General features: G+C 46.6%; 4 protein-coding genes across 6 annotated transcripts in view; 2 read left to right on the top strand and 2 right to left on the bottom strand.

Annotated features, from left to right (window-relative positions):
• Positions 1-3,093: 3,093 nt before the first annotated feature.
• cssa01h8orf74 (chromosome ssa01 C8orf74 homolog) lies at positions 3,094-9,389 on the bottom strand. The gene is made up of 6 exons (XM_014202988.2): positions 9,328-9,389; positions 5,968-6,157; positions 5,709-5,829; positions 5,440-5,542; positions 4,219-4,380; positions 3,094-3,944 (listed from the first exon to the last, which is right to left on the bottom strand). The coding sequence occupies exons 1-6, from the start codon at positions 9,373-9,375 to the stop codon at positions 3,696-3,698; spliced, it is 873 nt and encodes a 290-aa protein (XP_014058463.1). The 5' UTR covers positions 9,376-9,389; the 3' UTR covers positions 3,094-3,695.
• A 7,437-nt stretch (positions 9,390-16,826) lies between these two features.
• LOC123732752 (retinitis pigmentosa 1-like 1 protein) lies at positions 16,827-39,698 on the top strand (the record flags this gene model as incomplete). The annotated part of the gene is made up of 9 exons (XM_045712036.1): positions 16,827-17,265; positions 27,928-28,189; positions 28,304-28,476; positions 29,120-29,348; positions 31,121-31,251; positions 31,355-31,464; positions 31,831-32,168; positions 32,292-37,514; positions 39,303-39,698. Coding segments are annotated over exons 2-9 (6,843 nt in total), but the record flags the coding sequence as incomplete, so codon positions are not given.
• A 125-nt stretch (positions 39,699-39,823) lies between these two features.
• LOC106606550 (retinitis pigmentosa 1-like 1 protein) lies at positions 39,824-45,591 on the top strand. The gene is made up of 3 exons (XM_014202873.2): positions 39,824-40,265; positions 40,346-40,546; positions 40,745-45,591. The coding sequence occupies exons 1-3, from the start codon at positions 40,008-40,010 to the stop codon at positions 42,083-42,085; spliced, it is 1,800 nt and encodes a 599-aa protein (XP_014058348.2). The 5' UTR covers positions 39,824-40,007; the 3' UTR covers positions 42,086-45,591.
• A 3,815-nt stretch (positions 45,592-49,406) lies between these two features.
• Positions 49,407-60,948, bottom strand: part of gckr (glucokinase (hexokinase 4) regulator) — a 23,030-nt gene continuing 11,488 nt past the window's right edge. For all 3 annotated transcript variants that reach the window (XM_045711894.1, XM_045711813.1, XM_045711854.1), the window contains 6 exons: positions 60,439-60,535; positions 54,916-55,013; positions 54,632-54,700; positions 52,987-53,130; positions 52,719-52,853; positions 49,407-49,893 (listed from right to left, as the gene is read on the bottom strand). In XM_045711894.1, the coding sequence (XP_045567850.1) occupies positions 49,729-49,893; positions 52,719-52,853; positions 52,987-53,130; positions 54,632-54,700; positions 54,916-55,013; positions 60,439-60,535 (708 nt within the window). In that variant the 3' untranslated portion in view covers positions 49,407-49,728. The remainder of the gene's footprint in view (positions 49,894-52,718; positions 52,854-52,986; positions 53,131-54,631; positions 54,701-54,915; positions 55,014-60,438; positions 60,536-60,948) is intronic.

The following is a 60,948-nucleotide window of genomic DNA, read 5'->3' as shown; positions in this document are numbered from 1 at the left end:
TGATACCTTCAGATGAGTTTCTGATGTGAGCTTTCAATTGATGAAGGTGGTGTAGCACCTTACTACGTTTAACTGGGTTATTGATGCCCCTTCAATTCCAAAGTAAGATTATTAAAGCCATTCCCTCCAGCTGGGTGGGCTACACAAGGCTGAGTCATGTCTTAAGAGAGAGAGGACGTGTAAAGGACAAGGTACAATGAAAACTAAAGATCTTAGTTGACCCTAATAGCGCAAATTTAAAAAACAAAGACAATCAACGAAGTGTAAAAAACAAACATTCTCATATAGAAATAAAGAGGAAAAAACCTCCCTTTCCGAAGCAGCTCTCCAACTGAGATGCAAGCAAAACCCTAAATACAAAAAAAACGTTTTTAGAGCAAAGCATGATAACTTTTACTCTGTGTTACCTGAGATTTGTGACCATTTAACCAGAGTAAACCAAACGTACAGATTGGTCCCCAACAGAGTCTAAGGAAAACTAACCTCGGTTAACAGAGGTTTAAGAGCAATACAAATGGTAAAACTACGACTAAACCATGAAAACAGCCAGATATTGGCATTAGATGCGGCTTAGATCAAAATAAAAGAGTAATGATGCAAATAAAAAGCAACAACTTTACTTACATGCACAGGTTCCCAAATTGCTTACAAAAACATGTTATTGTTGCCAAGAAACACTATGATATTGTCATGTAGTCCCTCCAAACAGACCGCTTGATGTAATGGATACGGTGTCTGATTCCAAATCAGAAGATTGAAGGTTTGAGTCCCATCGTGGTCATTTAAATCTAGTCAAAATATGATTCTTATCGCAATAACCCACTCATTGATTGTCAGAGACAACTTTAACCAAGAATGCGTTATTCGACAAATGTCTGGTCTACTTTTAAACCTTCTGATTTCCACCTAAAACCTTTGGTGAATTTTTTTTTTTTTTTAAAAGACTTAAATCTAGTAAAAATATGTTATGTTGTTTTTGTCGCAATAACCTGGGCTGAGTTTCCCAAATTCAACAGTTCATTACGATACATTGTTGCAATAATAAAGTGCAATATTTGTAACCAGTGTTATCAAATAACACCGCTGTTTCATTTAGTTTATGAAAATATCTGGAAACGGTTCCAAAGAAAGAAAAAAAACCCATCAGGATTCACAAGTGTTGTTCATATATAGTGACAAGAAACAGTATGTGAACCCTTTGGAATCACCTGGAATTCTGCATAAATTGGTCATCGAATTTGATCTGGTCGTCATCATCACAACAATAGACAAACATAGTGTGCTTAAAACTAATAACACACATATCATTGTATTTTTTCTTGTCTATATTGAATACATAATTTAACCATTCACAGTGTAAGTTGGAATAACTATGTGAACCCCTAGGCTAATGACTTCCCCAAAAGCTAATTGGAGTCAGGAGTCGGCTAACCTGGAGTCCAGTCAATGAGACGAGATTGGAGATGTTGGTTAGAGCTGCCTTGCCCTATAAAAAACACTCACAACATTTGAGTTTGCTATTCACAAGAGGCATTGCCTGATGTGAACCATGCCTTGAACAAAAGAGATCTCAGAAGACCTAAGATTAAGAATTGTTGACTTGCATAAAGCTAGAAAGGGTTACAAAAGTATCTCTAAAAGCCTTGATGTTCATCAGTCCACGGTAAGAGAAATATTCTATAAATGGAGAAATTTCAGCACTGTTGCTATATTCCCTAGGAGTGGCCGTCCTGCAAAGATGACTGCAAGAGCACAGTGCAGAATGCTCAATGAGGTTAAGAATCCTAGAGTGTCAGTTAAAGACTTACAGAAATCTCTGGAACATGGTAACACCTCTGTTGATGAGTCTACGATACGTAAAACACAAAACAAGAATGGTGTTCATGGGAGAACGCCACGGAAGAAGCCACTGCTGTCCAAAAAAAACATTGGTGCACATTTGAAGTTTGCAAAAGTGCACCTGGATGTTCCACAGTGCTACTGGCAAAATATTCTGTGGACAGATTAAACTAAAGTTGAGTTGTTTGGAAGGAACACACAACGGTATGTGTGGAGAAAAAAAGGCACAGCACACCAACATCAAAACCTCATCCCAACTGTAAAGTATGGTGGCGGGAGCATCATGGTTTGCTGCCTCAGGGCCTGGACAGCTCCCTATCATCGATAGAAAAATGAATTCCCAAGTTTATCAAGACATTTTGCAGGAGAATGTAAGGCTATCTGTCCGCCGATTGAAGCTCAACAGAAGTTGGGTGACGCAACAGGACAACAACCCAAAATACAGAAGTAAATCAACAACAGAATGTCTTCAACAGAAGAAAATACACCTTCTGGAGTGGCCCAGTTAAGAGTCCTGACCTCAACCTGATTGAGATGCTGTGGCATGACCTCAAGAGAGCAGTTCACACCAGACATCCCAAGACTATTGTGGAACTGAAACAGTTTTGTAAAGAGGAATGGTCCAAAATTCCTCCTGACCGTTGCGCAGGTCTGATCCTCAACTATAGAAAACGTTTGTTTGAGGTTATTGCTGCCAAAGGAGGGTCAACCAGTTATTAAATACAAGGGTTCACATACTTTTCCACCCTGCACTGTGAATGTTTACACGGTGTGTTCAATAAAGACATGAACACGTATAATTGTTTGTGTGATTAGTTTAAGCAGACTGTTTGTCTATTGTTGTGACCTAGATGAAGATAATATCAAATGTTATGACCAATTTATGCAGAAATCCAGGTATTTCCAAAGGGTTCACATATTTTTTCTTGCCACTGTATACACTGATCATATACCCCAGAAATGTTCCATATGCACAAAAAGCTTATTTTTCTCTCATTTTGCGCACAAATGTATTTACATCCCTTTTAGTGAGCATTTCTCCTTTACCAAGATAATCCATCCACCTGACAGGTGTGGCATATCCAGAAGCTGATTAAACAGCATGATCATTACACAGGTGCACCTTGTGCTGGGGACAATAAAAGGCCACTTTAAAATGTGCAGTTTTGTCACACAACACAATGCCACAGATGTCTCACGTTTTGAGGGAGAGTGTGATTGGTATGCTGACTGCAGGAATGTCCACCAGAGCTGTTGCCAGAGAAATTCAAAGTTTATTGAGCTGCCTCCAATATTGTACGTGAGAATTTTGGCAGTACGTCCGGTCTCACTACCGCACACCAGGTGTAACCACACCAGCCCAGGACCTCCACATCCGGCTTCTACACCTGCGGGATCGTCTGAGACCAGCCACCTGGACAGCTGATGAAACTGAGGAGTATTTCTGTCTTTAATAAAGCCCTTTAGTGGGGAAAAACTCATTCTGATTGGCTCGGCCTGGCTCCCCAAGGCCCATACCCTCCTCGGCCCACCCATGGCTGCACCCCTGCCCAGTCATGTGAAATCCATAGATTAGGGCCTAATTTGATTTGATTAGTATCTCTTTTAGTCCTCATTTGGACTAATCTTCCATTAAAATAAATGTATAATACAATCACATTTTCACATATAACACACTGTTACAAACTGACATATTGACAAGATAAATACTCTAATTTATTTCAATTGACTGATTTTCTTATATGAAGTGTATCTTAGAACATTTTGCATGTTGTGTTTATATTCTTGTTCAGTATACTTTATTACAGATTTTTGTCTCAGCATGGCCTCTTGCCTCTCACCTCCTCTTGCCCCTCTCACCTCCTCTTGGGTTTATCTGTGTGTATAGCCCCGGTGTGATCATTGGAGTGTGTGAGGTCAGGGTGTGTGTGTGTGTGGTCAGGGTGTGTGTGGGCAGGATGTATAGAGTTCTCCCCGGTGGTAAGGGCTGTGTGTTGTAGGCTGAGCTCCAGTAGGTCATGCACCAGGCTGCTCTCCTTCAGCAGTCTCCCCATCAGTAGCTCTCCTCTGGCCATCACAGTAGACCGCACAAGGTCTGCCACCTCCTGGAGAAACAATACAACTTCATACAGTACTCAGTGGTGGTGGTGGTGTTGGTCAATTCCATTTCAACTCAGTCCATTCAGGAAGTAAACTGAAACTCCAATTTCTAATTCCAAATTGATCTTATAGGAGACATTGAGGGAAATTGGAATTGAAATGGAAATTCAGTTTACTTTCTAAATTGACTGCATACAAAATTAAATTGACCACAATCTGGGGTGGTGATGGTGTGTGTCGGTGCGTGCGTGGATGCGTGTGTTTGGTGTGTGTGTCTACCTCTCTGTCGAGTCTGCGGTCATTTAATGTGTCCAATCTGACCTCTGACCCCTGTGGCCCCTCCTCCTCTCTGAGCCTCCGGAGTTCCTCCCTCTTCTGTTGCTTGGCAACCTCTAGCAGGGCACACACACGCTGGCGCTCCCACGCACACTCATCATCACCCTGAGAGACAGAACACTCATCATCACCCTGAGAGACAGAACACCCTCATCATCACCCTGAGAGACAGAACACTCATCATCATCACCCTGAGACAGAACACCCTCATCATCACCCTGAGAGACAGAACACCCTCATCATCACCCTGAGACAGAACACCCTCATCATCACCCTGAGAGACAGAACACCCTCATCATCACCCTGAGAGACAGAACACCCTCCTCATCACCCTGAGAGACAGAACACCCTCCTCATCGCCCTGAGAGACAGAACACCCTCATCATCACCCTGAGAGACAGAACACCCTCCTCATCACCCTGAGACAGAACACCCTCATCATCACCCTGAGAGACAGAACACCCTCATCATCACCCTGAGAGACAGAACACCCTCATCATCACCCTGAGAGACAGAACACCCTCCTCATCGCCCTGAGAGACAGAACACCCTCATCATCACCCTGAGACAGAACACCCTCATCATCACCCTGAGAGACAGAACACCCTCATCATCACCCTGAGAGACAGAACACCCTCCTCATCGCCCTGAGAGACAGAACACCCTCATCATCGCCCTGAGAGACAGAACACCCTGATCATCACCCTGAGAGACAGAACACCCTCATCATCACCCTGAGAGACAGAACACCCTCATCATCACCCTCAGACAGAACACTCATCATCATCACCCTGAGAGACAGAACACTCATCATCACCCTGAGAGACAGAACACCCTCATCATCGCCCTGAGAGACAGAACACCCTCATCACCCTCAGACAGAACACTCATCATCATCACCCTGAGAGACAGAACACCCTCATCATCGCCCTGAGAGACAGAACACCCTCATCATCACCCTGAGAGACAGAACACCCTCCTCATCGCCCTGAGAGACAGAACACCCTCATCATCACCCTGAGAGACAGAACACTCATCATCACCCTGAGAGACAGAACACACTCATCATCACCCTGAGAGACAGAACACCCTCATCATCACCCTGAGAGAGAATGTAAATGCGTACATACACATGGACACACACACACCCACTTCCTGTATCACCTGTGCCAGTGGGAGGGGTGTTGGGGGCACATGAACCTCCAGGTGTTTCTGATTGATTGACCGGTGACTGGTCCCGCCCACCACAGCTTGTAGCAGTCGTTGACTAAATGTCAAACAGGAACACAACTCTGTGATACTTACCATTACATCATAGTCGAAGAAATAACATGAGCTGACGCACACCCAGAGAAAATGATTTTATGTAGAGGTGCTGAAAATAAAGAGAGTCGTACACTCTATATATAAACTCCCAGTAATTTATTGGTTACCTAGTGACACAAGTGTCAGACAGGAAGTGGAAGACTGCTTTGTGGTGGGCAGGAGGTAGGCGGGGCAAACACTCTGTCAGCCAATCTGAAATTAGGGCTAGCACTCTGGGCGGGTCCAAATCTGGGGGAGATGAATGAAATCGCAAACTCAATATAAATGATTACATTATTTTATATTATATAAATGGAGCTGCACAGTCAATTTGAACTATTAATATATAATATATATGTATAATAAAGACAATAGATAACTACTGACCAGCTAGCTGAGGGAACAGGTCTCTAGTCATCCCGACCACTGCTCTTACAGCACTCCAGGCCAGGCCACGGTCGGCGGCGAACATGGCACACTCGTAAACAAACTGTTGATAGGCGCTCTGCCATACAGCGTCCCCAGAGAACTCAGGCCACGAGAAGTGACCGCTTAGCTGCTGCACACCCTCCTCTCTCTGACACATACAAGTTGAATAGTGAACAGAGTTCTGGAAACACATTTTACCTATATGAAGTCTGCTTTTTACAGAAACTCACATACACTAAAGATATACTATGGACTAGTTGATAATTGTTTAATGTCACTTCTTGCCTTGTATGATTCATAAACATATAATATTAGCTCAGGAAACCGCACAAATCCTTTCTTTTAGGCAAACTATATGTTTTTTGTTCATGGGTGTGAGGAGTTGTGCCCTGACTGGCCAATGACAATGTCATTTCTGGGCAATATTTCTGTCCAATTACTGAAACTTATTTTGTCTCAAAGTGCACCTCTGTAGACAAACGTTATGTAGGTCTATAGCCTCTATAAAATTGAGTTTTCTCAAGAAAAGAAGCATACATTAGGAGCGGGAAAAAATAAAGCATAGTATTAGGGGTTATAACTTATTGTTTTTCTCTGAATGAACTCAAGTATAGATTGCTAACTTTTTTTCTTCTAATTTGACACTCAGAAACGAAAGGCCATGAGTAACTTGATGAAAAATAATGGCACCAATTGGCCTATAGGTGGCGGTGTTGTAAGTAATCTCACTTAAAACCCTCATATCCGTCACCCCTTGAAACTTCAAGTCTTTATTATGTCCTCCATTTTGGAAATGTTGAAAAACCTTCTTCTCATGAACCAAATGCGGTATGTAAGCCCATGGTACATCTCTTAACTTAGTTTGAGAAAAACTAAGGGATCGGTTAAGAGATGGCTGAGTTATTGATAAATCAGGAAATATGATTTTACATGACCATAAAAACCCTTTGAAAATCCTCTCTACAATGGCCTATCAACTTGAAAACTGTAAGGTAACCAAAGACACTACCATGATGAACCATGTTAAATTTGACATTGATATCTTAAAAAAATAAGGAAACGATTAACAATTAACTTCTTTGACTATGTAACGCTAATGCTTAAAGTCTTCTCTTTTTTTTTCTCCTCGTGGACTAAAAGTCTGATTCACACCAAATTCGATATTTCACAATAAGAGTTTGAGAAAATAACGTTGATGCATTCAAACACTATTACAAGTAGATGCATATTAGCACATAGACTAAAAAGACTTCCAAAATCTTATTCTCATTAACCATAGGACCAAATGACACCAAATGTATGCCCATGGTACATGTCTTAACATAGTTTGAGAAAAGCTAAAGGATTGGTCAAAAGATTGCTGAGCTTTTGACAAAATCAACAACAACAAAACATCATTTGTTATTGTCCATTTAAACTGCTGTAGATCTACTCTACAGTGTCCTGTCAACTTGAAAATGAACCTCAGAATTTGGTATTTATATATATATATATATATATATATATATATATATATATATAAGGAAAATATTAACAACTCATTATTTTGTAACGCTAATGCTCAAAATCATCTGCAATCATCTCCTCATGAACCATAACGTCCAATTCACTCCATATTTTGTGTTTACACTTCATTACATCAAAAAAAGTGTTGCTGCATTCAAATATGGACAAATATGCACATTAGCACATATGCTAACAATAAAAATACTTTACACATTTTCTCCTTGTGAATCATGAGTCAGATTGACTCCAGATTTGGTATATATACTCAATGAATTTGAGAATTTTTAAATGTTTTACATTTAACTATAACAGCCTAACAGGGAACAGTGGGTTAACTGCCTTGTTCAGGGACAGAATTACAGATTTTTACCTTGTCAGCTCAGGGATTCGAGCCATCAACCTTTTGGTTACTGGCCCAACGCTCTAACCACTAGGCTACCTGCCGCCCCCAAGCTGTGAGCATGTCGCTGCATTCAAAGTTGGCCATACCAGAGCTATAAGACCTAAATCAATGATCATGTGGACTTTATCTCATGCAAATGACTGTTAGATTTAAATTATGCAGACGAACAATGTGAAATATAGTATATCTGTATAATCACATATTGTTGCCTTATTATGTGATGTGAATGTAGTGAAAAGTGGATATTTTATTTAGGGAAAATCCTGTCGCTTACGTATTACAGCTGTGGGAGTATATTGAAGTATTTTGGAACGCCAATGTGGAGTGAACCAAGTGAGATTACAAATTATTTACACAAACAGATTTCGACAAAATAAAGTCCCATAATTCAAAGATGAAGGCAAATATACCATTATCCTACACTAACTCTGAAAATATTAAACCAATCATAACATAAATTGACCCCAAAATTGGTATATAAACTCAAAACATTAAGTAATTACTTTACTTGCGTCATCCTTGAGGGTATTGATCGATAAACATGATAATGCTTTCACTGATGATGCACATAAAGGAAGATAGTTCCTAGTCTACATGATACAGTGCTTGCTTTGTTATCCAACTGATCTTGAATAATTTCTGTCATCCTGTGAACCATGTTCATTGCTGCTATATCTATATGTATTGTTGTTGTTGTTATTTACAACAATAATAATAATATGATAGCATGGATAAAGGGACACACCGCGCACAGAAACACGAGCCCTTGCTGTGCGCACACTATCCATCATGCATTGTTGTGTGGACAGGGCGCTTGCATCTCTACTGAAGGTAAGATAAGTTAAAGAAATAGACAGCAGATGTTATCCTGATACTGTGCGGCAGAAATGCAAACGCACTGGATTAGCTACGATGTGTGTGTGTGTTGTTTTCAGAGCCATCCCACCAGTCTCATCAAATATGTGCGATTCGGCTGCTAGAGAACTTGTTGCTTTAAACAGGAAGGTAGGTTTAAACAGGAAGGTACCGAGTGTGTGTATACATCGCAAATATCTCTAAAATAAATGTCTCTGCCCATCCATCCTTTCTCGGCCTCCCTTCACACCTGTCAATCCTCTCCTCTCCTCTACCCTGTAGCCTAGATCAGTGAATATCGACAGGCTACCAATCGTCTCTTACCGCTTGCATGCCGACTAGCCTACCCTAAATGTCAAGTTGTAACGAAGTTAGCTAGTTAACGTTACATCATGAATAGCCTGCATGTTGGATAGCGTAGAGGCTACACTTGTTTTAGTGACGCTCAAAGTAATCCGCACAATCACGTATTGTTTTTTTTCCCCCGTCGTATTCTCTAAACCTGGAGTTGCATTTATGATTGCCGTTTTTTGTGTTTTTTAAATTTATTTTACCTGAAGTTTGGCAATCTCCGCCATCTCTGCGTCTGTCAGGGAGGCCATTGCAGCGTTGTCAGGGGGGGGGGGCGTTTTGGTTGCTATGGGGGGTAGGGTTTAACATTGGCTGATGACGTCGCCTGACTGGAATTTCCTCCCATTTCAGTATTCTGATGTCTATTCCTAGGAGTTTCTGCAGGTGTATTTCTAGCAGTTTGCTTGCAATTTCTAGCAGTTTGCTTGCTATACCAGAGTTAACCCGAAACCTCGTTTTATGTCTTGTCTGCTCCTTAGTTGAGTTGACAACCTGCAGTAGGTGCGTGCGTGCGTGCGTGCCTGCCTGCCTGAGTGTGGGGGGTTAATTCCCCGTGAACACAGATGGCTCAGGCATTCTAATCCTTTTTCTTACGAATCCCACCCCTTCTCCTCTCCTCTCCTCCACCGTCCTGTTGTCGGGATCATAAATAGATAAATGGTGTGAACAACAGAGCGAGAACCGGAAACAATAAACCTAATATTATTTCAGGGCCATTAACGACAGAGAGAACGGAATGCATGCTGTGCAGACCGGGTCATGGGCAGAACTGGGAGTTTACGGTTCAGTATCTGACCTGGAGTTTACCGTTCAGTATCTGACCTGGAGTTTACCGTTCCATATCTGAACTGGAGTTGACCTTTTCCGTATCTGTGGATTACATCAGAGACGCTGCTTCTAGCTGTGGGTTATAAAGCAGAGAGCTGTTGTGGGATCTAGACCTGTAGGAGACTGGACAGTGAGTCCTGCAGTGAGGAGTTGATTGGCTGAATCATCTGTTTCTGGTAACTGTGACCTGAGGAGTTGACTGGCTGAATCATCTGTTTCTGGTAACTGTGACCTGAGGAGTTGACTGGCTGAATCATCTGTTTGCTGGATGAGAAGAAGCTGATGGGTTCTTTCAGGTAAGCACAGGAGAATAACTACTGTGTGTGTGTGTGTGTGTGTGTGTGTGTGTGTGTGTGTGTGTGTGTGTGTGTGTGTGTGTGTGTGTGTGTGTGTGTGTGTTTTATGTAGCCTATAGCTCCCGGGGTGAGGTGGATTAAGGTGTTTGTTCAGGTGAGTCACAGCTGCTTAGAAAGGGATGAGGGCCAGAGAGGGAGGGAGGAGAGGAGGAGGGAGGAGATAACGAGAGTGGAGATGAGAGGGGGAGGGAGGACTCAGAGGAGAAGACAAAAAGAACAGACCAGAAAGCAGAGGGGTGAAAGCGAAGGTGTTGAAATGAAGGAGAGATATTGGGTTACGAGAGCGGGAAAAGGGGAGAAGTTGACAGAAAGGAGATTTTTGAGATGGAGACAGAGTTGTGAATCTGACCCCCCCCAGAGGCACACTTCCTGGTTCAACTGTCTAGTTCCTGTCATCACAGGAAGTTGACAGGCTTCTATAACCCCCCGACACACACACACACACACACACACACACACACACACACACACACCCACCAGTGGAGCAGGTGTCTCAAAATTGCCAAGGCGGATCTGAAAAATACACACAGGAGAGAAGCTATTTTGGTGTTCTTTTCAAACCAGTCAGTCTCCAGCCTTACCAGGAGAGAGCTCTGTCGTTGATACCAGGAGAGGGCTCTGTCGTTGATACCAGGAGAGGGCTCTGTCGTTGATACCAGGAGAGGGCTCTGTCGTTGATACCAGGAGAGGGCTCTGTCGTTGATACCAGGAGAGGGCTCTGTCGTTGATACCAGGAGAGAGCTCTGTCGTTGATACCAGGAGAGGGCTCTGTCGTTGATACCAGGAGAGAGCTCTGTCGTTGATACCAGGAGAGGGCTCTGTCGTTGATACCAGGAGAGGGCTCTGTCGTTGATACCAGGAGAGGGCTCTGTCGTTGATACCAGGAGAGGGCTCTGTCGTTGATACCAGGAGAGGGCTCTGTCGTTGATACCAGGAGAGAGCTCTGTCGTTGATACCAGGAGAGGGCTCTGTCGTTGATACCAGGAGAGAGCTCTGTCGTTGATAGTTATTCTCCTTACCAGGAGAGAGCTCTGTCGTTGATACCAGGAGAGAGCTCTGTCGTTGATACCAGAAGAGAGCTCTGTCGTTGATACCAGGAGAGAGCTCTGTCGTTGATAGTTATTCTCCTTACCAGGAGAGGGCTCTGTCGTTGATACCAGGAGAGGACTCTGTCGTTGATACCAGGAGAGAGCTCTGTCGTTGATAGTTATTCTCCTTACCAGGAGAGACCTCTGTCGTTGATACCAGGAGAGAGCTCTGTCGTCGATACCAGGAGAGAGCTCTGTCGTTGATACCAGGAGAGAGCTCTGTCGTTGATACCAGGAGAGGACTCTGTCGTTGATACCAGGAGAGAGCTCTGTCGTTGATACCAGGAGAGAGCTCTGTCGTTGATACCAGGAGAGGGCTCTGTCGTTGATACCAGGAGAGGGCTCTGTCGTTGATACCAGGAGAGGGCTCTGTCGTTGATACCAGGAGAGGGCTCTGTCGTTGATACCAGGAGAGAGCTCTGTCGTTGATACCAGGAGAGGGCTCTGTCGTTGATACCAGGAGAGAGCTCTGTCGTTGATAGTTATTCTCCTTACCAGGAGAGAGCTCTGTCGTTGATACCAGGAGAGAGCTCTGTCGTTGATACCAGAAGAGAGCTCTGTCGTTGATACCAGGAGAGAGCTCTGTCGTTGATAGTTATTCTCCTTACCAGGAGAGGGCTCTGTCGTTGATACCAGGAGAGGACTCTGTCGTTGATACCAGGAGAGAGCTCTGTCGTTGATAGTTATTCTCCTTACCAGGAGAGAGCTCTGTCGTTGATACCAGGAGAGAGCTCTGTCGTTGATACCAGGAGAGGACTCTGTCGTTGATACCAGGAGAGAGCTCTGTCGTTGATACCAGGAGAGAGCTCTGTCGTTGATAGTTATTCTCCTTACCAGGAGAGACCTCTGTCGTTGATACCAGGAGAGGGCTCTGTCGTTGATACCAGGAGAGGGCTCTGTCGTCGATAGTTATTCTCCTTACCAGGAGAGGATTCTGTCGTTGATACCAGGAGAGAGCTCTGTCGTCGATAGTTATTCTCCTTACCAGGAGAGGATTCTGTCGTTGATACCAGGAGAGGATTCTGTCGTTGATACCAGGAGAGAGCTCTGTCGTTGATACCAGGAGAGGATTCTGTCGTTGATACCAGGAGAGGGCTCTGTCGTTGATACCAGGAGAGGGCTCTGTCGTTGATAGTTATTCTCCTTACCAGGAGAGGATTCTGTCGTTGATACCAGGAGAGGATTCTGTCGTTGATACCAGGAGAGAGCTCTGTCGTTGATACCAGGAGAGAGCTCTGTCGTTGATACCAGGAGAGGGCTCTGTCGTTGATACCAGGAGAGGGCTCTGTCGTTGATACCAGGAGAGGGCTCTGTCGTTGATACCAGGAGAGGACTCTGTCGTTGATACCAGGAGAGAGCTCTGTCGTTGATACCAGGAGAGAGCTCTGTCGTTGATACCAGGAGAGGGCTCTGTCGTTGATACCAGGAGAGAGCTCTGTCGTTGATACCAGGAGAGAGCTCTGTCGTTGATACCAGGAGAGAGCTCTGTCGTTGATACCAGGAGAGAGCTCTGTCGTTGATACCAGGAGAGGGCTCTGTCGTTGATACCAGGAGAGGGCTCTGTTGTTGATACCAGGAGAGAGCTCTGTCGTTGATACCAGGAGAGGGCTCTGTCGTTGATACCAGGAGAGGACTCTGTCGTTGATACCAGGAGAGAGCTCTGTCGTTGATACCAGGAGAGGGCTCTGTCGTTGATACCAGGAGAGGGCTCTGTCGTTGATACCAGGAGAGGGCTCTGTCGTTGATACCAGGAGAGGGCTCTGTCATTGATACCAGGAGAGGGCTCTGTCGTTGATAGTTATTCTGCATACAGTCTTCAACTTCCACCTCCAGCTGCCAACATTTATGTATCTGGCAATTACTAGATGACATGACAGAGAGAGAGAGACAGATAGAAGAGAAAGATAGACAGACAGGAGTAATAGAGAGGCAGACAGGAGAGAGAGGCAGACAGGAGAGAGAGGCAGACAAGAGAGAGAAGCAGACAGGAGAGAGAAGCAGACAGGAGAGAGAAGCAGACAGGAGAGAGAGATAGAGACAGATTGAGACAGACAGGAGAGAGAGATAGAGACAGATTGAGAGAGACCGATTGAGACAGACAGGAGAGAGAGACAGAGAGAGAGACATAGCGACAGACAGGAGAGAGAGAGATATATAGCGACAGACAGGAGAGAGAGAGAGAGATATATAGCGACAGACAGGAGAGAGAGAGAGATATATATATAGCAACAGACAGGAGAGAGAGAGACAGAGACAGACAGGAGAGAGAGAGAGAGATATAGCAACAGACAGGAGAGAGAGAGAGATATATAGCGACAGACAGGAGAGAGAGATATATATATATATATAGCGACAGACAGGAGAGAGAGAGAGATATATAGCGACAGACAGGAGAGAGAGAGATATATAGCGACAGACAGGAGAGAGAGAGAGAGAGAGATATATAGCGACAGACAGGAGAGAGAGAGATATATAGCGACAGACAGGAGAGAGAGAGATATATAGCGACAGACAGGAGAGAGAGAGATATATAGCGACAGACAGGAGAGAGAGAGATATATAGCGACAGACAGGAGAGAGAGAGAGATATATAGCGACAGACAGGAGAGAGAGAGAGATATAGCGACAGACAGGAGAGAGAGAGATATATAGCGACAGACAGGAGAGAGAGATATATAGCGACAGACAGGAGAGAGAGAGAGAGAGAGACAGAGACAGACAGGAGAGAGAGAGAGATATATAGCGACAGACAGGAGAGAGCGAGATATATATATATATATATAGCGACAGACAGGAGAGAGAGATATATAGCAACAGACAGGAGAGAGAGAGATATATAGCGACAGACAGGAGAGAGAGACAGAGAGAGACAGAGACAGACAGGAGAGAGAGAGAGATATATAGCGACAGACAGGAGAGAGAGAGATATATAGCGACAGACAGGAGAGACAGAGACAGACAGGAGAGAGAGACAGAGACAGACAGGAGAGAGAGAGATATATAGCAACAGACAGGAGAGAGAGATATATATATATATATAGCGACAGACAGGAGAGAGATATATAGCGACAGACAGGAGAGAGAGAGACAGACAGACAGGAGAGAGAGAGAGATATATAGCGACAGACAGGAGAGAGAGAGAGACAGAGACAGACAGGAGAGAGCGACAGAGACAGACAGGAGAGAGAGAGAGACAGACAGGAGAGAGAGAGATACAGTGTTCCTCTGGTATCCAACAGACAGTCTGACCTCCTGGTCTTCAGATGTCTGACACTTTATTCTCTACATCTCTAAGTCCATAAAGTACTTCATGTGATGACACAAATGCTCTGTTTGGTAAGATCTAAGTAAGATGTCATTCTATAATCGTGCTGTGTGTGTGAAGGGGACTGTGCCTCAGTGTGAAGGACTGTGCCTAAGTTTCTCAGAAGCTAATCCCTAAACTGTATTCAAAATAGAGCCTTTCAGCTGCCAGCCACTGTGAACTGATTCCTGCCCTCTGCTCTGACACGTGGGTGGCCAAGCGTCCTCTTGGAGAGCCTTTCAGCTGGCAGCCACGGGGAACTGATTCCTGCCCTCTGCTCTGAGACATGAGTGGCCAAATGTCCTCTTGGAGAGCCTTTCAGCTGCCAGCCACTGTGAACTGAATTCTACCCTCTGCTCTGACACGTGCGTGGCCAAGCGTCCTCTTGGAGAGCCTACATAGACATTTTAAAAACCACATTGTGGAACACTCAAATAGTGGCTAACCCTAACTCAAATAGTGGCTAACCCTAACTCAAATAGAGCTAACCCTAACTCAAATAGTGGCTAACCCTAACTCAAATAGTGGCTAACCCTAACTCAAATAGACCTAACCCTAACTCAAATAGTGGCTAATCCTAACTCAAATAGTGGCTAACCCTAACTCAAATAGAGCTAACCCTAACTCAAATAGAGCTAACCCTAACTCAAATAGTTGCTAACCCTAACTCAAATAGAACTAACCCTAACTCAAATAGAACTAACCCTAACTCCAATAGAGCTAACCCTAACTCAAATAGAGCTAACCCTAACTCAAATAGAGCTAACCCTAACTCAAGTAGAGCTAACCCTAACTCAAATAGAGCTAACCCTAACTCAAATAGAGCTAACCCTACCCCAACTCAAATAGAGCTAACCCTAACTCAAATAGAGCTAACCCTACCCCAACTCAAATAGAGCTAACCCTAACTCAAATAGAGCTAACCCTAACCCTAACTCAAGTAGAGCTAACCCTAACTCAAATAGAGCTAACCCCAACTCAAATAGAGCTAACCCTAACTCAAATAGAGCTAACCCTAACCCTAACTCAAGTAGAGCTAACCCTAACTCAAATAGAGCTAACCCTAACTCAAATAGAGCTAACCCTAACCCTAACTCAAGTAGAGCTAACCCTAACTCAAATAGAGCTAACCCTAACTCAAATAGAGCTAACCCTAACTCAAATAGAGCTAACCCTAACTCAAATAGAGCTAACCCTACCCTAACTCAAGTAGAGCTAACCCTAACTCAAGTAGAGCTAACCCTAACTCAAATAGAGCTAACCCTAACTCAAATAGAGCTAACCCTACCCCAACTCAAATAGAGCTAACCCTAACTCAAGTAGAGCTAACCCTAACTCAAATAGAGCTAACCCTAACTCAAATAGAGCTAACCCTAACTCAAATAGAGCTAACCCTAACTCAAATAGAGCTAACCCTAACTCAAATAGAGCTAACCCTAACTCAAATAGAGCTAACCCTAACTCAAGTAGAGCTAACCCTAACTCAAATAGAGCTAACCCTAACCCTAACTCAAGTAGAGCTAACCCTAACTCAAATAGAGTCGTCCAGTAAGTTCTAGCCTCAGTAGGATGTCCATGTGCTCTGGTTCTGTGGTCTGTTTCCTCTGAGCTGTCTGCTGCAACTATCCAACTAACCCTAACTCAAATAGAGTCGTCCAGTAAGTTCTAGCCTCAGTAGGATGTCCATGTGCTCTGGTTCTGTGGTCTGTTTCCTCTGAGCTGTCTGCTGCAACTAACCGGTTCTGTATGGAAGTGTGTATCATTCCCCCTAACCCTAACCCTATCCCTAACCCTAGCCCTAGCCCTATCCTTAACCCTAACCCTAGCCCTAACCCTATCCTTAACCCTATCCCTAGCCCTAACCCTATCCCTAACCCTATCCTATCCTAACCCTATCCCTAACCCTATCCTAACCCTATCCCTATCCTAACCCTATCCCTAGCCCTAACCCTATCCCTAACCCTATCCTAACCCTATCCCTAACCCTATCCTAACCCTATCCCAACCCTTTCCCTATCCCTATCCTAACCCTACCCTATCCTATCCCTAACCCTACCCTACCCTATCCCTATCCTAACCCTAACCCTATCCCTATCCTATCACTATCCTTACCCTATGCCTACCCTAACCCTACCCTATCCCTAAACCTAACCCTATCCCTAACACCATTACCCTGCCAGATCTCAGCTGATTAAGGAGGCTTTGCTTTCTATCCTCCCCCCTCCTCCCCTCCAGGTCTGATTAGCTAGCGGCCATCTTACAGGAGTGGGTTGGAACCTGTTGCAGGCGCTAACCACAGTGTGTGTGGGCTGACGGTAGACACGGCTCTCACACACAGACACTGGTCCAGGTAGACACGGCTAGCTCAAACACTCTCACACACAGACACTGGTCCAGGTAGACACGGCTAGCTCAAACACTCACACACACAGACACTGGTCCAGGTAGACACGGCTAGCTCAAACACTCACAGACACTGGTACAGTATGGGAGCCAGATGCAGAGCAGTTTGAAGGAATTCACCTCAGACTGCTTCTATCGGATTGGATCATGTTTCCTGACTATGTGAGTAGAATGTCAGGAAGTTAGGGGCTCTAGTGCGTAAAGGTGTGTGTGTGGTGGTTAGTGTTAGGGTAGACCTGTGTGTGTGTGTGTGTGTGTGTGTGTGTGTGTGTGTGTGTGTGTGTGTGTGTGTGTGTGTGTGTGTGTGTGTGTGTGTGTGTGTGTGTGTGTGTGTTTGATGGAAGATGACTGTACTGTAGATAGTCGATTGTAGTCTCAGATTCACTTGTTGGGTCCATCTATTCTGCTGTCTTAACAGTGGAATGTGGAGGTAGTGTTTTGCTGTAGTGAAACCTGTTTAGGTTTTAGTTATATAACCACAGATGAACACAAAATGTTTCTATGTATGTTTATATGGTTTGGTCACATAACCACTAAAAATATCTATAGATGGTCATCTCTGATGAGTTAACTCAGCGGGTACAGAGACAATAACAGGTGCGTTTGCATGTCTATCTGTGTAGGATTGTATAACTCCAGGTAAAGGTAGGATTAAGTAACCTATTAAAGGCTGAGCAGAGGAAGAGAAGATTCCCCTGTTGGTATTAATCCCCAGGCCGTTTTTAGGCCAACTAGTTTCTACACAGTGTACACATTATTGTTCCATTCTGGGACGGCTCCATTATGTTCCTGTCAGGCCACTGAATATGGGGCAGAGGATGTCTGTTGTCATAAAGTCACAGTTCCTGCCCTGTGATGAGAGAGAGAGAGAGATTACATTACATGTTTTCCTCATCAATCTACACACAATACACCATAATGACATCACAATACCCCATAATGACATCACAATACTTCATAATGACAAAGCGAAAAACATACTTTTTTTTTTGCAAATGTATTACAAATAACAAACAGAAATACCTTATTTACATAAGTATTCAGACCCTTTGCTATGGCACTTGAAATTGAGCTCAGGCGCATCCTGTTTCCATTGATCATCCTTGTAGAAAAATCTCAAGTTGATTGGAGTCCACCTGTGGTAAATTCACCCGGTAACGAAATTTCATCATGAGTCCCTGATCTGTACTACACATAAATCCATAATTATGGATATGAAAGTAATCTCTTCTAAATAGGAATAAGATGAGACAAAAAAATAAACCCGCTACTGTATCAAGAGCGGTGATACCATCAAGAGCGGTGATACCATCAAGAGCGGTGATACCATCAAGAGCGGTGATACCATCAAGAGCGGTGATACCATCAAGAGCGGTGATACCATCAAGAGCGGTGATACTATCAAGAGCAGTCAGCAGTCAAACGACCTCCACTCATCACTGTCAAACGCTCCATGAAACATTTCAGCGAGCAAGCCTTTCTAATCGACCTGGCCCTGGTATCCTGGAAGGATATTGACCTCATCCCGTCAGTAGAGGATGCCTGGTTATTTAAAAAAAAATGCCTTCCTCACCATCTTAAATAAGCATGCCCCATTCAAAAAATGTAGAACCAGGAACAGATATAGCCCTTGGTTCTCCCCAGACCTGACTGCCCTTAACCAACACAAAAACATCCTGTGGCGTTCTGCATTAGCATCGAACAGCCCCCGTGATATGCAACTTTTCAGGGAAGTTAGAAACCAATATACACAGGCAGTTAGAAAAGCCAAGGCTAGCTTTTTCAAGCTGAAATTTGCTTCCTGCAACACAAATTCAAAAAGGTTCTGGGACATTGTAAAGTCCATGGAGAATAAGAACACCTCCTCCCAACTGCCCACTGCACTGAGGATAGGAAACTCTGTCACCACCGATAAACCCACTATAATTGAGAATTTCAATAAGCATTTTTCTACAGCTGGCCATGCTTTCCGCCTGGCTACCCCTACTGCAGTCAACAGCACTGCACCCCCCACAGCTACTCGCCCAAGCCTTCCCCATTTCTCCTTCTCTCAAATCCATTCAGCTGATGTTCTGAAAGAGCTGCAAAATCTGGACCCCTACAAATCAGCCGGGCTAGACAATCTGGACCCTTTTCTTTCTTAAATTATCTGCCGAAATTATTGCAACCCCTATTACTAGCATGTTCAACCTCTCTTTCGTGTCGTCTGAGATTCCCATAGATTGGAAAGCAGCTGCTGTCATCCTCCTCTTCAAAGGAGGGGACACTCTTGACCCCAATTGCTACAGACCTATATCCATCCAACCCTGCCTTTCTAAGGTCTTCGAAAGCCAAGTCAACAAACAGATTACCGACCATTTCGAATCTCACCACACCTTCTCCGCTATGCAATCTGGTTTCAGAGCTGGTCATGGGTGCACCTCAGCCACGCTCAAGGTCCTAAACGATATCGTAACCGCCATCGATAAGAAACAATACTGTGCTGCCGTATTCATTGACCTGGCCAAAGCTTTCGACTCTGTCAATCACCACATCCTCATCGGCAGACTCAATAGCCTTGGTTTCTCAAACGATTGCATCGCCTGGTTCACCAACTACTTCTCTGATAGAGTTCAGTGTGTCACATCAGAGGGCCTGTTGTCCGGGCCTCTGGCAGTCTCTATGGGGGTGCCACAGGGTTCAATTCTCGGGCCAACTTTTTTCTCTATATACATCAATGATGTCGCTCTCGCTGCTGGTGATTCTCTGATCCACCTCTACGCAGACGACACCATTCTGTATACTTCTGGTCCTTCTGTGGACAGTGTGTTAACAACCCTCCAGACGAGCTTCAATGCCATACAACTCTCCTTCCATGGCCTCCAACTGCTCCTAAATACAAGTAAAACTAAATGCATGCTCTTCAACCGATCGCTGCCTGCACCTGCCCGCCTGTCCAGCATCACTACTCTGGACGGTTCTGACTTAGAATATGTGGACAACTACAAATACCTAGGTGTCTGGTTAGACTGTAAACTCTCCTTCCAGACTCACATCAAACATCTCCAATCCAAAGTTAAATCTAGAATTGGCTTCCTATTTCGCAACAAAGCATCCTTCACTCATGCTGCCAAACATACCCTCGTAAAACTGACTATCCTACCGATCCTCGACTTCGGCGATGTCATTTACAAAATAGCCTCCAATACCCTACTCAACAAACTGGATGCAGTCTATCACAGTGCCATCCGTTTTGTCACCAAAGCCCTATATACTACCCACCACTGCGACCTGTACGCTCTCGTTGGCTGGCCTTCGCTTCATAATCGTCGCCAAACCCACTGGCTCCAGGTCATCTCCAAGACCCTGCTAGGTAAAGTCCCCCCTTATCTCCGCTCACTGGTCACCATAGCAGCACCCACCTGTAGCACGCGCTCCAGCAGGTATAGCTCTCTGGTCACCCCCAAAGCCAATTCCTCCTTTGGCCGTCTCTCCTTCCAGTTCTCTGCTGCCAATGACTGGAACGAACTACAAAAATCTCTGAAACTGGAAACACTTATCTCCCTCACTAGCTTTAAGCACCAGCTGTCAGAGCAGCTCACAGATCACTGCACCTGTACATAGCCCATCTATAATTTAGCCCAAACAACTACCTCTTCCCCTACTGTATTTATTTATTTTATTTATTTTGCTCCTTTGCACCCCATTATTTCTATTTCTACTTTGCACTTTCTTCTACTACAAATCTACCATTCCAGTGTTTTACTTGCAATATTGTATTTACTTTGCCACCATGGCCTTTTTTTGCCTTTACCTCCCTTATCTCACCACATTTGCTCACATTGTATATAGACTTATTTTTCTACTGTATTATTGACTGTATGTTTGTTTTACTCCATGTGTAACTCTGTGTTGTTGTATGTTGTCGAACTGCTTTGCTTTATTTTGGCCAGGTCGCAATTGTAAATGAGAACTTGTTCTCAACTTGCCTACCTGGTTAAATAAAGGTGAAATTAATAAAAAATAAATAAATAAAAAAGAGCAGTGATACCATCAAGAGCAGTGATACCATCAAGAGCAGTGATACCATCAAGAGCAGTGATACTATCAAGAGCAGTGATACCATCAAGAGCAGTGATACCATCAAGAGCAGTGATACCATCAAGAGCAGTGATACTATCAAGAGCAGTGATACTATCAAGAGCAGTGATACCTTCAAGAGCAGTGATACCATCAAGAACAGTGATACCATCAAGAACAGTGTGCAGGTTTCTTCTTTTTCTCATCTTATTCAACTGTTACCATGCACATGCACCAAAGATAGCTCAGATGTTCGAGTGCCTTTTGAATCCTATATAGGTAATATCCTCCGTTGCATATGTGATTTTTATTCTACACGCTAGCTATTATTTTATATGAGCTTTACCCGCCAAAAATACCAAATTTGGTTGGTCCGCAGTTTGGACATCAAACTACAGCACAGTAGAGCACAATAGAGTTCAGAACAGTAGAGTTCAGAACAGTAGAGTTCAGAACAGCACAGTAGAGCACAGCACAGTAGACTTCAGTACAGCACAGTAGAGTTCAGAATAGTAGAGTTCAGAACAGTTCAGTAGAGCACAGCACAGAACAGTAGAGTACAGAACAGTAGAGTTCAGTACAGCACAGTAGAGATCAGTAGAATAAAGTACAGTAAAATATAGTAGAGTATAGTACAGTACAATACAGCACATTATAGTGTACCCAACTCTAGTTTGCTCATCTGTGTACTCTATTGAACTCTACTCTACTGTACAGTACTGTGCTGTGCAGTACTGAACTAAACTCTACTATCCTTTACTGTACTCTACTGTGCTGTCCAAACTTGTGAACCCAACTGTGCTTTGTGTCTACTAAGATTTCCCATTGTAGCCAATTCAATTGCAGAAATTCCGTTACCGATTTTTCAGAAATGTAATAATTTAATTATTCATAAAAAAGGTTATATCCGTAAAACCCTGTAACGAATTGATAGCTCTACCTTTACTAATTGATCGCTCTACCTACGGTTGCACATTTTCGGAAATATTCAGAGGTGGAAACTTTCTATGGGAATTAATGGGAATATATGGGAATTAATATTAAAACCATTTAAATGTAGATGTTTTTTGCATTGGATATATTTACCATATCATATGGAGACAGAAACATAAACCTTTTACCTTATCATAAGTAGACATAATTGAAAATGATTAAATCCTTCCAATAGAAATAAAAAAAAAAAAAATTTAGTTACGAATTGAACTTTAATTAAATTAGTTGACTCTTCACATGGAATGATTTCACTGAACAACAAAAGAAAGGGAATATTGAATGATCCCCAATGATCCATCGCATCTCCCAAAAAATCTGTAAAATTATAGTCTAGAAACTAAAGCTTTGGTTGTCTTCCTCTCAGGCTTCCATGTCTTCTCCCTGGACCTCCTCAATGTCCACCTCTTGAACATCAGACTCTGAGGTCTCATCTTCACTGTCACTTTCCAACCTTGTTGAGGATGGCTCGTTGTCAGGCTCAAAAAGCATCAAATTTGCCCCAATGGCCACCAATGTTTCAACCCTTGTATTGGTCAGCCTGTTGCGTGCTTTGGTGTGTGTGTGTTCACAAACAAGGACCAGTTGCGCTCTGAGGCAGCTGATGTTGGTGGGATTTGGAGGATGATGGAGGCAACAGGGGAAAGAGCCTCAGATCCACAAAGTCCCTTCCACCAGGTGGCTGATGAGATATGTTGTTACGACTGCCATATTGCATCTCCATCCCAAAGCCCTTGCTTGGATGTACTTCGCCAGCCTGCCAAGAACCTTGCCCTCATCCAGGCCAAGGTGGCGAGACACGGTAGTGATGACACCATAGGCCTTGTTAATCTCTGCACCAGACAGGATGCTCTTGCCAGCATACTTGGGGTCCAACATGTACGCTGCGGCATGTATGGGCTTCAGGCAGAAGTCTTCACGCTTTTTGATGTATTTCAGAACTGCAGTTTCCTCTGCTTGGAGCAACAGTGAAGTGGGCAGGGCAGTATGGATTTCTTCTCTTACATCTGCAAGCAGAGTCTGAACATCAGACAGGATGTCTTTGTCTCCCTCAATCTGTGCAATGACTACTGCTATAGGTTTCAGGCTGCTTAGCACTCTCTCCCAAAATACATCATCCAGGAGGATCCTCTTGATGGGGCTGTCCATATCGTCAGACTGTGATATGGCCATTTCTTGGAGAGACTCCTTCCACTCCAGGAGACTGTCAAACATCATGACAACACCACCCCAACGGGTGTTGCTGGGCAGCTTCAATGTGGTGCTCTTATTCTTCTCACTTTGCTTGGTGAGGTAGATGACCCTTCATATACCTAGCCATTTCCTTGGCTCTCTTGTAGAGTGTATCCATTGTTTTAAGTGCCATGATGTCCTTGAGGAGCAGATTAAATGCATGAGCAGCACAGCCAATGGGTGTGATGTGAGGGTAGGACTCCTCCACTTTAGACCAAGCAGCCTTCATGTTCGCAGCATTGTCTGTCACCAGTGCAAATACCTTCTGTGGTCCAAGGTCATTGATGACTGCCTTCAGCTCATCTGCAATGTAGAGACCGGTGTGTCTGTTGTCCCTTGTGTCTGTGCTCTTGTACAATACTGGTTGAGTGGTGGAGATGATGTAGTTAATTATTCCTTGCCCACGAACATTCGACCACCCATCAGAGATGATTGCAATACAGTCTGCATTCTCTATGATTTGCTTGACCTTCACTTGAACTCTGTTGAACTCTGCATCCAGCAAATGAATAGATGAAACATGTCTGGTTGGAGGGGTGTATGCTGGGCGAAGAACATTCAGAAATATCTTCCAATAAACATTGCCTGTGAGCATCAGAGGTGAACCAGTTGCATACACAGCTCGAGCAAGACATTCATCAGCATTTCTCTGACTACATTCCTCCATTGAGTCAAAAAAACATCTGATTCCAGGAGGACCATGAGTTGTTGCTATCGATAAGGTGTCTGATTCATCATTTTCACCTCGAATAGAAGTAGAGCGACTTTTGTCAGAGGTTGCTTGTTGAGAGCGCTGAGGGAACTTTATGCACTTGGTCAGATGATTCTGCATCTTTGTTGCATTCTACATATATGATTTGGCACAGTATTTGCAAATGTACACAGCTTTTCCTTCTACATTAGCTGCAGTAAGTAACATGTCTCCACACATCAGATGGCATGGCATTTTCCTATAAAGATTAGAAAAACATTTGTAAAAAAAAATATATAATTTCCATGTACAGATAAATAGTTAAGCAGTTAGATTAAACAACTCCTTTGTAAGATACATGTTTTAAAATGAAACATGTATGGAAACAGGTGAATTAACACTCTTCAGTTAGCAGGCTCAAGCAAGCTAAAAGCCACATGGTAGCAAAAACTAACTAGCAGAAATTGTTAGTTAGATTTAGTAGATTTAAACACACTTTGCTGTAGGCTACTATTTACTAGTTTACAAAAAATTATGTATGTCATATAAAATATATTCACCCCACCCAGTATTGTAATCAAAACTTACCAGAAAGCATGTAGTCCTTGGCTCAGACAGTGTAGTAATGTGGACTCAATAGCATCTCATTCGTGTGCAAGATCTTGAGAATCAGCTGTATGTGTGATGGAAGAATGCACTGCGCATGCAGAGGGTTGCAATTCCATTGAATTGGGGATAGTTTAACCAAAATATGCCACAGACCTAGAATTGACTTATGTTTATCTCACCAAAAAAAGTTCACTGTTGCAAGCACATTTTTTTAAATGAATTTAAGCAAAATTCCCGGGCTTAACTTCCCATGGAAAATTTCTGGAAAAATTCTGGAAATTTACCAGAAAGTTTCCGACCCTTTGTAACCCTTTAAAGCTCTAACTTTTTACTTGTTACTTTCATTATCATAAAATGTGGAAAATATCTTAAAGGTATGTGGGTCTTTGGTAACATAATTCCAAGGCACAGGCTTACATTTACAGAAAGGCAGAAAAAAAATGATCCAAAACTAAGGGTTGATATTAGTTGGCAGGGGGTCTTTACTTCAACATTTAAAACATTCAACGTGTATTAAGACTTTTTCTGGGAGATGTTTTCTAAGACCACTTTTCCATCTGTTTAACCAAAAATCAAAGCCTTAAGCCATATTTCATTTTGTAGGATGATAAATGGTTAGAACAATTATATATGCCTTAATTCAGGTAGCCTAGTGGTTAGAAGGTTGGACTAGTAACCGGAAGGTTGCAAGATCGAATCCCTGAGCTGACAAGGTAAAACATCTGTTGTTCTGCCCCTGAACAAGGCTGTTAACCCACTGTTCCTAGGCTGTCATTGTAAATAACAATTTGTTCTTGACTGACTTGCCTAGTTAAATAAAGGTTAAATAAATAAAAAAATCCTAAAAAATATAGACTCTTCATTTATAACCCAATTTGACATTCTCTTATGAACTCCACATGTTGGTGCTCATGGGTCCTTTTACATGGAAATTACCTTTTAAAACAGCAGATTATTTCACTTTAAGTGTAATTCAATAGAATGTTATTTTTTTCTCAAAGTGTCTTACAGTTAACAGATGTATTGAATATGCAGCACATGTGAGATTCAAACCTACAACCCTGGTGGTGCCAGCATCATATTCCAACCCACTCAACCACCTGGTGGTGCCAGCCCCGTGGTCCAACACACTCAACCACCTGGTGGTGCCAGCCCCGTGGTCCAACACACTCAACCACCTGGTGGTGCCAGCCCCTTGGTCCAACTCACTCAACCACCTGGTGGTGCCAGCCCCGTGGTCCAACACACTCAACCACCTGGTGGTGCCAGCCCCGTGGTCCAACACACTCAACCACCTGGTGGTGCCAGCCCCGTGGTCCGACTCACTCAACCACCTGGTGGTGCCAGCCCTGTGGTCCAACACACTCAACCACCTGGTGGTGCCAGCCCCGTGGTCCAACACACTCAACCACCTGGTGGTGCCAGCCCCGTGGTCCAACACACTCAACCACCTGGTGGTGCCAGCCTCGTGGTCCGACACACTCAACCACCTGGTGGTGCCAGCCCCGTGGTCCGACTCACTCAACCACCTGGTGGTGCCAGCCCCGTGGTTCGACACACTCAACCACTTGGTGGTGCCAGCCCCGTGGTCCGACACACTCAACCACCTGGTGGTGCCAGCCCCGTGGTCCAACACACTCAACCATCTGTTCTACCAGACTGTCTGGCCAGCCTGTAGCTAGTTTAATCTCAATGCCTTAGTCTCAATCAATGGTACGGTTGCAAATCGCCATGTACTTAACAGGGTTGGGGTCAATTCTAATTGAAGACAGTCAAATCAGGAAGTGATTTGAATCTAAAATGAATTTTTTTAGTGAAAAGAATTTAAACTTTTTCAATTCATAGCTCAATTCATTCTTTTTTTGTTTATTGAGAATTGATTGAAAATAGATTACATTTTTCAATTATTGGTAATTACCATAGTTTCCTACAATGCAAACTATGGTAATTAACGTACTGCTCATTTTGGAACTATATGGAAACATTATAATGTTATAGGCCTATTTGAATTATTTTGTAGCAAATATTGTGTTACAGAGAGTACATTTTGTGTGTGCGTGCGTGTGCGTGCATGTTTGACCTGTGTAAATAGGCTTTATGTAATGTGTTATGGGCAGGTAGGGCTGATCTCAGCATGTGCTGCTACCTGTTTACAGTCTGTTCCAAATAGGATTGTCCGACCAACAGAGACACTTCTTTAAACATAGCCTGCCTGGGAATCCTACCTCTTTACCTTGTTACTTTCATCCAGGATACACACCTGTTTCTGTGTTCCTTTCTTGTTTAATAGGATTCTGTGTTCCTTTCATGTTTTATAGGATTCTGTGTTCCTTTCATGTTTTATAGGATTCTGTGTTCCTTTCATGTTTTATTGGATTCTGTGTTCCTTTCATGTTTTATAGGATTCTGTGTTCCTTTCATGTTTTATAGGATTCTGTGTTATAGGATTCTGTGTTCCTTTCATGTTTTATAGGATTCTGTGTTCCTTTCATGTTTTATAGGAGTCTATGTTCCTCAGAGCTTAAATAGAGAGTTTGGTACCATCGTGATACATCAATAAGTTATAAAGTATTAAACTATTGACCAGTCTGAGACTAATTAACAATCATCTGGTGGCTGAATATTTTATTTGTACAATTTAAGATATAAAAATGTCACACCAGGCAACAGATACATACAAAAAATTGCAGAGGATACACTCAAAAGTCAAGAGACTTGTTTCCATTGTGGTCCTCTATTGGTGGCCAAGGGCTACGCCCAAACATCAAGTGATATGGGCAGTCTATACCCTGAATACATTCAGTCATATCCACAGCCAGTCACAGTCATGTGTATAGGTTATCTACTCTGGTCAGCAGCTCTGGATAGCTGCTCTGTGTCAGCTACTATGGATAGCTACTCTGTGTCAGGTGCTCTGTGTCAGGTGCTCTGTGTCAAGTGCTCTGTGTCAGGTGCTCTGTGTCAGCTGCTCTGTGTCAGCTGCTCTGTGTCAGCTGCTCTGTGCCAGGTGCTCTGTGCCAGGTGCTCTGTGTCAGGTGCTTTGTGCCAGGTGCTCTGGACAGCTTATCTACATCCAGGATTTGGGCGGTTGCTGTTTTTCATTCCCAAGCCTGTGTGTGTTAAGTGGGTTATGTGTTGACAGTGTGTGTGTGTGTGTGTGTGTGTGTGTGTGTGTGTGTGTGTGTGTGTGTGTGTGTGTGTGTGTGTGTGTGTGTGTGTGTGTGTGTGTGTGTTCTCTCTAGGTGTATGTGAGAGGGCAGCATGCAGTCGGCTCCAGCAGGTTTGTGGGACCCCCATGGATCCCAGTCTGAAGATGGCTCCCCCCTCCCTCTCCCCCTGCAGCCACCCTCCGCCTCTCACCTCTCCCATGTGATCGCCGCGCCACCAGCTAAGCGAATCACCTTCTACAAGAGAGGCGACGATAAGTTTGCAGGTGTGAGGATGGCGGTCCACAAACGCAGCTTCAAATGCTTTGACGCACTACTGGACGACCTGTCGCAGAAGGTCAGAACACACACACACACACACACACACACACACACACACACACACACACACACACACACACACATTAAACCTCTGACATGGCGCTGAACCTAAACGTGTATCTGTGTGTAGGTGCCCCTGCCATTTGGGGTACGCACGGTCACCACCCCCAGAGGGATCCACAGTATTAAACATCTAGAGCAGCTGGAGGATGGGGGGTGTTACCTCTGCTCTGACAGACGGCAGGCTAAACCAATCAACATGGAGCTGGCTGGCAAACGGCCCGCCCTCTGGCACTACCCCAGGTGAGTGTTTGTATGAATATCTGTGTGTATGTTGTTTATCATGTGTATTGGCAGTGACTTTCAGGGGACGTTTAAGATGAAGGAGGACGATTATCATTTTTTTATGAACATGGCCTTATTTCTATTACAGCATATTGGATGACTGTCATTCATATTCCATTCACCCAGTTCAATGTAACATCGATAGGTTTAGGCTACTACATGATACTCTAATTGTCCCTATACCCATCATGAGGTTGCTACAACCTAGCCTATGAATGAAAGTTTACAACGTAGGTGCACAGGGATCGAGAGAAAGATGTGAGTAATCATGCTGACAGACAGGGGCTGTTGACCTTTATTGTAAAACAGGGTTTTCATAAATTATTTGGTGAAATGTGAATGTATATAGTTTAGTTTTATCTAAAAAAGGATAATGTTTTTAAATGTTTCACTATTTTTATTTTTATGAAATTCACTGAGGAGGATGGTCCTCCCCTTCCTCCTCTGAGGAGCCTCCACTGGTGTACGGTGCGGGCGTGTTCACGGTGCGCGTGTTCACGGTGCGGGCGTGTTCACGGTGCGGGCGTGTTCACGGTGGGCATGTTCACGGTGCCCGTGTTCACGGTGCGGGCGTGTTCACGGTGTGTGTGTCCCACTACAGCCGCCGAGTGCCACAGCGACCAGCAAAAGACCCTTGCCCTCCCACTGCTCCAAGCCACACCCCTACACGGCAGCGGCGCATCCTATTGGTCAGAAACAGCGACCCTGCGGTGAGGAGGAGTGTGGTTCTGAACCGCCGCTCGACCCGGAGCCTCCGAGTGTTTCTGGAAGACATCTCAGAACTGATGCAGTGTCACGTCAGGAAATTATACACACTGGAGGGACGCAAGGTACATCTGGTAGTGTGGTGTGTTGGGGGAGGGGAGGTAAGGCTGGGGGGGGATGGGAGGGAGGTAAGGCTGGAGGGGGGATGGGAGGGAGGTAAGGCTGAGGGGGATGGGAGGGAGGTAAGGCTGGGGGGGATGGGAGGGAGGTAAGGCTGGGGGGGATGGGAGGGAGGTAAGGCTGGAGGGGGGATGGGAGGGAGGTAAGGCTGGGGGGGATGGGAGGGAGGAGGTAAGGCTGGAGGGGGATGGGAGGGAGGAGGTAAGGCTGGAGGGGGGATGGGAGGGAGGTAAGGCTGGAGGGGGGGATGGGAGGGAGGAGGTAAGGCTGGAGGGGGGATGGGAGGGAGGAGGTAAGGCTGGAGGGGGGATGGGAGGGAGGAGGTAAGGCTGGAGGGGAGATGGGAGGGAGGAGGTAAGGCTGGAGGGGGGATGGGAGGGAGGAGGTAAGGCTGGAGGGGGATGGGAGGGAGGAGGTAAGGCTGGAGGGGGGGATGGGAGGGAGGAGGTAAGGCTGGAGGGGGGATGGGAGGGAGGTAAGGCTGGAGGGGGGATGGGGGGGAGGAGGTAAGGCTGGAGGTGGGATGGGAGGGAGGAGTTAAGGCTGGAGGTGGGGATGGGAGGGAGGTAAGGTTGGAGGTGGGGATGGGAGGGAGGTAAGGCTGGAGGGGGGGATGGGAGGGAGGAGGTAAGGCTGGGGGGGATGCGAGGGAGGAGGTAAGGCTGGGGGGGGATGGGAGGGAGGTAAGGCTGGAGGGGGGATGGGAGGGAGGTAAGGCTGGAGGGGGATGGGAGGGAGGAGGTAAGGCTGGAGGGGGGATGGGAGGGAGGAGGTAAGGCTGGAGGGGGGATGGGAGGGAGGTAAGGCTGGAGGGGGGATGGGGGGGGAGGAGGTAAGGCTGGAGGTGGGATGGGAGGGAGGAGGTAAGGCTGGAGGTGGGGATGGGAGGGAGGTAAGGCTGGAGGTGGGGATGGGAGGGAGGTAAGGCTGGAGGGGGGGATGGGAGGGAGGTAAGGCTGGAGGGGGGATGGGAGGGAGGTAAGGCTGGAGGGGGGATGGGAGGGAGGTAAGGCTGGAGGGGGGGATGGGAGGGAGGTAAGGCTGGAGGGGGGGATGGGAGGGAGGTAAGGCTGGAGGGGGGATGGGAGGGAGGTAAGGCTGGAGGGGGGATGGGAGGGAGGTAAGGCTGGAGTGGGGTTGGGAGGGAGGTAAGGCTGGAGGGGGGATGGGAGGGAGGTAAGGCTGGAGGGGGGATGGGAGGGAGGAGGTAAGGCTGGGGGGGGATGGGAGGGAGGTAAGGCTGAAGTGTGTAGTGTCTTGGGGAGGGGGGATGGGAGTGTGTAGTGTCTTGGGGGGGATGGGAGTGTGTAGTGTGTTGGGGAGGGGGGATGGGAGTGTGTAGTGTATTGGGGAGGGGGATGGGAGTGTGTAGTGTGTTGGGGAGGGGGATGGGAGTGTGTAGTGTCTTGGGGAGGGGGGATGGGAGTGTGTAGTGTGTTGGGGAGGGGGGTGGGAGTGTGTAGTGTCTTGGGGAGGGGGGATGGGAGTGTGTAGTGTGTTGGGGAGGGGGGATGGGAGTGTGTAGTGTGTTGGGGAGGGGGGATGGGAGTGTGTAGTGTCTTGGGGAGGGGGGATGGGAGTGTGTGGTGTGTTGGGGGGGGTGTGTGTGTACTGTACAGAGCCTGACATGCCCAGGTGTGTTAAAGTTTATACGCACTTACGTGTGTGTGTGTGTGTGTGTGTGTGCGTGCGTGCGTGTGTGTGTGTGCGAGTGTAGATTGACAGTGCACAGAGCCTGATGACGTGTCCAGGTGTGTTGGTGTGTGTGGGTCGAGAGCCCTTCAGACCTCTGCTGCTGGAGTACGTAACCAAGAGCTCTGAGGAGAAACTTCCTGGACTGGGGACGCGGTTAGTTTATAGAAACACTGCTATTCTATTTGAATATCTTCTATTCATTTCTATTCTATTCTATTCCATTTTGATTGATTGGTTTATTGATTGATTGACCAAGGTCAACTGGAAACGGGGCCCGCTCCCCCGGTACTGGAGCCCGCTCACCTGGTAACGGAAAAGGGTCACGGTCTAGTGTCTGCAGCGAGGGACACGACAACAAGAAGAACGGTAGGTCGTGATGTGTTTGTCTGTGAGTGGTAGTGTGTGTTACTGTTGAATATCCAGTGAACATGGCGACTAATATTTCCTCTCTGTTTTGTTTCCTTTCATTTTTTTTCCCACACACACACCCCTGCGCTCTACCTTTCCCTCCCTCTCTCCCTCTCTTTCCCTCCCTCTCTCTCTCTTTCCTCCCTATTTCTCTCTCTCTCTCTCTTTCCTCCCTATATTTCTCTCTCTCTCTCTCGCTCTCTCTCTCTTTCCCTCTCTCCCTCGCTCTCTCTCTCTTTCCCTCCCTCGCTCTCTCTCTCTCTCTCTCCCCCCTCGCTCTCTCTCTCTCTCTCTCTCTCCCCCTCTCTCTCTCTCTCCTGGTAGTGAACTTTGGTCTGGAGACTAAGAAGAGCATCATCCATCCTCGTTTAGACTCTTCAAACCGCTCCACCCGTTTCTCTCTCTCCTCTGAGAAGTCCTACGCTAACGGCCTCAGCACTTGTCCCCACTCCCACAGCGGCAGGGAGGCGGTGCTGAACGATGACATAGAGAAACGTGTGCTGGTGAACAAAGATGGCAGCCTGTCTGTGGAGATGAGGGTGCGGTTCAATCTCCACAACGATGAGACGCTTCAGTGGTCCACGGAGATTAAGAAGTCTCCCTCTGACTCTCTGACCAATGACTGCTGTCCGCTCAGGGAAGCCCAGCCCTGCTACCTACAGGTACACTTTGATATGCCTTTTTGAGTTCTTGTTTTATATTACTCCAGTTTTTTATATGTTTTTATTCGTTTCAGTAAGGTGCTTTACAAATAAAATCTATTGTTATCATTATGTTTCCTATAGCAGGGCCAATCGGAAAGCTGCTCGGACCCTGACTACGCTTTTTGTGTTGCTGAAGATGCCGACTACGCCCCCAAGCCTCCACAGCGCTCCCTGAAGGAGCCACAGCCCCGCTGTGCCTGCTGCTACCAGAGACCTGACCCGGAGTATGACCTCTGGGAAAACCCCGCCCACATCCAGACCTCTAAGCACTCCCATTCCAGGGTTAGACACATCCACTCTTCTAGCTCCTCCTCCTCCTGCCGCTCCAGCAGGGTGGTGAGGAGACGGGCGATGCACAAGGAGGGTTCAGAGCCCGGAAGGGTTGTCCAGGAGTGCTGCGTCAGGGAGGAGGTACAGCGTCGGGTGGAGGTGGAGAGGGATGGAGGGATGGTAGAGGTGTGTACAGTCAGCCGCAGCTGCAGCCGCAGCGAGCTCAATCTGAGTGCCACAGACAACCAGGTGGAGGAGCGTCCTCTATCTAGCTCCTCCCACGTACTCCAGGCGCTTCAGGAAGATGTGGATGCCCTCCCGCCCAGCGCCTCACGCTGCTGCCATAGCAACAATCCCCCACAACCGCTCCCTTTGACTCCGCGACCTCCCAGCCACTTGTCCAATTCCTCCAGGAGCAGGAAACACAGCCCTGCTCCTACCCCACAGCGAGAGGAGAGGGGAGAGGGGGGAGAGGAAGGGTGTGACATGGGTGAGGAGAGGGCTAGCAGAGCCTCCTCCCGGCGCTCTTGTCACTCGTGTTCCTGCCGTGGTGGAGAAGTCACCCCTCAGGCCGACCAGGAGAGGGCGGACAGCCACGCCTCCCACAGATCTAGAACCTTCAATAGAATCACAACCCCTGTGGCTTCAGAGGAGGGAGATGATGAAGATGATGAGGAGGAGAGGGCAGTCAGCGTAATGTCCACTCACACCGGTCTCTCCGGGGGATCGGGTGGGTCAGTGGGGTCTATGGGGTCCACTGTGTGTCCTCACTGTAGCGGGTGTGACCATAGGTCCAGCCCTGCATCCTGCCCTTCACAGAGGTCACAGCGATCTAAATGTGAAGAGGAGAGGTCAGGGAGCGGACTCTCGGGTGGCTCAGATGAGTCCGGTTTTTCTCAGAGGACCAACAGGTCCAACTGTACCCACTACTACCAAGAGGGCCGAGCAGCCAGCAGAATGTCACATCTGTCTCTGCCCGAGGAGGGAGAGGATGCAGGGAAGGAGGGAGAGGTGGAGGTTGGCGAGAAGAGAGAAGCGGGGGAGAAAGAGGAGAGAGCAACCAGTGCCCTCTCAGCCAAATCCTTCTCTTCAGTCAAGGGCAGGAACTCCAGAACCTCCCATAAGTCTAAGGCTTCAGAATCCCTTGCAGACATGGAGGAAGAGATGGAGGGAGAGGGAGAAGTGGAAGAGAGAAGAGAGCAGAGACCAGCAAGTGCCATGTCAGCTAAATGTAACCTCTCAGTAAAGTCCAACAGGTCCCATAAGTCCTACGGCAGAAAATCTGAACGGGCGCCTTCCCCCAACTTACCAGAGGCACCAGCTACTGACGAGGTGGGAGAGGAGAGACCAGCAAGTGCCATGTCTACTAAATCAAACCTCTCAGCCAAGTCTAGCAGGTCTCATAAGTCCACCTGTAGCAAAACAGATGGGTCCACAAAAGTTTCAGAGAGGGCAGCATCTCCCAGATCAGAACCAGAAGCTGCTGAGGATACAGGAGCAGCAGAGACAGAGGACAGAGAAGCCAGTGTTATGTCAGATAAAACCAGTGTTTCAGCAAAGAGCAACAGATGTCATAAGTCTACCTTTAGTCAGAGTGTTAGGGCTGCTTCTGTGAGCTCTGACACACCTGAACTCCCTGATATTGAGACAACAGGTGAAGGTGAAGAGGAAGAAGAGGGTGAGAAAACAGAGGAGAGAGCAGAGAGCTCCATGTCAGCTAAATCTAACCTCTCAGCAAAGTCCAGCAGGTCCACCTACAGCAAAGCAGAACAGGCCCCTTCCCCCAACGCAGAGGCACCAGAAACTGAACCTGGTGTAGATGAGGAGGGAGAGGAGAGAGCAGCGAGCGCCAGGTCAACTAAAACCAGTGATTCAGCAAAGTCCAGCAGGTCCCATAAGTCTACCCGTAAAGCTACCTCTCCAAAGCCAGCCGCTTGTGAAACGCCAGTCAACGATCCAGCAGAGAACACAGAGGAACAGAGAGCATCCATGTCAGGTGAAATCAGGGCTTCTGTCAGGTCTAGCAGGTCTCACAAGTCTACCTGTAGTAGGAGTGTTAGGGCTGAGACACCTGTTGCTAAAGACATCCCTGCTATTGAAACAACAGAAGGAGATGAGAATGGATCTGCTGCTGCAGGAGACACAGAGGAGAGACAGGCGAGCACCATGCCAGCTAAAATGAACGCTTCAGTTAAGTCTAGCAGATCTCATAAGTCTACCAAACCTTCAGAGAGGGTTGTCTCTTCCAGCTTTAAAGGGGCTAACATCCTGGCTATTGAAACAACAGTGAAGTCTAGCAGATCTCATAAGTCCACCTGCAGCAAAGCAGAACGCACCTCTTCCCCCAACTCACCAGCTGAACGTGCCCCTTCTCCCAACTCACCAGAGGTACCAGCTTCTGCTGTAGATGAGGAGGGAGAGAGAGCAGCGAGCACCATGTCCGCTAAAACCAGTGCTTCAGCAAAGTCCAGCAGATCCCACAAGTCTACCTGCACTAGGAATGTCAGGGCTGAGACACCAGGGACTAAAAACATCCCTGTTATTACGACGACAGGGGGAGAGGAGGCGGTTGATGATACAATTGTTGCTGGAGACACAAAGGAGAGACCAGTGAGCGCCATCTCAGCTAAAACCAGTGCTTCAGTCAAGTCCAGCAGGCTTCATAAATCTACCTGCAGCAGGAGGGCTGAGACTCCAAGCTCTAAACCAGCCGATGTCCCTGTTATTGAAACAACAGGAGGAGACGAGGTCGGAGAGGAGAAAGAGAGAGCAGCCAGTGTCATGTCAGCTAAATCTAACACTTCAGCAAAGTCCAGCAGGTCTAACAGGTCCACCTCTAATGGAAGTACTAGAGCGGTCTCTCCAGCGGCTCAAGATATTCCCGCTATTGAGACGACAGGTGAAAAAGAGCAGGGAGACAAAGAGGAAGAGAAATCTGAGAGACCAGCTAGTGCCATGTCAGCTAAATCCACCACCTCTGACAAGTCCACCAGGTCTCATAAGTCCAGCAGTAGTAGGAGGGCTAAAACGCCAGCTGATGTCCCTGTTGTTGAGACCACCGGAGGAGACGAGAAGGGAGAGGGGACAGAGAGACCAGCGAGTGCCATGTCGACTAAATCCAACGTTTCAGCAAAGTCCAGCAGGTCTCACAAGTCCACCTGTAATAGTGGAAGTACTAGAGCGGTCTCTCCAGCACCTAAAACAGCAGACGTCCCTGCCATTGAAACAACAGAGTTTGACCGTGAGGGAGAGAAAACAGAGGAGAGACCAGCTAGCGCCATGTCGGCAAAATCTCACATCTCAGCTAAGTCCAGTACATCTAATAAGTCTAATGGAAGTAACAGAAGTATGTTTCCGCACCTGAAAAAAGAGAGAGGTGAGAGAGGTGTTAGACCTGTCCCCAGCACTACAGGAGATGACCTTGAGACAGGCAGTGTGAAATCTACCATGAGCACAAAACTCAAATGTAAAGCAGATTCCTCCCCTACCAGACCCCTCTCCAGAACATCACAGACCAGCGCTAAACCTACCAATCAAACACTGCCTGCCACCACCGAGACAGCCAATGAACAGTCTCAAAGTCAAGCCGCCTGCAAGGCTGCAGACAGAATTGATGACGTCAGAAATGATGTCACAGGGGAGAAAGCGTCCAGCGTGCGCTCTAAGATCCCTGCTAAAGCAGCTGGAGACTCCAGGCCTGCGTCTGCTTCCTCCGCCCGCTCCACCAGGTCAAAGGTGAAAGTTGAGAAGGCCAGCGATGCCCAGGAGGAGGAGAGTCCAAATACAAGCGCCTCCGACTTCCTACAAGTGAAAGGGCAAGGTCACAGAGTCAAAGCTCAGAGTGACACAGGCAGCGTTCGCTCTGTGAAGACGGTGATAGAAAGGAATTCCAGACCAAAGTCACCGCGAGCGAGAGACCCTCCCTCCCTGTCCCCCAGTACCACCATTCAATTGGAGACGGCCAGCATCAGTGACAGCCTCCTCTCCCAGTTCCTGTCAGCTGCTGACCTGCTCAAGGGGAACATGGCCGCCTTGCGCCCCTCCAGCCCTACAGGGTCAAAGGTTAGCCTCACTGAGAGTGGGAAGAGTGGACAGAGCCAGAGGAGCAGGAAACCCAAACAGGAAGAGGCAGAGTTAGATGAGCTGGATCCCCTCTGTCTGCCTAACACCTTGCCCAACGACGTTGTCAGTGATTGGCTGAGAGGCATACCTGCCGACGGCGGCATGGATAACCCTGAAGACGAGATGAACAAGGGAATTGAGGAGACAGAAGAAGAAGGAGAAGAAGCAGTGGAGAAAGGAGGGGAAACAGAGGGACAGGGAGGAGAGGAGACTACGGAGAAACAAGAACCAGTTGAGACCACAGTGCTGGAGCAGGAGAACACGGCTGAAACAAGACATCAGGAAGAGGAAGTGGAGCAGGAAAACACAGCTGAAACAGGACAACAGGAAGAGGAATTGAAGCAGGAGAACACAACTGAAACAGGACAACAGGAAGAGGAAGAGGAACAGGAGAACACAGCTGAACCAGGACAAGAGGAAGAGGAACAGGAGAACACAGCTGAACCAGGACAACAGGAAGAGGAAGAGGAACAGGAGAACACAGCTGAACCAGGACAACAGGAAGAGGAAGAGGAACAGGAGAACACAGCTGAACCAGGACAACAGGAAGAGGAACAGGAGAACACAGCTGAACCAGGACAACAGGAAGTGGAAGAGGAAGTTAAGGAGGCTGCAGAGCACCTAGAGGAAGAGGAGGAGGAAGAGAGGGGAGAGGAGGAGGGAGCAGCAGTGGAGGAAGAGAAGGAAGAAAAAGAAGAGAGGGAGGAGGGAAGAGAAGAGGGGGGAGAGTGCTCCGAGTGCGCTGGCTTCTGCCCTGACCCAGACCCGCCCGCCAATGACATCACTTCCGCTTGTCCTCGCCACCTGTTCCTCAGTAAAGAATCAGAGCTGCCTCGGAGCTGCCACTCATCTGTGGCAGTAATGAAGGTTCTACTGAGCCCTACACTGGGCCGATGCAGCTCCCTACCCGAGGTATTTCCTGTTTCTAGACTTTTCCCGGTATACTTTTACTTTCCAGTGAAAAGTATAGGTATTTTCCAACTCTTTTTCTCATAGGGTTATATACACTGCTCAAAAAAATAAAGGGAACACTTAAACAACACATCCTAGATCTGAATGAAAGAAATAATCTTATTAAATACTTTTTTCTTTACATAGTTGAATGTGCTGACAACAAAATCACACAAAAATAATCAATGGAAATCCAATTTATCAACCCATGGAGGTCTGGATTTGGAGTCACACTCAAAATTAAAGTGGAAAACCACACTACAGGCTGATCCAACTTTGATGTAATGTCCTTAAAACAAGTCAAAATCAGGCTCAGTAGTCTGTGTGGCCTCCACGTGCCTGTATGACCTCCCTACAACGCCTGGGCATGCTCCTGATGAGGTGGCGTATGGTCTCCTGAGGGATCTCCTCCCAGACCTGGACTAAAGCATCTGCCAACTCCTGGACAGTCTGTGGTGCAACGTGGCGTTGGTGGATGGAGCGAGACATGATGTCCCAGATGTGCTCAGTTGGATTCAGGTCTGGGGAACGGGTGGGCCAGTCCATAGCATCAATGCCTTCCTCTTGCAGGAACTGCTGACACACTCTAGCCACATGAGGTCTAGCATTGTCTTGCATTAGGAGGAACCCAGGGCCAACTGCACCAGCATATGGTCTCACAAGGGGTCTGAGGATCTCATCTCGGTACCTAATGGCAGTCAGGCTACCTCTGGCGAGCACATGGAGGGCTGTGCAGCCCCCCAAAGAAATGCCACCCCACACCATGACTGACCCACCGCCAAACCGGTCATGCTGGAGGATGTTGCAGGCAGCAGAATGTTCTCCACGGCGTCTCCAGACTCTGTCACGTGCTCAGTGTGAACCTGCTTTCATCTGTGAAGCGCACAGGGCGCCAGTGGCGAATTTGCCAATCTTGGTGTTCTCTGACAAATGCCAAACGTCCTGCACGGTGTGGACGTCGGGCCCTCATACCACCCTCATGGAGTCTGTTTCTGACCGTTTGAGCAGACACATGCACATTTGTGGCCTGCTGGAGGTCATTTTGCAGGGCTCTGGCAGTGCTCCTCCTGCTCCTCCTTGCACAAAGGCGGAGGTAGCGGTCCTGCTGCTGGGTTGTTGCCCTCCTACGGCCTCCTCCACGTCTCCTGATGTACTGGCCTGTCTCCTGGTAGCACCTCCATGCTCTGGACACTACGCTGACAGACAGCAAACCTTCTTGCCACAGCTCGCATTGATGTGCCATCCTGGATGAGCTGCACTACCTGAGCCACTTGTGTGGGTTGTAGACTCCGTCTCATGCTACCACTAGAGTGAAAGCACCGCCAGCATTCAAAAGTGACCAAAACATCAGCCAGGAAGTATAGGAACTGAGAAGTGGTCTGTGGTCTCCACCTGCAGAACCACTCCTTTATTGGGGGTGTCTTGCTTATTGCCTATAATTTCCACCTGTTGTCTATTCCATTTGCACAACAGCATGTGAAATTTATTGTCAATCAGTGTTGCTTCCTAAGTGGACAGTTTGATTTCACAGAAGTGTGATTGACTTGGAGTTACATTGTGTTGTTTAAGTGTTCCCTTTATTTTTTTTGAGCAGTATACTTTATAGTTTTACTTATATACTTCATACTTTTAAACTATTATTAATTTCATACTTTTATTGTGTCATAGTCATGGTTGTATGACTTTCAGGGAGAGAAAAAAATAAATAAATTCATACAATTTATTCCTAATTCTATCCCTTTACTCTAGATAAGTCCTGTGTATGGACGCAGACTGAGCTCCTCTGCTAAAGGTCTGCTGGACTGTCTGGCCCAGCTGCAGCTCATCGACCCGCCCTCTCTTTCAGCTGCAGCTCCAAGCCCTGACAGGGACCAGCGATACCAAGAGGTCATGGATATACTAGAGTCACTGTGGCTGTCTAAGCCCAACCCCGGGAAGGGGAAAGAGGGAGAGGAAGAGGGGAAGGAGAGGTTGAAAGACTCTGGTGTGGACCTGAGCATTGGCTCAGCTGGGTCGGGGGGTTCTGGGAAAGGCAAACCAGATGAAACAGCGGGTGACATCACTCCCATAGCAGAGGGAGAGGAAGAGGGAGGGGAGGGGGAGGCAGGAGAGATAGAGGAGGGGGAGGCAGGAGAGACAGAGAGAGGGGAGGCAGGAGAGACAGAGGAAGGAGAGGGAGAGACAGAGGGAGGAGAGGGGGAGACAGAGGGAGGAGAGGGGGAGGAAGGCGTAGGAGAGACAGAGGGAGGAGAGGGAGAGACAGAGGGAGGGGGAGGGGAGGAAGGAGTAGGAGAGACAGAGGGAGAGACAGAGGGAGAGACAGAGGGAGGGGGAGGGGAAGGAGCATCAGCAGAGCTGCTTTCAGACACGGCCACCCCAGACATTGCCAGCCGAGTACAGAGCAGTCCAGGGGAGGATGAGACGATCTCAGAGTCGCACGCAGGGAGAGGTGAGATGATGCAGACCCCTGAGAGCCTCAAAGCCCCAAGAAGCTCATCCTCTTCAAACAGCACGGCCTATAAGTCCCCCACTGACATAGAGAGAGACACCCCGGAGGACACCCCCAGCTCAGGGACACCCCTGTCAGTCCAACGAGCGATGCTCACCAAGCGTGTCTCCCAGGACCCTGACCCGGTCTGGGTTCTCAACCTGCTAAAGAAGCTGGAGAAACAGTTTATGACCCACTACGTCGACGCCATGGCTGAGTTCAAGGTACTGATACAACAACATGAATCATCATCACAATAATTTTTTTAATGAATAATCTTGATAATACTGTTGTGTTTGTGAAGGTGCGTTGGGACCTAGACAACAATGTGATGTTGGACACTATGATCACTGAGCTGAGAGACGAGGTGAAGAAAAGGATCCAGACCAGCATTGATCGTGAGCTGAGGAAGATCCGGGGGCGTGCAGGGCGGGGGGGCGTGCCGCGCCCCCCTATCCTGTCCCGGGATTCAACCGTTACAGACCAGAGGAGGCGGAGGTTAAAGGTGGGAGGGGCCAACACCTGAGGTTTCTAAATCACCTTTAAAGTCACGCAGTAACAAAGTTACTATTTTAGTTTAACAGCTTTTTAAAAACTTTTAAGTAAGACTTTATTACATAATATATTTGAATTCCAAATTTATTGTAAAGTGTATTGTCATGTTTTGCATACATTCCTAATAAAGTTTGACTGTGCTTTGAAGGTCATGAAGGTTCAGTCAGTGAACAAGAGTGACGGGGAGCAGGGTTCGGGAGCGGATGTTAGTGACCAGCGCAGCGAGGGTGAGGATGAGTACTGTCCCTGCGACGCCTGCATACGGAAGAAGGCGGATGTCCAACAAATCAAAATGGAGGCTGTGGTCACCACAGCGCCGGTGATGGTGGCGTTTGATCTGCGTAAGATCCTGCTGATGAAGAAAGACCCAAAGCCTCTTGCACCCTCTAGCCCCACGGAGGGGGAGAACAATGATCGCCTGGAATTGGAGAAGAAAGAGGAAGAGGAGAGTGTGAATCTAGAGGTGGTACACAAAGACGAGGAAGAGGAAGAGACCAAGGAGGATATTATACCAACTGTTGTCATAGAGGAAGCTATCCCTGAGGAGGAAGAGGAAGGAGTGACTGAGGGAGAGGAGGAAGCACAGGAGAGTGATGGAGCTGAGTCTGTGATGGGGGAAGTAGAGGAGCAGATAGCTGAGGAGATAGCTGAGGAAATAGCTGAGGAGATAGAGGCTGAAGAACAGGAGGAGGATGGAGTGGTGGAGGGAACAGAGGATGAGGAGGAGGATGAAGGAGAGATGGGAGGTGAAGTTTCAGGAGAAGATGGCGTGGAGGCAGAGGAGACTGGAGAGGGGGAGGAGTTAGTAGAAGGGGAGGAGGAAGCAGCAGGGGTCGCTGAAGCAGTGCAGGAGGATCAAACAGGAGGAGATGAAAACACTGTTGATGGACCAGCAGAGGTGGAAGAGATGGGAGAGGGGGAGGAGACGGGTGAGGAGGAGGGAGAGGAGGGAGTAGAGACAGGAGAGGGAACAGCTGAGGAGGACGAAACAGGAGGAGAGGAGGAGGATGGAGGAGAGGAGACAGAGGAGAACAATGTGGTGTCTGAATTCAAGGTGGAAGAAGAGGAGGAAGAGAATGAAAACACAGCAGGAGAGACAAGTGGAGAGGAGGAGGGAGAGACGGGAGCAGAGGGAGAGACTCTTGAGGAAGGCACAGAGGGCAATGTGGGGGTAGAGGATGCTGTGGAGGAGTTGAATCCTGAAGAAGAGAATGAAGAGGTGAAAGAGGGAAACAGAGAAATCCCCCTGATAAGCCAGATGACCAGAACCTCTGTGGAGTCCCAACCAGGATCTATGGAGAACACAGTTTCACCAATGCGCTCTTTAACCCCCATAGAGACCAAGAAAACCGTCTCTGATGGACACAAGATGGCGTCTGCAGGTGAGGGGTCTGGGGGGAAAGGCCAGAGGAGGAGCCGATCTCCAGCCAGAGCCAAACGCAGAAAACCCAAAGAGAGCGATATAGAACTAGATGATCTAGAAATGTAACCCTCACAGGACATAGTAATGATCTATGACGTCCAGTTCTATCACAGAAGATAGAACTGGATGTCCTAGATCTGTAAGCATCACAGTCACATAAAGCACTTTATAATCCCCTCTCTAGGTTAAGAATATCTATACCGGAGGTATTGCACAGGTGAAGGTAGATTTTGCCAAGTCAGAGTGGCATGTACTTGTTATTGTTATGGAAGGGTATAACTGAAACTTGAAACAATCATAATATTACAAACCATAAGATGTCATGTGAAAATTATATTTGTATATTTCTAGAAACAAATTGTATTTATGTCTGATTTTATTTTCCTGGAGGGATATATATATTCTCTACTGTATAGAGGGGTGTATATTCTCTACTGTATAGAGGGGTGTATATTATCTACTGTATAGAGGGGTGTATATTCTCTACTGTATAGAGGGGTGTATATTCTCTACTGTATAGAGGGGTGTATATTCTCTACTGTATAGAGGGGTGTATATTATCTACTGTATAGAGGGGTGTATATTCTCTACTGTATAGAGGGGTGTATATTCTCTACTGTATAGAGGGGTGTATATTCTCTACTGTATAGAGGGGTGTATATTATCTACTGTATAGAGGGGTGTATATTTCGGACTTCATGATGATATGCGTATTTTGTGTTTGTGAATAGGTGTGTTGTTAAACAGAATTACACTCTAGAGCGGTGCTCCCCAAACAGGGCTCAAGTGGAGACCAATTCCTTCTGGGTCCCAGCCAGAAATATGGTTTAGTTTGGAAAGGTTAACCTGAGAGCACACAATGCTGAGAGCACAAGGTACTGACATCACATACAGGTTAACTTGTATCACTTAGCCATAAACATATACCTCCCTGTGACAATAGGCATTGCGGGAATGTATTCAAAGTAACAACCAAACTATATATTTATATAATTTATAAGCAACAAACCATGTATGTATACTTGATAAGATTACTGTAGTGTCATTCGGAAGCTCAGTGTTTGAAGACTGACATGAGAATCTCAGGGAAGGAGGGTTGTATGAATGATCATGATGGGTGTATGACAGACAACTTCCTTATGTTTGGTACCCGAATAGTGCTGAGCGATTAGTGCTTTTTGAAGTTGGTTCGGTTTCGTTTCGATTATTAAAATATAAATCATGTTTTTTTTCCATTTCAATTTAGATAATTAAAACATATTTTAAATGCATTATGAAATCATGTAATTAAAAGGATATATATATTTTTTTTTGCTTTTTAATAGAAATTCCAAAGCCTAAACTAGTGAACATTCAATTGCCAAAACATGTAGAAAATATTCCATTGACTCTGTCAGGTCCACATTGGGTAGACACCAATAGAACATATTGAAATTACTATGAAATAATACAATATTTCAGTTGTGTATATTTACTTAGGTTTTATTTAATGATTTTATTATTTTTCATTCTTTAAAGTCATGGTCTCATATCTGTTCAGGCAGTAGCAGCCAGCCAGCCAGCCCATCTAATATTATATCTGTACTCCCCATACTGTACTGTCTTTAGTCATCCTATTTAGCTGGCCTGCCTAAGTTTGCCGCAGAGCTGTCTGACAATCATTTTACTAGTTCATCAAAGTAGATAAGGCATTCTTTCACCAACTGTCTGTCCCTCTTGTCATTGTGTTGTGTACATTGCGGTCTTTGCGGTCTGTGTGTATCTAACCTAACAGAGCAGGCGTAAACGTGTCTCCGTCACTGTTGGAGCAGGAAAGAACAGGCGCAATGGATTATGGGCATTGTAGTTCATTACCACGTTTCTGCACTGAACTAATAAGTTGAATATTTTCTTTATAGATGGGTATAGCTGATATCACGAAAACGATGTGCGCGCTTCCGTGGGCCAGAAGTCAACCTGTTGTTGTGATTCTGGTGTATCTGGATGGCCAGATTGCTAGCAAGAATGACAAGAAACTGACGTGTGGGGATTCTGGATGTGTCTCGTTTCAGCTCATTTCGTCTTGTTACTGATTTCATGTCAATGCTAATTTGGCAAAAATTCGCTAGCTCACCAACACATTTATTTATGTTTTCAATAAACATTGGATACGAAAAATGGCTTACATGTTGTCAACAATCTAAGCCAACCCTGTCTGTTTTGCCCCACAGTTGCGAACGCCTAGGTTTTGTTGCTAAACAACCAACGTCTATGAAAACTACAACTCCCTTCAGCTCAGTGTCCCACATAGTTCTTGACTTTATTTCTCTTGAATGATTTGATTTCTCTCTAGAGAAACGGTGTGTTGGGCTCACAATTTATTTTTTATTTAAAAAAAAAATGTAATTGAACAGACTTAAGTCAATTAGTTGTTTAATAATAAAAAAAATAACTACATTTCGGTTAATCGCTCATCACTAGTACCGAACCTTGTTTAAGTGTCTGCTTTCTGTCCATGGTTGGGCCGTGAAGGTTGTTATTGTTGTTGAGTTGTCAAGGTAACGCACCCCTGATCTGCGTCTGTGTTGTTGCGTTTAGTTGTTTTGTCAGGCGACATGACGCAGGAGCTTCCCAGGTATTTAACCATGTGGGACGGTAATCACTGAATCTACTCAAGACTTAAACTAAAGCCTTAAAGGTGCTGCGTGGTCAATCCGACGTCTGCATTGGCACGGAACAACATTTACGGTGATACGGACTCTGCAGGAGTCAGGGCATTCATTCTTCTTGCCCTTCGCGGTAGCAGCGCAGAGCTGTTGTCAAGGAAGTTGTCAAGGAAGTGAGTTTGTGTTTATACAGGACCTCACGCCCCCCCACCTACCGTTAACCAATCATGTCAATGCGGAGCTATACGGAACCCTACGCATTGGTGCAGAATTTGGGAGGTGCACAGCGATGCGGTAAAGAGCTCCGTTTGGCCTCTGCGCGCCTCCAGAGGCTCTGCAATCGCGTCACACCGTCCATTCAGAGCCTCCGACCACATTTATTTTCAGATCAAGCATAAATTGGCTTGTACTGCAACCATGGTGACAAGAGAGATGAGGGAGAGAGAAGAGAGACACTCTATCTCTATCTTTAATCTCATTATTAGCGGTACAGCTGGTATTGTTGTTGTTGTTGTTGTTGTTGTCGTCGTACTTGACTGAAGGGTTATCTGGATGTATTGAATATATTTATGGATATGTTCAAACAGGATGGACTTTGACACTTGTAGTTTAGAGAGCGAAGTTCTCATATCTATATATCTATGTTGTAACATATCTTTACACAGGGTTGAAACAGAGATGTGCACTACGATTCTCTCAGGCTCAGAGTCTAAGGAGTCTGTGTTTTTTTTATTTTTATTTTTGGGTGTCAATCATAAAGTCCTATTGGTTGGTTGGTGGTGCTGTGGGACATGTCTATGCTGCTATTGGTCCGTTCGGCTGTCAATCTTCTTCTGTGACATAACCTTGGGAACACCATGTAAAGTTTCAAATTAAGATTCTAATGTATTTTAATGTATAATAATGAATAAAATAAAATATTTTAAACGAAAAATACTGTTTAGTTGAAATTTGTTGCTGCTTAAAGGTACCATGCGTAAGATTTCCACTGACTAGATTTGGAAAAGATCTAGCTAGATAAAGACTAACTATTTTGTGAAGAGGGGAGTGAGGTCCCTTTAGATTTTGTGTAGTGTGTGTGTGTAGTGTGTGTGTGTGTATCTTTGTGTGTAGTGTGTGCGCCAGGAGTGCCGCATTGGCTCCAGGCCACCGGATCTAAAGCAGCTCAGTCACTCTGAAGAGAACAGCACCGATGTCGCTCTAATCCTCTACCTGTGTGTGTGTGTGTGTGTGTGTGTGTGTGTATCTTTAATTTGCCACAGAGGGATTGAGGATGTTTTACACCACAGTCCAATCAGAGACATAGCCTCACAGACACAAGGCAGAAACAGACACTGTCAGTATAAGCATAATGCTAAATTTACTGTGGGATACATTTGGACATTTTTTTGATAAATATTATCTCGCTGGGAGACGGATCCCCCCACAGGAGATTTAAACATTTAAAATGTTGATTAATGTCAGGAAACATGGATGCATTGCGGAAAGTTTAGAATATTCTGAAGTATGTTCTATGTCCCTTGACTGTTTAGATAAACTTGCTTTGAAGAAATGTAGAAAACGGGCTGAAACAGATATTCTATAACTGGAAGTGTACCAATGAGACCTCGGACTGTGTCAGAACATTGGCTTTGTTCACAAATAACTCCAAATAGCTAGAGGTGGATCATAGCTTTGACATGTTGGCGACCACTGATATTTGACATGTTGGCTATAGGTGCCGATATTCTAACCATGTGGCCACAGATTTCTGGTCAAGATTGTCCAATAGCAATTGATGGAAATGTCTGAACATCACAGCTCATGAATGGGTAAATGGAATGTTCAGAGGTAACAACATGGCGTCCAGCTCCAACGTCTCTATACGGTCGAGTTCCTGCCCTACTGCATTACAGACGAATGCCAGATCTCACAACGCCTCGATAGGTGTTTAACATAGCAGCTAACCACATCATATGATATAACAATCTGCAATGCAACACCTACGCATCTAACCCGGGCAGGAACTCAAACTATGGCTTTGTTTCCAACTACAGTTGCAGTAGATTTTCTCATGTTATGTTCTACTGCCCTCTGGTGCTACCTTATTGTCATGGTAACAGTCTGCTGTTCTACTGCCCTCTGGTGCTAACTTATTGTCATGGTTACAGTCTGCTGTTCTACTGCCCTCTGGTGCTACCTTATTGTCATGGTTACAGTCTGCTGTTCTACTGCCCTCTGGTGCTACCTTATTGTCATGGTTACAGTCTGCTGTTCTACTGCCCTCTGGTGCTACCTTATTGTCATGGTTACAGTCTGCTGTTCTAGTGCTCTCTGGTGCTACCTTATTGTCATGGTTACAGTCTGCTGTTCTACTGCCCTCTGGTGCTACCTTATTGTCATGGTTACAGTCTGCTGTTCTACTGCCCTCTGGTGCTACCTTATTGTCATGGTTACAGTCTGCTGTTCTACTGCCCTCTGGTGCTACCTTATTGTCATGGTTACAGTCTGCTGTTCTACTGCCCTCTGGTGCTACCTTATTGTCATGGTAACAGTCTGCTGTTCTACTGCCCTCTGGTGCTACCTTATTGTCATGGTTACAGTCTGCTGTTCTACTGCCCTCTGGTGCTACCTTATTGTCATGGTAACAGTCTGCTGTTCTACTGCCCTCTGGTGCTACCTTATTGTCATGGTTACAGTCTGCTGTTCTACTGCCCTCTGGTGCTACCTTATTGTCATGGTAACAGTCTGCTGTTCTACTGCCCTCTGGTGCTACCTTATTGTCATGGTAACAGTCTGCTGTTCTACTGCCCTCTGGTGCTACCTTATTGTCATGGTTACAGTCTGCTGTTCTACTGCCCTCTGGTGCTACCTTATTGTCATGGTTACAGTCTGCTGTTCTACTGCCCTCTGGTGCTACCTTATTGTCATGGTTACAGTCTGCTGTTCTACTGCCCTCTGGTGCTACCTTATTGTCATGGTAACAGTCTGCTGTTCTACTGCCCTCTGGTGCTACCTTATTGTCATGGTTACAGTCTGCTGTTCTACTGCCCTCTGGTGCTACCTTATTGTCATGGTTACAGTCTGCTGTTCTACTGCCCTCTGGTGCTACCTTATTGTCATGGTTACAGTCTGCTGTTCTACTGCCCTCTGGTGCTACCTTATTGTCATGGTTACAGTCTGCTGTTCTACTGCCCTCTGGTGCTACCTTATTGTCATGGTTACAGTCTGCTGTTCTAGTGCTCTCTGGTGCTACCTTATTGTCATGGTTACAGTCTGCTGTTCTACTGCCCTCTGGGCTGCCTTGTTGTCATGGTTACAGTCTGCTGTTCTACTGCCCTCTGGTGCTGCCTTGTTGTCATGGTTACAGTCTGCTGTTCTACTGCCTCTGGTGCTAGCTTATTGTCATGGTTACAGTCTGCTGTTCTACTGCCCTCTGGTGCTACCTTATTGTCATGGTTACAGACTGCTGTTATCTGCCCTCTGGTGCTACCTTATTGTCATGGTTACAGTCTGCTGTTCTACTGCCCTCTGGGCTACATTGTTGTCATGGTTACAGTCTGCTGTTCTACTACCCTCTGGTGCTGCCTTGTTGTCATGGTTACAGTCTGCTGTTCTACAGCCCTATGTGGGGGCTTACGTGTCGCGTGCGTTGCAAATTAAATTTACACAATTAAATTTTCACATACATGTTATTCAATCACACCTGTATTTTGGGAGTTTCTCCCATTCTTCTCTGCAGGTCCTCTCAAGCTCTGTCAGGTTGGATGGGGAGCGTCGCTGCACAGCTATTTTCAGGTCTCTCCAGAGATGTTCGATCGGGTTGAAGTCCGGGCTCTGGCTGGGCCACTCAAGTATATTCAGAGACTTGTCCCGAAGCCAATCCTGCTTTGTCTTGGCTGTGTACTTAAGGTCGTTGTCCTGTTGGAAGATGAACCTCCGCCCCTGTCTGAGGTCCTGAGCGCTCTGGAGCAGGTTTTCTTCAAGGATCTCTCTGTACTTTTCTCTGTTCATCTTTGCCTCAATCCTGACTAGTCTCCCAGTCCCTGCAGCTCAAAAACATCCCCACAGCATGATGCTGCCACCACCCTGCTTCACCGTAGGGATGGTGCCAGGTTTCCTCCAGACGTGACGCTTGGCATTCAGGCAAAATAGTTCAATCTTGGTTTCATCAGACCAGACAATCTTGAGAGTCCTTAATGGGCCTTTTGGCAAACTCCAAGCTGGCTGTCATGTGCCTTTTACTGAGTAGTGGCTTCCGTCTGGCCACTCTAATATAAAGGCCTGATTGGTGGAGTGCTGCAGAGATGGTTGTCCTTCTGGAAGGTTCTCCCATCTCCACAGAGGAACTCTAGAACTCTGTCAGAGTGACCATCGGGTTCTTGGTCACCTCCCTGACCAAGGCCCTTCTCCCCCGATTTCTCAGTTTGCCCGGGCGGCCAGCTCTCGGGAAGAGTCTTGGTGGTTCCAAACTTATTCCATTTAAGAATGATGGAGGCCACTGTGTTCTTGGGGACCTTCAATGGTGCAGAAATGTTTTGGTACCCTTCCCCAGATCTGTGCCTCGACACAATCCTGTCTCAGAGCTTTACGGACAATTCCTTCGACCTCATCGCTTGATTTTTACTCTGACATACATTGTCAACTGTGGGACCTTATATAGACAGGTGTGTGCCTTTCCAAATCATGTCCAATCAATTGAATTTACCACAGGTGGACTCCAATCAAGTTGTAGAAACATCAATACTTATATAAATAAGCTATTTCTGTTTAACATTTTTAATATTGTGGGGTATTGTGTACAGATTGCAGATTTTTATTCATTTTTTAATCCATTTTAGAATAAGGCTGTAACGTAAGAAAATGTGAAAAATGTCAATGGGTCTGAATACTTTCAGAATGTTATCATGCTATGTAGTGTTTGTTATGTCAGCAAATGGAAGATAAATGATTAAGGTTACATCCACCAGATTCCTATAGAGGTTACAAACTGATCTTATCAAAACATATTATTAAAGAATAGTTAATGAAAGTATAGTATAATTATAATACTATAGTATCATAAAAGTTTCCAACTATAGGAAGTCAATGGTTTGTGGAGGTCTGGTCTCCTGGTGATGATGTCAGATGTTGTGATGATGTCAGACAAGCTTCTACAGCGTCACGCACCACTGGGTGGGACTCCAGACGAGACTCCGCCTCAGAGAGAGAGCAACCAATCAGCAGACAGACCAACGCCAGCGGGACCACCTACAGAGAGAAAGAGAGAGAGAGACAGAGGAGAGAGAGAGACAGGAGAGAGAGACATATAGAGACAGACGAGAGAGAGAGAGAGAGAGACAAAGAGGAGAGAGAGAGACAGGAGAGAGAGAGAGACATATAGAGACAGATGAGAGAGAGAGAGAGAGAGAGAGAGAAATGGAAAAAACACAGGTTAGCAATTGACAGACAGATAGCGGTGTGTGTTTGTGTCACTGTTTCACGTTTTAATGTCACATGCACAAGTAGAGTGTGTCATGACGTTGGCCTGTTGGGGGAGGTTTATGACCCCCATAAATACCTTTCCCCTTTTTCTTCACTCTACTCTAGTGAATTGACTATTGAAAATGCCTTTGACCTCCCGGGTGGCGCAGTGGTCTAAGGCACTAGCTGTGCCACCAGAGATTCTGAGCCCAGGCTCTGTCGCAGCCGGCTGCGATTCAACTTGTTAGCCAGGGTTCGTGAAGATAACCAAGAATTTACAACTTTCAGATGAGACTAAATAAGGTGACGATTAAATATTGACTGCTATTGAGGTAAAAGATTACCAGGTCTTTAAGAGTTTATTCGGAAGATAACAGCTCTATAAACATTCTTCGTGGTGCCCCAACTTTCTAGTTAATGACATTTACATGATTAGCTTCATCGGGTAATATTAATTACAGAGAAATGATTTTATAGAATAGCATGTCATATCACATAACCAAAGACACGACAAGGGAAATGCTTTTCTTGCAAGCTCTAACCCCAACAATGCAGTAATCAATAACAATGTAGCACTAAAAATAGGTCAGTGTGTATGTTGGAGTGACTGTGTGATAAGGCCTGCCAAGAAACGTCCTCTCACTGTCAACTGCGTTTATTTTCAGCAAACTTAACATGTGTAAATATTTGTATGAACGTAACAAGATTCAACAACTGAGACATAAACTGAACAAGTTCCACAGACATGTGACTAACAGAAATGGAATAATGTGTCCCTGAACAAAGGGGGGGGGGTCAAAATCAAAAGTAACAGTCAGTAACTGGTGTTGCCACCAGCTGCATTAAGTACTGCAGTGCATCTCCTCCACATGGACTACACCAGATTTGCCAGTTCTTGCTGTGAGATGTTACCCCACTCTTCCACCAAGGCACCGGCAAGTTCCGGGACATTTCTGGGGGGAATGGCCCTAGCCCTCACCCTCCGATCCAACAAGTCCCAGACGTGCTCGATGGGATTGAGATCCGGGCTCTTCGCTGGTCATGGCAGAACACTGACATTCCTGTCTTGCAGGAAATCACACACAGAACGAGCAGTATGGCTGGTGGCATTGTCATGCTGGAGGGTCATGTCAGGATGAGCCTGCAGGAAGGGTACCACATGAGGGAGGAGGATGTCTTCCCTGTAACCCACAGCGTTGAGATTGCCTGCAATGACAACAAGCTCAGTCCGATGATGCTGTGACACACCGCCCCAGACCATGACGGACCCTCCACCTCCAAATCGATCCCACTCCAGAGTGCAGGCCTCGGTGTAACGCTCATTCCCTCGATGATAAACGCGAATCCAACCATCACCCCTAGTGAGCAAAAACGTGAATCGTCAGTGAAGAGCACTTTTTGCCAGTCCTGTCTGGTCCGGCGACGGTGGGTTTGTGCCCATAGGCGACGTTGTTGCCAGTGATGCCTAGTGAGGACCTGCATTACAACAGGCCTACAAGCCCTCAGTCCAGCCTCTCTCAGCCTATTGCGGACAGTCTGAGCACTGATGAAGGGATTGTGCATTCCTGGTGTAACTCGGGTAGTTGTTGTTGTTGCCATCCAACGTTCCACAGGTGCACGTTCATTAATTGTTTATGGTTCATTGAACAAGCATGGGAAACAGTGTTTAAACCCTTTACAGTGAAGATCTGTGAAGTTATTTGGATTTTTACAAATTATCTTTGAAAGACAGGGTCCTGAAAAAGGGACTTTTCTTTTTTTGCTGAGTTGAGGTATTCCTTTTCTCTAGGTGGGTGAGGGCAGTGTGCAGTGCAACTTGAGATAGTGTCGTCTATGGATCTGTTGGGGCGGTATGCTAACTGGAATTGTTCTAGGGTGTCTGGGATGGTGGAGTTGATGTGAGCCATAACCAGCCTCTCAAAGCACTTCATGATGATAGATGTGAGTGCTACAGGGTGGTAGTCATTGTGGCATGATGCCTTAGAGTTCTTAGGAACAGGAATTGTTATTCTTATTGTGTTACTTTTTATTATTACTTTTTATTTTAGTCTACTTGGTAAAGATTTTCTTCTTCTTGAACTGCACTGTTGGTTAATGGCTTGTAAGTCAGCATTTCACGGTAAAGTCTACACTTTTTGTAATCGGCGCATGTGATTAATAAAGTTTGATTTGATTTGAATGATGGTGGTGATCTTAAAACACGTGGGGATTACAGACTGGGACGTGATCTGAGAACACACCCTGGAATAACATTGGGCCCCGCAGCCTTGTGGGTACTGACCTGATTAAAGACTTTACTCATGTCGGCCCCGGAGAGCGAGATCACCCAATCTTCTGGGTCGTTGGCGGCCCTCAGACCCGGCACAGTGTTATTATTGTTAAAGCGTGCATAAAATGCAATGAGTTTATCTGGTAGAGAGGCATTGTTGGGCAGATCACGGCTGGGTCTTCCTTTGTAATCTGTAATGGACTGTTGCCCCTGTCACATGCTGCGGGTTTTGTGTGTGTGTGTGTGTGTGTGTGTGTGTGTGTGTGTGTGTGTGTGTGTGTGTGTGTGTGTGTGTGTGTGTGTGTGTGTGTGTGTGTGTGTGTGTGTGTGTGTGTTTGTTTACCCTGTTCCTGCGGCTGGCGATGAGTGTGTGTGTGGTGACCCCAGCTGTGGTGATGTCCTCTGTTAGTTGCTCCACATTATAGATGGACTTCAATAGAGCCTTCTCACACTGGGTCAGGGAGACACCTGACAACAGCTACAGAGAGAGATGGTTACTGTGTGTGTGTGTGTGTGTGTGTGTGTGTGTGTGTGTGTGTGTGTGTGTGTGTGTGTGTGTGTGTGTGTGTGTGTGTGTGTGTGTGTGTGTGTGTGTGTGTGTGTGTATATACCTGCAGTATGTGTATAGCCCTGTGGTACAGTTTGCTGTTGGTGACCTGAAGGTCTACCATGTGGTTCCTGTAGATCTTTCCCTTTAAAATGTGACTTCCTGTACTCACAGCATTCAGCACCAACTTACTGGACAGCTCCCACTGCTGGGGGAGGGAGGGAGGGAGAGATAGTACGGAGAGAGGGAGAGAGAGAGTGATAGCGAGGGGGAGAGAGAAAGAGGGAGAAACAGAGAGATAGCAAGGGGGAGAGAGTTAGCGAGGGAGGGAGGAGAGAGAGATAGCGAGGAGAGAGAGAGATAGCGAGGGGGAGAGAGAGATGGCGAGGGGGAGAGAGAGAGATTGCGAGAGGGGTTAGATAGAGATAGCGAGGGGGAGGGAGAGAGAGATATCGAGGGGGAGAGAGAGATAGCGAGGTGGGGAGAGAGAGAGAGATAGCGAGGGGGAGGGAGAGAGAGATAGCGAGGGGGGAGGGAGAGAGAGATAGCGAGGGGGAGGGAGAGAGAGATAGCGGGGTGGAGAGAGAGAGATAGCGAGGTGGAGAGAGAGAGATATCGAGGGGGAGAGAGAGATAGCGAGGGGGAGAGAGAGAGAGATGGCGAGGGGGAGAGAGAGAGATTGCGAGGGGGGAGGGAGAGAGAGATAGCGAGGGGGAGGGAGAGAGAGATATCGAGGGGGAGAGAGAGATAGCGAGGTGGGGAGATAGCGAGGGGAGGGAGAGAGAGATAGCGAGGGGGAGGGAGAGAGAGATAGCGAGGGGGAGGGAGAGAGAGATAGCGAGGGGGGATGGAGAGATAGCTAGGTGGAGAGAGAGAGATATCGAGGGGAGAGAGAGAGATATCGAGGGGGAGAGAGAGATAGCGAGGGGGGGAGAGAGAGACCGAGGGGGATAGAGAGATAGCGAGGGGGAGGGAGAGAGAGATAGCGAGGGGGGAGGGAGAGAGAGATAGCGAGGGGGGAGGGAGAGAGAGATAGCGAGGGGGAGGGAGAGAGAGATAGCGAGGTGGAGAAAGAGAGATATCGAGGGGAGAGAGAGATAGCGAGGGGGAGAGAGAGAGAGATAGCGAGGGGGGAGAGGGAGAGAGAGATTGCAGGGGGAGGGAGAGAGAGATATCGAGGGGGAGAGAGAGATAGCGAGGTGGGGAGAGAGAGAGAGATAGCGAGGTGGGGAGAGAGAGAGAGATAGCGAGGGGGAGGGAGAGAGAGATAGCGAGGGGGAGGGAGAGAGAGATAGCGAGGTGGAGAAAGAGATATATCGAGGGGAGAGAGAGAGATATCGAGGGGGAGAGAGAGATAGCGAGGGGGGAGAGAGAGAGAGATAGCGAGGGGGGAGAGGGAGAGAGAGATAGCGAGGGGAGGGAGAGAGAGATAGCGAGGGGGAGGGAGAGAGAGATAGCGAGGTGGAGAGAGAGAGATATCGAGGGGAGAGAGAGAGAGATCGAGGGGGAGAGACAGATAGCGAGGGGGGGAGAGAGAGAGAGATAGCGAGGGGGGGAGAGAGAGAGCGAGAGAGAGAAAAAAAATATGAAGAGATGAGTTGAGAGGTTGAGAATGAGCAGAAGAAAAGCAGATCTGTATTGAACTGACAGAAGTCATGTGATGTACCACTACAGATCTGTATTGAACTGACAGAAGTCATGTGATGTACCATGTGGACAGTAGAGGAGGAGGGCCAGGTTATGTTGAGGACAGATGAACAAAGGAGACCAATGATGTCCTGAAAAAACACGGCACAGTTAGGACCTACATGGATACACACAATGTCGGGATACACTCGCTGGCATCGATGAGTCCCACTAAACCTAGAGACCCCCAGGACAGGTAACACACACGCCCACCACACTGCAAGCTGAAACACACACACACACACACACACACACACACACACACACACACACACACACACACACACACACACACTGATTGACGTACAGCAGTGGTGTCTCCCTGTAGTCCGTGATAGAGAGAGTGGAGGTTGGAGGTCTTCTCTCTCACTCTGTGGGCCATCTTCTCTACATCACCAACGTCATCTAAACAAGAACAGATGACATTGTCTGGGACAGAGAGGCTGCAATTCAATCTGAGGAATTGTAGGATTGTTGCCTTTAAAGGGAAGACTGCAGAATTAGGTTGCTGTTAAACCTTCTGATCGGTTTCCTACTTCCAACTAAAAGTACCAGTATGACATATCATTTTACATTTGTGTTTTGGGTCAAATTTTTATTTGATCAGAATTTGACCGAAGTCATGTCGGAAAAGCGTTCTGAAAAGTTAAGTCAAGAGAAGAACACGTGATTGAACACACAACAGGAGTGAAACCACTGTCCACATAAAACAGTGAAGACCCACATCATACCGAGTCCTCATTGTTTTAAATATTTGGGATATTTGGCTGTTAGCATAGACCCTTTAGGCTATTAGCAAAACTCTGTTGTTGGCCGATGGTAGCTATAGCTAGCCACATGCTAACCTGAGTACTAACATTACTAATGCTACTAGCAGCAGAAACAGTAAATCCAGGTATAATGGTAACCTGAGTGCTAACATTACAAACGTTACTAGCAGCAGTAGCAATACATCCAGGTATAATGGTAACCTGAGTGCTAACATTACAAACGTTACTAGCAGCAGTAGCAATACATCCAGGTATAATGGTAACCTGAGTGCTAACATTACAAACGTTACTAGCAGCAGTAGCAATACATCCAGGTATAATGGTAACCTGAGTGCTAACATTACAAACGTTACTAGCAGCAGTAGCAATACATCCAGGTATAATGGCTAACACAAACATTGGCTACCATGATATTCTGCAAGTAGGATGGAGCCTCCATCCTATTAAACTACACTGCAGCAGTAATAGATCCATACAGCCTCCATCCTACTAAACTACACTGCAGCAGGTACAGATCCATACAGCCTCCATCCTGCTAAACGACACTGCAGCAGGTACAGATCCATACAGCCTCCATCCTGCTAAACTATACTGCAGCAGGTACAGATCCATACAGCCTCCATCCTACTAAGCTACACTGCAGCAGGTACAGATCCATACAGCCTCCATCCTGCTAAACTACACTGCAGCAGGTACAGATCCATACAGCCTCCATCATGCTAAACTACACTGCAGCAGGTACAGATCCATACAGCCTCCATCCTGCTAAACTACACGGCAGCAGGTACAGATCCATACAGCCTCCATCCTACTAAACTACACTGCAGCAGGTACAGATCCATACAGCCTCCATCCTGCTAAACTACACTGCAGCAGGTACAGATCCATACAGCCTCCATCCTGCTAAACTACACTGCAGCAGGTACAGATCCATACAGCCTCCATCCTGCTAAACTACACTGCAGCAGGTACAGATCCATACAGCCTCCATCCTGCTAAACTACACTGCAGCAGGTACAGTTCCATACAGCCTCCATCCTTTTAAACTACACTGCAGCAGGTACAGTTCCATACAGCCTCCATCCTACTAAACTACACTGCAGCAGGTACAGTTCCATACAGCCTCCATCCTTTTAAACTACACTGCAGCAGGTACAGTTCCATACAGCCTCCATCCTACTAAACTACACTGCAGCAGGTACAGTTCCATACAGCCTCCATCCTTTTAAACTACACTGCAGCAGGTACAGTTCCATACAGCCTCCATCCTACTAAACTACACTGCAGCAGGTACAGTTCCATACAGCCTCCATCCTTTTAAACTACACTGCAGCAGGTACAGTTCCATACAGCCTCCATCCTACTAAACTACACTGCAGCAGGTACAGATCCATACAGCTATGGTTACCTCCATATGACCAAACTTCATATCAGCGACATTTCCTGAGTTACGCTTACACACAGGTGTTCGCCTCTTGTCTTCCGTCTGTCTTCCATAAACAGGTGCTGTAACATGGAGATACGGCGGTGTGGGAACACTAACCATATAAAAGGTGTGTAGTAAATGAACCTATTGTTTTCAGAAAAATTATTTCTCACTGATATGAAAGATAAGAAGACACTTATGCTTCTAAAAAATCTTAACCGCAAGAGTTAATGTCCAGACCGAGCGTTGGGGCTCTTAGCAAAACTAACTACCCCTTGTACAAAAGACGCTTTCGTCCAATGACTCCTATGTGTAGTGAAATGGAACAGTCATGATCAAGGGTAACCAAACACATGCCAGATCTGAGTGGGCCAGTTCGTTTTGCATGGCCCGGTGCACTTAGATAGCCAGCTATCTTCGTTTTATTTTTTTTAAATCATCGACTGGCGACGTAACATGACAGTCTTTGGATACTTTAGTACCTACTTAGCCGATTCGCCTCACTGAGGTACAATAAGAACTGGACACTACATCCAAGATGTCCACCGGTGTTTTCAAGGTAATCTACTCACGCTCGCATGGTTTCCACTAGATAACACAGCCACAAAGTCAAAATTGTCTATATACAGTAAAGTGAGTGTACAAAACTTTAGGAACACCTTCCTAATATTGCATTGCATCCCCTTTTGCACTCAGAACAGCCTACATTTATTGGGGCATGGACTCTACAAGGTGTCGAAAGCATTTCACAGGGATGCTGGCCCATGTTGACTCCAATCTTTCCCTACAGTTGTGTCAAGTTGGCTAGATGTCCTTTGGATGGTGGACCATTCACCTGGATTCACCTGGTCAGTCTGTGAACGGACAAATTAATGATGATTTGTGGACGAAGGTAATGGCTAAAGTGTCTTTTTAGGAATTTTCTCATCTGTCTTCTCTATGTAGCCGTCTATGGAAATTGTATTGCTGGACCGGACGTCAGTTAAACTGCAGTACAGAAGCAAAACTGTAGGATCCCTCAAAACCGTGCTTCTAGGCCGGAACCCTGGCCAGCAGATTGGCCCTTAGATTGGCCCGTAGATTGACCAGTAGATTGGCCTTAGATTGGCCCATAGATTGACCAGTAGATTGGCCTTAGATTGGCCAGTAGATTGGCCCTTAGATTGGCCCGTAGATTGGCCCGTAGATTGGCCTTAGATTGCCTTTAGATTGGCCCGTAGATTGGCTTTAGATTGGCCCGTAGATTGGCCCGTAGATTGGCTTTAGATTGGCCTTAGATTGGCCCATAGATTGGCCCGTAGATTGGCTTTAGATTGACCCGTAGATTGGCCCGTAGATTGGCTTTAGATTGGCCCGTAGATTGGCCCGTAGATTGGCCTTAGATTGGCCCGTAGATTGGCCCGCAGATTGGCCCGTAGATTGGCCCGTAGATTGGCCGTAGATTGGCCCGTAGATTGGCTTTAGATTGGCCCGTAGATTAGCCCATAGATTGGCCTGTAGATTGGCCCGTAGATTGGCCTTAGATTGGCTTTAGATTGGCCCGTAGATTGGCCAGCAGATTGGCCCTTAGATTGGCCCGTAGATTGGCCCATAGATTGGCCCGTAGATTGACCAGTAGATTGGCCTTAGATTGGCTTTAGATTGACCCGTAGATTGGCCTGTAGATTGGCTTTAGATTGGCCCGTAGATTGGCCCGTAGATTGGCCTTAGATTGGCCCGTAGATTGGCCTGCAGATTGGCCCGTAGATTGGCCCGTAGATTAGCCGTAGATTGGCCCGTAGATTGGCTTTAGATTGGCCCGTAGATTAGCCCCTAGATTGGCCTGTAGATTGGCCCGTAGATTGGCCTCAGATTGGCTTCAGATTGGCCCGTAGATTGGCCAGCAGATTGGCCCTTAGATTGGCCCGTAGATTGGCCCGTAGATTGGCTTTAGATTGGCCCGTAGATTGGCCCGTAGATTGGCCCGTAGATTGGCCTTAGATTGGCCCGTAGATTGGCCTGCAGATTGGCCCGTAGATTGGCCCGAAGATTGGCCGTAGATTGGCCCGTAGATTGGCTTTAGATTGGCCCGTAGATTAGCCCATAGATTGGCCTGTAGATTGGCCCGTAGATTGGCCTTAGATTGGCTTTAGATTGGCCCGTAGATTGGCCAGCAGATTGGCCCTTAGATTGGCCCGTAGATTGGCCCGTAGATTGGCCTTAGATTGGCCTTAGATTGGCCCGTAGATTGGCCTGCAGATTGGTCCGTAGATTGGCCGTAGATTGGCCCGTAGATTGGCTTTAGATTGGCCCGTAGATTAGCCCATAGATTGGCCTGTAGATTGGCCCGTAGATTGGCCTTAGATTGGCTTTAGATTGGCCCGTAGATTGGCCAGCAGATTGGCCCTTAGATTGGCCCGTAGATTGGCCCGTAGATTGGCCCGTAGATTGACCAGTAGATTGGCCTTAGATTGGCTTTAGATTGACCCGTAGATTGGCCTGTAGATTGGCTTTAGATTGGCCCGTAGATTGGCCCGTAGATTGGCCTTAGATTGGCCCGTAGATTGGCCTGCAGATTGGCCCGTAGATTGGCCCGTAGATTAGCCGTAGATTGGCCCGTAGATTGGCTTTAGATTGGCCCGTAGATTAGCCTCAGATTGGCTTCAGATTGGCCCGTAGATTGGCCAGCAGATTGGCCCTTAGATTGGCCCGTAGATTGGCCCGTAGATTGGCCCGTAGATTTGGCCCGTAGATTTGGCCAGTAGATTGGCCTGCAGATTGGCCTTAGATTGGCCCGCAGATTGGCCCGTAGATTGGCCTTAGATTGGTCCGTAGATTGGCCTGAGATTGGCCCGTAGATTGGCCCGCAGATTGGCTTTAGATTGGTCCGTAGATTGTCCGTAGATTGGCCCGTAGATTGGCCTTAGATTGGCCCGTAGATTTGGCCCGTAGATTGGCCTGCAGATTGGCCTTAGATTGGCCTGTAGATTGGCCTTAGTTTGGCCTGTAGATTGGCCTTAGATTGGCCCGTAGATTGGCCTTAGATTGGCCCGTAGATTTGGCCCGTAGATTGGCCTGCAGATTGGCTTTAGATTGGCCCGTAGATTGGCCTGTAGATTGGCCCATAGATTGGCCCGTAGATTGGCCCGTAGATTGGCCCGTAGATTGGCCCGTAGATTGGCCCGTAGATTGGCCCGTAGATTGGCCCGTAGATTGGCCCGTAGATTGACCAGTACTGTAGATTGGCCTTAGATTGGCTTTAGATTGGCTTTAGATTGGCCCATAGATTGGCCTGCAGATTGGCCTTAGATTGGCCCGTAGATTGGCCCGTAGATTTGGCCCGTAGATTTGGCCAGTAGATTTGGCCAGTGTACGAAGCCACCAGCAGGCTGTCCCTTTCTTGATGTCAAAGCCAAAATGTTGGTATATGAATTGTTTGATAAATGTCATTAAAATTGTGAAATTATAAACTTTTGACTGTTTTAGATGGAATATAATCAATCTACGTTGTTAGATTTGTGGAAAATCTATTGTGCAACCTTTCCTTTGAATCCGGCCAAACACTGTAGACATTGTTCATGCTCACCAATTGTTAGTAACCTTGTCTGAGACCCAAGGACATGTTAGTGCCCAGGCTTTAGCTCAGTGGCCTCACCATGACATGTGTACAGCAGTAGGACGGTGTCTCTGTCACTCAAAGTAGGCAGAACCAGACTCACAAAGTCCTCATGGGCTATACAGAACTGGGATCCCTGGAAACACACACACACACACACACACACACACACACACACACACACACACACACACACACACACACACACACACACACACACACACACACACACACACACACACACACACACACACACTGTTAGAAAATATGGTAATAAAATAACCGTGTCATCTCTCTCTCTCTGTCTCTCTCTCTCTCTGTCTCTCTCTCTGTCTCTCTCTCTGTCTCTCTCTCTCTCTCTCTCTCTCTCTCTGTCTCTCTCTCTCTCTCTGTCTCTCTCTCTCTCTGTCTCTCTCTCTCTCTCTCTCTCTCTCTCTCTGTCTCTCTCTCTCTGTCTCTCTCTCTCTCTCTCTCTCTCTCTCTCTCTCTCTCTGTCTCTCTCTCTGTCTCTCTCTCTCTGTCTCTCTCTCTCTCTCTCTCTCTCTCTCT

The sequence above is a fragment of the Salmo salar genome, chromosome ssa01 (assembly GCF_905237065.1).
Source record: "Salmo salar chromosome ssa01, Ssal_v3.1, whole genome shotgun sequence".
Lineage (NCBI taxonomy): Eukaryota > Metazoa > Chordata > Actinopteri > Salmoniformes > Salmonidae > Salmo > Salmo salar.
This window is presented reverse-complemented; position numbering and strand designations above follow the sequence as displayed.

Coding starts and splice junctions, on each gene's coding strand:
- cssa01h8orf74 (XM_014202988.2), bottom strand. CDS start 9,375: ATGGCCTCCCTGACAGACGCAGAGATGGCGGAGATTGCCAAACTTCAG. Junction 6,158..9,327: donor CGGAGATTGCCAAACTTCAG/GTAAAATAAATT, acceptor TGTATGTGTCAG/AGAGAGGAGGGTGTGCAGCA. Junction 4,381..5,439: donor CACCCCTCCCACTGGCACAG/GTGATACAGGAA, acceptor TCTGTCTCTCAG/GGTGATGATGAGTGTGCGTG.
- LOC106606550 (XM_014202873.2), top strand. CDS start 40,008: ATGATGCAGACCCCTGAGAGCCTCAAAGCCCCAAGAAGCTCATCCTCT. Junction 40,266..40,345: donor ACGCCATGGCTGAGTTCAAG/GTACTGATACAA, acceptor GTGTTTGTGAAG/GTGCGTTGGGACCTAGACAA. Junction 40,547..40,744: donor AGAGGAGGCGGAGGTTAAAG/GTGGGAGGGGCC, acceptor TGTGCTTTGAAG/GTCATGAAGGTTCAGTCAGT.